Genomic DNA, 72,089 nt, shown 5'->3' with positions numbered 1-72,089 from the left:
GAGAGTAAGACAATAGGTTTCCGTTGCAAAATGAGGATCTAGATTGAAGACAAAGAAAATAGGAGGGAAAGAAAAAGAGAAGATTCCAGGGTGGCTGCAAGAAGTTGAGTCCCACTTTTGGGCAAAAAGTGGAAGTGTTTTCTCTATTTTTCAAATTTTCTGTCGATTGATGTCAAAATTTGATGCACTTAGAGATTGAATCTCAAAAAACTTCAGTAATAGAAAATGTAGTGCTTAGAGTCTACTTTTCAAATATGTAATTTATTTTAATACCCACATGCTAGAAATCTCTTTTTAGTAGGCATGTTTAAAAACCAATTTTTCAAAATGTCTGTTTCAGGACCATACCACACGTGTACGACCACCCTTTTTTGATGCAAATAAATGAATTTTTGCAAATCCTTCTAGGAAATGATACCTAAGACACCAAATATTGATGAGAATATTTTTTCTTATTTTTTTATTGAATATATTTTTTTTATTAATTTTTAATTGACAATAAAGTATATTTTCAAAACATCGGGTGTATGACCACCATAATTTGATGAAAATTTCATATTTTTCAAAAAAAAAAAATTAATATTCAAAAGAGTTGTATGTAGATTGATGTCATATAATTTATTTTTCTAAAATCCTAAAAACAAAAAAGTTATTAAAGTTTTAGTGAACCTTGGTATTTTAGGTTTAGGTTCCACTTATTATTTATAAATAATACAAAAATAGTAAACATAATCTTATCACTATGAAATTTACATTTCTAAAATCGGGACGCTGAAAACTCTAATGGGTTTTCATTTCATCAAAAAATTCAATCATAAAGGCCCTCAAAAAATTAGGCCAAGGTAGAAATCTGATGTCGTGTTACCTTACTCATTTTTTTGGAGGTCCAAGCATAGGCTTGGTGGGACCAAGCCTATCCCGAAGAAAAAAAAAGCTAAGGGTTGTTTCCTGCCCCTAATTTTAACAAATGGGCGCCCGTTTCTGAAAAGATCCTGTAGTCACATAAATCTGCCCATTTTAATTAAATGAATATTTCGTATTTATTTGGTTAAAAATCCACTAGCCACCAGTTAATTAAATTAATATTTAATTAATTCATCCCCAAACATTCTCCTATTAATTAAATAAATTATTCAATTTATTTTAATTAATTCATTAAAATCCAATTCCAATCAATTAAATAAATAAAATCAATTTATTTAATTAAAATCCCCCTATTCCTCTTTTAAATAAATTAACATTTATTTAAATCATTTTAAAACCTCCCCCACTTGCATTTTCCTACAAATGCAACTTGCACACATTTATTGAAATAAATGAATTTTTATTTTAAAAAAAATCCTATTTTCCCTCACCCACCAAATCCACTTGCAAAAATAAAATCCCCTTCTAGATTCTTCTAACCCCTTCCTAATTAGCCTAATCCATCCCCTAATTATTGTCACATTCCTAAGCAAAATGGAGTCACTTCTCAAAGTCTAAAAGTCTTTGATAACCATTAAAGGCTTTCAACCTTCAACCACTAAATTCCTCAAAGTCTTTGATAACCATTGAAGGCTTCCAACTTTCAACCACCAAATCCCCAAAGTCTCCAATAACCATTAATGGTTAACCCAAACCCTTCCACATGGTTAAAACATTTGTTTTGACTCAACCTCTACCCAACCCAAGGGTCTCATCAAGCCTTTAATGCTTTTGACCATGATTATCTCTTAATCATTTGCACAAAGTTTTATCCTTGGATTAACCCTTAATCCAATGGGTAATCTTAATTTAGGCTTGACCCTTAGCCTCTAGATAACCATGAGGTCTTCTCAGGCCTTTAATGCCTCCAACCTCTTCTTTCAACCCAACCCTATGTTGACACTTGTCACCATTTTATTGGTGCAAATTGTGCACATGGATTCCCAACTTTCAAGCTTGACCCTTGATTAAACCTTTCAATCCTGGCCATCCATTGCTCCATTTTTCCTATAAATAGAGCTCATTCCTTCATAATCCAGATCCTGAAAACTTGTATGCATCTAAGCTATAGACATTTTAGAGAACATTTTAGCATAAACAATCTAACATCTTGTCTTTTTGGTTAAAATATATCATTTTAGCATTAGTATTAGCTTTTTATTTCACATTTAGAGCTATACTACAATCTCAATCCTCCATAAGCATCCATAGTGCAAAAAGCTGCTGAGAGCTACACTATTTTGGAACTTGGAGAGGAGAGGAACAAGGGAGAAGAAGCTAAGGCCATGCTAAGAGGCAGTTGGAGATGTCTCATGATCTTTGTTTTACTTATTAAATATATTAGCATGTCTCTTTGTGTCTCTTTTGGTATGCCTTCATATGTTTAGTTTTAGATTGATTAACACTAATGTTTTGTATGTTTTTGTGTTCTTTGATCTTAGACTAACCTTGTGCCATTTAGGAGGGCATCAGATCCGTTGGGCCAGAATCTGGCCCACAAGCACAAATCTCAATGATTGAATGATTTTTCAATCATTGCCTGACATGTACGATCTGCAAAGAGAATGTTTTGATTAATCATTCTCTTTGTTTATCTTATTGTCGATTTGGTAAGGAGATCGATTCGAATTCAAATTTTGGTGTAGCCATGGGATCAAATCAATGTAGGAAGAGGCAAAGGAAGGTTCTGACAACTGAGGTGATTGCAACAAATAGGGAGAAGGAGACAATACGTCAACAAGAGAGAAGATCAAGAATGAGACAAGGAGCTTCAAGTTCCACAATCGTTTTAGAAGAGGAGAACATCAATGAGACCATAAATGCTGACGAAGGAAACACAATAGAACCATTTAATTCAGGTGCATCTTCTAATCCATTATTAAATACATTTATGTCTTCACAGCCCTATGTTTATTCTCATGAAGAAATTGATGATTTAGTAGAAGCAAGTTACTTACTAAATGTTCAACTCTAATTGAAAATCAAACCCCAAATGAAATTAGAACTCAAGTTGAAACTGAAATTTAAATCCAAATTGAAACCCCAAATGAAACTAGATCTCAACTTGAAACTAAATTTGAAACTCCAAATGAAATTGAAAATCCACCTGCAACTAAAACCAATAATGTATATGTAGACATGGAAACACCAATTGAAAATGAAACATGTTTGAATGATAATAAAATGAGTGAAAATTTTGAAATTAAAAGTGATGTACTAGACAACCTTCCTGGCTTGGTTTCATGGAGACAGATTAGGACACATGCAAATAGATTGTTTAGACATTTTTTATAATAAGAAAATTGGGTTTCAATGTCAATTAATGGTACAACTAATTAAAATGACTAAAATGCGAAAAGTGATGAAGAAGTTAGGCTTTTATGTCAAACCCAAGAAGAAGGATGAGTCTTTAAAACAAGTTGTATCGACTGTTGCTAGCACCTTCGATACAATTAGATAGAAAAGTCATTCTAAAGATAAAAATGCGGCATGACGGGCAATAACAATAGCTTTAGTAAGCCAAACAACTTCTAATAAAAGAATGATGAGTAACATAAGTGGATATCTTAATATTCGTCGCAAAACTTTGTCAAGAGCTATAAAAAGAAGAGTTAATTTTGAAAGTGATCCGATAAACGAATTGTGGACTTGTAGTGGTAGACTACCAAGGTCTGATATGAAACTTACTAGTGAAGTCAAAAATTTGATCGAAAAATTCTGGCACGATAATACGAGAGTATCACCTAATGTTAGAGATGTTCGTAAATTAAGAGTTGGGTCAAAAATTCATGATCCACATCCAAAACACCTATTGGACATGACTCAAACTGAATTGTATAAAAAAAATTTGGATGATAAGGTGTTGACTATTAGCATTTGTCAAAGGTCTTTTGAAAAGTGTAAACCTTGGTATGTTCAGATTAACAAGGAAAGAGTCACATGTTTTTGCAAAACTCATGTTCAATTTCACTACCATTATGATGTATTTCGATATATATGTGTTACCATGCATAGTAATGGAATGTTCCAAGAATGTGGTATAAATATACCACTTGAAACTATAAAGGAGTTTATTTCAAGTTTTTTTTGCAACCCACTAAATGAACAAAATTTTCTTTTCAATGCATGTGTTTCTATTGTATGTGATATATGTGGCAATCTTGCATTATTGGATGAATGTTTGCATGAAAACCTTTCAAATGCTTTTGGACAACAATTAGTTGATGTTAAAATATTTAAAACTATTGAGTATCCACTGAAGGATGGAAAGGTTGGAAAACGATGCGATCTAATCACTGAAAAAGTTGATGTTCATACATTTATGAATGAATTCAAGAGTAACATCGTACCTAAATATGTTAAACACACTCAAAATGCTAGATGGCTCGATGGTCAGTTTCGAATATGTAAGGATACATTTCCTGTTGGTAGTATACTTTCGGTTGTTGACTTTGCAGAGAACTACACGCTTGCACCACAAGATGAGGTTCAATCACAATACTACAATTCAGTGCAAGTATCGATTTTTGTCCATATTATTTATAGGCATGCACCAGATAGTACAGAAGAGGATTACAAAATTTTGAGAGAGTACCATTTCTATATGAGTGATAATAAATTACACTCATCTGAGTTTGTCCAGTTTTTCTTCAAGACCTTTTTTCAAAATTTGAGGGAGAGAGAAATTCAGATGACACAACATCTAATATGGTCTGATAATTACACAGGGCAATTCAAGAATGCAAGAATGTTTTATTGGTTGAGTAGGATTCATAAGAAAACTAATATCAAACACATGTGGAGTTTTTTTTAGGCTGGACACAGGAAAGGAGAACATGACGGTGCCAGTGCATGTGTTAAGAGAGCCCTTTGCAAAGAGAAACTCAAATTTGAGGAAAAGGCTAAATTTAAAAATGCAAGTGCAATTGTGGATTGGTGTAGTGCAAATTTATCCATAGGATCAAGTCAGAAATCTACAATTAGACATTTCTTCTAGCTAGTTAAAGAGGAGAATATCCTTCCAAGATATGATTGTGATACAATCAATGGGTCAGTTAGATGGCATTCATTTAAAAGTTCTAATTCTAACACTTGGACTATATGGACTAGAGAGCTTGCATGTTTTTGTCAATTTTGTGTTGCAAGTGAATGGGAAGAATGCGAGATTACGGAATGGGTCAAATAATGGAAACACAAATCCTTAACACCTACTGAGACACAATATGAAGATGTTAGAAGAAATGAAGACCCCGATCATGCATTTGCATCAGAAGATTATGATCGTGTTTCAAACCTCATACAACCTGGTAATTTAATTCAATTTATTGTTTATAACTTTAAATTATATATTTTTATGTATTGTCATATAATTTATGATTACATATTTGAATTATAAATTCTAACAAGTTTTACTTCTACATGTACTTAAATTTTTTTTCTAGGACATGTGTATGTTGTTGTTGCACCTGAGGATAATGATGAGCGGGTTGAGTATTGGCAAGCTAGATGTGTAGAACCTAAGAAAAAGTTGATATGTGATCAAGTAGATGATGATGGTTTTCAGTATCCAGTTGGGTCTGTTGTGGTAGTTGGTACATGGCTACGCAAATACTTAACAAGAAGGAATGGCTTACCAGCTTATGAAGACTACCAATAAGAAAAGAAGATTATACACTATTCTCATTGGGTGGTGGCAACAAACATCAAATTAGAAAGATACAAAGGTAGACCTGCTAATAAGGTATTGTGGACACTTTCTGTAGAAGAGCATGAGGCAATCATAGACGCATTGCAGAAGAGAGAGGATGCAGATGGTACATTAGGTTGAATCAAATTTATATGCATGTAAGTTTGTGTTACTTGTGTGAACTCTTTTATATTTAATCATGATAATTGTTTTTCTTTGTCCCTTTAACATTATATTTGTCTACATTTGATACAATTTTGGTTTCATAAACAACATTGTATTAGTTATCTTCTTCTTAATGTTATTTTGTGCACATTGTAACTGTGTTACAATTGAATTCTATTTTTTTATGATATATTTATTTTATCGTAATCTCTTCATAGATTAGTTGTAAGTTCAAAGATAGAATTATGTCTTAAATATGACAACTCTATAGTTATCATTGTATGACAAATCTATATTTATAGGCTGCTTTTCTATTTTAGTACCATTCTATCCATGCTTTTCATACCACTACTAGATCCGCACTTATAAACCTTCAATACACTAGTAAAGTAGTGTGGTCAACTTAAGAGGAAAGTCGATACTATGTTTGTAGCTCTTACTCTATTACACATTTTGCATTCGAGGTTGTTACACACTCCTTGCCCAATGGCTTTGTTATAGCTATATAAATGAATTATATTATGGAAAAGGAGGTCACAATGTTCAAAATGTCAAAAGAATTATGCATATCAAAAAGAAATTGACAAGAAAGAATCTATGTCTACTTCCTTTCAAATCATTGAATAATGTTCTTCAAACCTTCCTAATAATTTGGTTAGCCTTAGTTCCATCAATCTATTGGATTCCTCTATGAGATTAATTTATAATTAATAATCCTTTTATAATTTTCATATAAAATTTATATGCATGTAAGTTTGTGTTACTTGTGTGAACTTTTTTATATTTAATCATGATAATTGCTTTTCTTTGTCCCTTTAACATTGTATTTGTCTACATTTGATACAATTTTGGTTTCATAAACAACATTGTATTAGTTATCTTCTTCTTAATGTTATTTTGTGCATATTGTAATTGTGTTACAATTGAATTTTAATTTTTTATGATATATTTATTTTATCGTAATCTCTTCATAGATTAATTGTAAGTTCAAATATTATATTATTATTTTAAGAATAGGATGTTATTGTAAATTGGGATAATTATTTTATTGAATTATAAACTGTTGCACTATAAGATGATCAATCACAATGTTAAAATATAAAGTCATAAATAGATCACATAACAAGTCATAAATAAAAAGTCCTATATACAATCACATAACAATTCCTGATGACATAATAACAAGTATTGAAAAATAATAATAAGGAAATGACATTAAAACAAGTCCAAATAACATAATAAAAAAACAATGTATCACATATATAATCACTAGAGTGCACCAAATCACATAACATGACCTGATATCATAATAGAAAGGAAATGACATAATAAAAAGTCCAATATATAATCACATAACAATGAGTCCTATATATAATCACATAATAACAAGTCCCAAGATAACATAACAAGTGTCATCATAAAAAGTCCATAATACAATAATATGACATGATCTAAAATATACAATCTAAGAACTCGTGTGCATCTCATCTGCAGTCCTCTTCACTCCACGTGAAGGTGACTGCGATGAATCATCCTGTTGCACGTGGTCCTGAGATGAATCATCCCGTGTCTATGCAATATCAGTGTCTCCACCCTCCTGTGCAGTATCAGTGACTCCACCCTCCTATGCAGTATCAGTGTCTGCACCCTCTTGTACATTATTAAAAGATTTTACATGAGAAGAAAGTTTTACATGAGAAGAAGTTACTTGCATAATTCACTTATAAAGTAATTAAATACTAAAAATTTAAAATAAATTACCATATGGTCGTGCTCTACAATGCCCTCACTAGTATGTGGAGGTCCACTATCATGAACAAGAAAAGTGGTCGTAGTCAAGTCCTGCAAAAAAAAAGCATTGTACATCAATTTTGATAATCCCTATAAAAGCAAGGTACACAGTATAAAAAAATTAGAAATTATTTTTCTAATCATCACCTCAAATGACAATGTGGATGGTTGCATCTGGCTCAATCCCATAGCTATACCAATACTGGTATTGGTATCAACCTGAACAACATATATAAATCATGAATCAAACTTGTATATATACATAAATTATAAAGTATATATATATATATATATATATATATATATATATATATATATATATATATATACTACAAGATTATCACATAAAAGCATACATGTGATGCAGACAAAGTAACTAATGGTTGAAGGCATACATGTGATGCACCATCAAACAATCTAGAAGCCTACAATTGCAAAAAATAGTGAACATGAATCAAAGTTGTAAATAAATTAGTAAGCATATAAACACTTCAAATTAATGGATGAAAAACATACTAGTGGTATATGAGGCTGAGCCTCAGTGGTCCACGGGTCACGTGAAGAACTACCCACCTCAGTGCTACATGAAGCACCCTACAAAATTGAAAAAACATATCATACACATCATTACATTAAAAAATTTATTGTTTATTTTAAATGTACATATCAATACAATGTATCTAGGTGAAAGTGCATACCGTAAATGGGGCACCAACATCTCTAGGTTTTGAGGTAACATGATGTCAGTTCCTCAATGACATGGTATGATCCATCCTCTATTCAGAAAAAATTGACTCATGTTATGGTTCATATGTGTATATATAAGGAATTTAATATTGCACTATAATTTATATAAATAAATTTGTACCTCTATAGGCTGATCATCGTTTGCCCACAGGAGATCAACATATGAATAGATGGCATCAACATGTGCAGCCTCCTCGACATCATCATAACCACCATGGGTAGCATCAGCATCATCAAAATCACCATCTCCTCCAGGGGCAGCCTCACTCTATGGACTCGTACATACGTGCAAACATATGCTAAGCTAGGAGTAGCCCTCACCTCGTGCAACTGTTGTACCAAATTGCTCAACAGGGCACTCAATGAACCTAAAGCAGAATCCACTGCTCGATTTTGGGCAAGTGCTGGAACAACCGGTGATGGAAGAGGAACCAATGGATCATCGCGCACATGGTTTCTAACCCTGTCGCCCAATTTTGCTCTTGGCCTATCTTGGGGCATGCCTCTCCCAACCCCCTGAAATGATCTAATATCAAAGTAATTGAGTTTTTTGCCCAATTCAAATTCGGCCCATAATTTCTTCAAAAAATACATCGGGACCTCATGATTGGAGTGCGGTGGATTGTCAAAGACCATCCACCACCGCTCCCAAAAGTGTCTAGCAATGCCCGGGTGCCTACACCATCGAATAGAGATCTGTGGCTTCTTCGGATCTATCTCTTCACCCATCTTAGGGTTCACAAAATATTTTTACAAATCCATTTTTGTTATTTCTAATTCATTAACTTGTTTGTATGTGAGGCCATCAGTGTCAAATGCATGCAACCCCTCACGCCAACTACGATAGCTATCTAGCTCTCTATCTAATGCATGCACATATTATACAATGCATTGCATACTATCTGCAAGACATAACAACTGCGGAGGTGGATGAGACTCACGCCTAATAGTATGAATATCTCTAATCAAAGAATCAATATTCGTTCTAATTGTCTGTCTCAACTGATCGGGTGCAGGTGGAGGTGGAGGTGGAGGTGGAGGGGGTGGGGGTGGAGGTGGTTCTAGACTGTTGGGCCCATATACAAATTTCCATTCTACATGCACCCTTGTTTGTAGTCATGCTGGTCTAGTTCATTGGTTGAAAGCTTGTTTAAATTTTTCTCTCATCTTTCGGTCCTTGTTAGTTTTCATTGCATTGAACTTGAACTTGAACCTTTTTGGTTCAAGGTTCAAAGTTCAACGAGCGTTGTTTTGAGCATCCTTTCTTCCCGTGCAACTTTAAGATTCGCTAGTCTTACCGACATTTTGCATTCTTTGAACCCTGAACTTGAACCTTTTTGGTTCAAGGTTCAAGTTCAACATTCATCGGGTTAATGTTTTTTTTTTGTGGTGCTCGCGCAAGGTTCTGAGTTATATGTTCAGGTTATTTGGAAGGCGTGTGACTTGCCACGTGGTGATGGCGTGGGTTTTCATAACTCGATTGACGGTTGCCGAAGGAAAGAATATTCTTTTTCCAGTGATTTGAAATCTACCATTTATGGCAAGTATGTGTGAAAATCGGCAATGTCAGAAGAGAAGTGACTTAACGGTTAAGGCGAACCACAGCGTAATCATTTCAAAGTAACTTCACACGAACAAGGAGTAATAAGGGAAGTTTTAGTAATGATGGGTAAGATTTTCTCTGCTTTAAAACTGAGTAGTTGTCTCATCACAAGTATTATTTTTCATGAGAAGATTTTGGGGAAGGAGTTTTCAGCATGAGAAAATTAGGCAACGATAAAGGTGTACAAGCAAACAAAGGTATGTTCAACAATTTTCTAAATTGCTGCAGTTTGTTTTAAAAGATCTGGGTGTTCTTTAGCTGCTTGTTTTGTGTTCAATTTCCTTCTTCACCTAGGGTTAATTTGGGAAAAAACCATGAACTAGAAGATGAGGCCTGTTTTACCCAAATTGGTGAGCCCATCTTCCCTTGTAAGCTATTTACCGGAATTGGGAGACACAACCCTGGTTCAACTAGATTTGGAGGTCTTTCTGTGGAGAATTAAAATTTCAACTGTAGACATGATGAAAGATGTGGCTCAGAGCGATTTATTGGAAGCCGCTACTTTCCCCACTGCTGCTCCTTGTCTAGAATTAGTCTTAGAGTGTATGAATCATTATGACAAGGGAAACAGGTGCATAAGGAGAAACAACGGTGAAGTTTTGTTATCTATTGATAGATAGACAGTAATGGCAGCTATGGATATCCCACACTGGGAACCCTATGAAGACTAGACCATTTGTAAATCATACAGGATCTTCTCTGAGAAGAAGCAGTATTATAGAACAGTGATTGCTCGAAAATGGCTAATAAAATTCCAAAAGGGAGGCTCAAGGTTACTGAGACCCTTAACTCATGAACACTTAATCCCAGTAATCCGAGATGTTGTCATACTGCTAAGCAGGGTAAAAGGTAATTCTCATTCTTTTTATTGGGAGGACTGGATGTATTTCTTCATCCAGGTTACTCTGGATAAAAATCGGTTTATTGATTGGGGAACTATTATCGCAGAAAGATTACATGAGGGTCTGAGTAACTATCTCGGAATGTCCAATTTTTATATGTCATCCTATCTGCTATACATGCTTGCCTGTGTCAGAGAGTGGTCCGGGTTGTCACATGTAAAATGGGTTCAAGGTATGAGAATTTACGAGTATCATCCTAATTTAACCTTGAAAGGGCATGTTGATGATTACCTCTGTTGGAATGATGTTTTCACTGGAAGGCTAACTTTTGAGTTACAGGGAAATTTGCACAGAAGAATGTCCATGGAAGCGGTTGAACTCATTAATGTATATGGAAGTTTCTTCATATAGTTCTGTCATTTCACTTATTTAAGAGTTGGAGGATTTAAGGGTGGGCCCCCTTTAGGCTTCCTAGGTACGTCTCAGCCTTTAGGCTTCCTAGGTATGTCTCAGACTCTTGCGTATTGATTGAGATATCTAGACAGCTCACTTACGTGGCCAAAGATTATGGTGAGGAATCTGACATAAGTGAGATTTTTCCGATTGATTTAGGACATTATAGCTGTAGATCAGTTTCTGATGCATTGAACCTTGAGCTTGAATTTAAAAAGTTTCATTTGAAGTTCTTTGTAAAGAGGGATAACTTTGACAGTAGGGGTTTCATTCCTTAGTATGTAAAAAAAGCGGTGTCTGATCAACATGTCTCTTAGTTGGAAGAATATTGGGAAGGCTGTCAAGATGAATTTGAAGTACAGAGAAGGAGTTGGTCAAGACTGACTTTGAAGAAAATTCATGATATGAAGTTACCCATGGATACTTTAGGTGTCACCAGTGATGATGAGGATACACTTGACTCTGAGTTTATGAGATGGGTTCATAATGAACCTCTTTCAGAATTAGATTGGAACAAGAAGATGAGCGACAGTGTTTAGATGCACACTTTTGGTGTAATTCGGAGGATAGAAAATTGGTTGAGGGCTCGTCATTCTCACCCAACGCGAACCATCAGCCCAAGAAGCAAAAGTGGGAAGAGGAATACTATGAATAAAATTTCTGCTGTGACTAACATTCTGGTTTCTGATGCAAGGAAAGTACAGGGAAGGATTAAGGAGAAACCTAGCATCAGGGTCAAATTTCCTATTGCTGGTTGGGTAACCAGATCAAGATCCAAGAAGGATTTCAAACCACCGGCTTCTCACCTCATTCTGGATTTGGTTCCAGAAGAAACACTGAGCAAAATGACATCCCCAGTTTCAGAAGCAGACAAGCTTTCGATTGACATTGATACTATTTTTCAAGATTCAGGAACACTTGAGATTCAGTCTCATGTAGGTCATACCACTCCCCCGTCCTCAGTAGGGTTTTCATCCATGTCGTCAAAGGAGCTAACCCTAGCACCAAAATGGCTAAATGACTCCATCTCCAAAAAAAAAGAATGTAGTTCCGATTTTAGTATCAATGGAGGACGCTATAAGCAAATGCCTAGGAAGGTCTATGAAGCCTAAAATGTTAAAAACAGAGTCAATGATTGACTTTGATGAAAATACGAAGCACTAGACTATGGGTATCGCTAGACCTGGGCCTAACAAAGATGTTGCTATGGCCTCAGAAGCTGATTATGCTGTGGAACAGATAGATTTGGGAGTCGAAATCAGAGCTGCGGATGTTAAACACCTAGAGACTTCAACCAAATGAATCATCTCCCATACCTAAAAGGATGAAAGGGACAAGGCTGAGTTGAAACAAAGTTTGACACAAATGGCTTAATATATCCATGCCTTGCAGAACAGCCCGTTGCCATTATCACAACATTTAGGACCTTTTAGTCCAAAGTCACCTAGCAATCAGAAATTCCTAGATGAAGTTCAACAAAATAGGATGATTGCCAAGGTTTTCTCAGAATGGCTCACCCCAATCATGTGTCAGGCAACCAATTAAATAACCGACTTGGTTCATATTTTCAAGGATGCCAATGAGGTCACCAAAACCTTAGATACCGACTTGGTCTCATGGCAGAAGGAGAAGTCTAAATGGGTTGTGATTTCAAAGCAGATGCGAGATATCCAATGTTATGGGCTAATGAATTTTCTCGCTGAAAACCAAGTGTCAGGACTGAATGAAGATGTCATGTTCATTTGCAAAGAGAGTATCGAATGGCACAATTAGATTATTGAGCAGGGTTATAATGAGTCTACCAGCCTACATGGTGAATTAACAGCCCTGAGGACAACCATGCAAAAGGACTTGCGGTGTGTGGATGTTCAATTACTTAAAGAAGGTAGTGAAACTCTGGAGGACACCACATAAATGATTAACCAATTCGGTTGTCACATTAGGCAGATTAAGACTGAGAAAACCTTGTCTGTCAAAGATTTCACATGGATATCAAAGGTGGAATCAATGTTCACCATGTGCCTCGATCATTTGGATTCCCACGGGGATAAAGTACAAATGGCAAAGAGGAAGAAGGAGCTTTGGAAGCATAGGGTTATTCATATCAGTTTTCTGCATGTAACGGTAATCCAGGAGTTTTCAAAGGTACATCAAGAGTGGAGTGTGGCCAAGGCGGTGATGGTGTCTTTCTAAGACACTAACCTGAGCGATAATGCCGAAACAGAGCAGTCTGCATGACTAGCACTGCTAACAATTGTTTGCCAACAAGTCTAGTTATTTTCTTTGAAATTCAGTTATTGTAGCTAGGGTTGATTTCCATTAACTCTTATGAGTTAATTTTACTTTGGTTAAAAACTATTGAGTCTGGTGACCTATAAGTATCTGTTGTAATGACTTTGTCAAGGTTCGCTAAGTTTTTGAAAAGACTAGCTTTAAGACTAGTTAAATACATTTTGTGTATGAAGAAAGTGGAGGAACATCTGTGAATGTGAATCTTTTTAACAGCTATTTTCAATTTCAAATCTATGTGTTTGATTTCAAAGTTGATTTCTGTGCAAGTCTATTTTGAGGAAAGGGTTGTTATACTTTTTATATATGCAGAAGGTTATTGGCTAGATTCATTTTGGAAGCCTTTTCATTTTGTTTTAGTGATCATATGAAGTCTGTCAGCTTTATATATAAAGTTATATATGGATCAGTGCCTGCATTCATTTTGTATTGGCTGGTGTATGCAACTGCCTTTAAGTGCTTTCTGGTGAAAAGCATTCCATTGATTGTATGTAATTTGGAGCCGAATGAACATTAACTAGAGGGAGCTGTACCTAAATTCAAAGGTTAATCAATTAAATGGTTTTCCAACTGTTTGGTAGGAGAAATTGTCTATTTTTCTGTGTTTCACACTGATGTTATTTAATTACATAACGAAAGACAAATCTGTATACCAACAGATTTTTGGCGACTTTGCTGGGGAAGCAAAGAGAAAAATTGAATTGCGAAACCAGATCATCTTTATAGTATACTCTGTTTTCTATAAATGGTTTTGCCTCTTGAAGGGTTCTTGCCTTTCTTGCAACCAAATTTAAACTGGGTACAAGAGGAACAAAGTAACATTACCTCAGAGTTGGATACTCTAGCCTAGAGGCATAGAGGAAGTTGAGCAGAATATGATAGAATTAGTGCTCTTCTTAGTGAAATTGAAAGACAATCAGATCAACTTGAGTTAGTCATTGAAAGAATAGTGGTTCCTAGGGTCTTCTTTATTCACGTCCCCGATAATCAATTCCAAATTCCCAGACGTTTGTTGCCCTGATTGTTCTACACTGGACTCCAGACCATATACCAAATCCCAAAGGAGAGGGGGGATTTTCGATCCTATCTTTGAAGAATTACAAAATCTAGGTTTCCAATCCAATTTCTCGCCCCAATGAAGGGCAAGAAGTAGACCTCCGTCTCCTTTGCCATCAGCACCTACTTCCCCCATTTGTCAAGTTTTGGTCTCGCATGACTTTCCCATCCCCATTTCATTCAACCCTACTCCCCTTAATATTATACTTCCAATGGCAGCCAATAACCCTTGGGGGGCGACTGTAGGCCCGTTGAACCTAGGCTTGAACCTTAATCCTTTGCCCAAGGCTTCTAGAGATCATCTGCCTAAGTTTAGCGGGGATGGGATGGTCACTATAGATGAACATTTGAATGCTTTCAATGTAGCCTATGGAGTAATAGCGATTCAACATGAGGATGTGGCTATTAGGCTATTTATCCAAACATTGACTGGAGTGGCAGCAAACTGGTTTTATCATTTGCCAAATAGTGTGATAACTACCTAGGAGGATTTGAAGACAAGATTCGAAGCTAGATTCAAGGTAGTTGAGGATGAACACCCACTTCTACCTCAGTTATCTTAGTTGAAAAAGGAACTTCTCGAATCCATGAGAGATTTCATGGCCAGATTTGATAAGATTCTACACAAGATTCTGATCAACCAAAAACCCTCAGATGATAATCTCAAATGTTTCTTTATTAACTCAATGCCCTCTAAAATAAGTTTTTTGATTCGTAGGCAAAGGGTTGCAGATTTGAGTGCTGCTAAAACCCTTGTAGTTGAACTAGAAGATGATTTGATCACTACAGGCAAATGGAAACGTGAAGTGCAAACATCCAATGCACAGCCTGCTTCTTCTTCAGATCCTGTCATTCAATGGTTAATGAATGATATAATTGTCTTGAAGAGACAAACTCCTAAAGTAAGTAATTCCTATTCCCAGCCATATCAAGACCTTCCCGGGAGATATCCTAACCAACAGGTAGGGGGTGGAGGAAGACAATTACAATTACCCCCTGTCTAGCAAAGACTTGCTATTCAGGCACCACCACTCAGAACAAATTCTTGTGTGTTCCATTTAACTGACAAACATGATGGATCTTCATGCCTGAAGATGGTTCATTTTTCTCAAATGATCAGTAAAGGAGAAACAGTCTTAGAAGCGGATGAAGTAAGCTCTCAAACTATGCCTAGCGACTCTGAAATTCATTATATGGAATATGTCTCTGACTTAGAGAGGGGAGGAAACATGTTGGAATCTTTGGAGGATTCTTCATATGCAATTCTTATAAGAACTCAACAGAATTTGAAATCTCAAGATGTTGCAACACTTGTACACAGTTTGGAGAAGGGGAAAGAAATCTTAACCCATCATGGAGGTATGTCAAAAGTGGTTCCAGATGTTGCTCCTTTAAGTTCTCATTCCTTTACTAACCCTTTTGATATCATTGAGTTATGTAAAACATCTCGTGTTCAGATTTCTCCAGCTGAGTATTTGAAGTTGAACTTGCAGGAACTTGATAGATTAGTTGAATTTGTTAAAGGGGATGATGCCTATGCCTTAGCTAGCGAAGCCCAGACACTTCTGAATAATGTTCCACTAGCACATGCTGATGTCAATCCTGCTCAAGTAACCCCTAAGAGCTCATCAAGGTCTTCCCCTTTGCAAGATGACCTCTTGAACCTAGCCTTGAAAGTAAACCAAAACCTTTCTATGTGTCCTCGTATATTAATGGGCACAAGTTGAGTAATTGCATAATTTAACCCGAGAGCGTCTGATAACGTCATGCCTTTGGCTGTAACAAAAGCTTTAGGTTTGACCCTAACAAAGACCTTTGGCAAGTGTTATTCCATGGATTCCAGGTAGGTTCCTTTATTAGGATAAATTAAAGATGTGCAGGTTGCCTTAGTTGCACATCCTCCCAAGAGAATTAAGTTGACAATCCTAGTGGCTAACATTCCTGCTACCTATGGCATGTTGTTGAGTCGCACGTTTTGTAAAGACATGGGAGGGGAGATTAAGATGGACTGGTCTCAAGAAACCATCTCAGTTGGAAAATAGAGAGTCCTTTTGCACCCTAAAATGAAGGCTAAATACATAGTCTTTCCCTTTGATGATCCAAAAGCTCAAATTTTGTATCAAGATTGTGGCTTTGGCAATTACATGATAACGACTGACCCTCAAGATGAGAATATTTTACTAGGTGCAGGTAGGTCAAATGAACTCTGGTCCATGGAATTTGATGGGAGTTGTTCATCTTCAGGATCAGGTGTTGGGGTCGTTTTGGTGTCCCCTCACGGAGAGATTATTCCTTATTCCTTTAAGCTAGAGTTCCAAAACACAAATAATACGATCGAGTATGAGGCCTTACTATTAGGTCTAGATGAAGCAAAGAGGTTACAAATTAAGATGTTGAGGGTGAAAGGTGATGCAGAACTTATTCTGAAGCAGGTGAGGGGCTTATTTGCTGTCAAAAATGAGAGATTAAGACACTATAGAAATCGTGTTTGGGATGAGATTGAGGCCTTTGATTCTTTTTCAATTGAAGCCATTCCTAGAGAATTTAATTCGAAGGCAGATTCTTTGGCAGTATCTGCAGCCATGCTGGTTCCACACCCAGATTTCACAACTGATACTTACAGGGTTGAACTGGTTTATAGACCTAGTGTGCCAGATAATTTTGAATCCTGGCAGGTGTTTGAAAGTGATAAGTAGATTCAGAGCTTTCTGCAATGTGCTGACATTTTCACATCCTTGTTTTATGAAGGGTCGGTGGAGAGTTGTAAGGAGTTTTCTCCTGATACGCAAGAGGAAGCGTATGACGGGTTATTGCAGTTGAAGGGAAATAAAATTCCAAAAGGTTTAGTTTCTCTTGAACGTCTCTTCAACAAGAAAGATGGGTATGTCAAGCGAAGAGATAAAGAACCCCCTGTGACTCAGAGCTCTGGGGAGTATGAGAAAATTAACATTGGTACTGATGAGGATCCTAAATTGGTTAATTTAGGAAAATGTTGTTTAGAAGTGGAAAGAAAGATTTTCATTGATTTACTGGTAGACTTTAAAGATGTATTTGCGTGGAGCTATGATGATTTGAAGAACTTTAGGGATGGTAAGTTTTAGCATCAAATTCCTCTAAAACTAGGTGTTAGTCCATTCTGACAGAAGTTAAGAAACTTTAATCCCAAGGTAGCAGAAGCAATTTTTCATGAGGTTGACAAAATGTTGAAGGCTCGAATTATCTATCCTATACATCATTCTACCTAGGTTGTGAACATAGTTCCTATCCGGAAGAAGAATGGCAAGATACAAATCTATGTTGATTTCAGAAATTTAAATCAAGCAAGTTTGAAAGATAATTATCCCTTGCTTGCGATGGATCATATTTTACAAACTGTTTCCGGGTCAGAAATGATGTCTATGTTGGATGATTTTTCTGGATATAATCAAATTAGTGTTGCGGAGCAGGATCAACACAAGACAACCTTTATAACTCCTTGGGGCACCTTCGCTTATAACAAGATGCCTTTTGGGCTGATTAACACGGGAGCTACTTTTCAAAGAGCGATGGACCTTTCCTTCAGACATTTGAAGGACAAGATTATTGTGGTGTATTTGGATGATTTAACTATATTCTCCAGAAAGAGGAAACATCATGTACGGGACTTGAGGAAAGTTTTACTGAGATGCAAAGAGCATGGGGTATCCTTAAATCCTAAAAAGTCTGTTTTCGGTGTCACGAAGGGAAAAATTTTGGGGCACATTGTCTCACGGGAAGGAGTGAAAGTTGATCCTTAGAGAGTAAAGGTGATACAATAGCTTGGCCTTCCCTCAAATAGAAATGGAGTAAGGTCATTCTTTGGACAGGTGAACTTCTTGAGATGCTTTATTCCTGACTTTGCTGAGACTACCAAGTACATTGTGAATATGATGAGTGAGCAGGTAGCTTTTAAGTGGAATGAAGCTGGCAGAAAAGCTTTTGAAGAGATTAAATAAGCAATTGTACATGCACCCACCCTGGTAAATCCAGACTTTAATAAAGATTTTATTATTTATTGTTATGCATCAGACCATACTATGTCCGGGATTTTGGTACAAAAGGGCAAAGATAATGAGGAAGTGTCGATCTCATTTATGAGTGTTCCCTGGAAGAAGCATGAGCTAAAGTACTCACAGATAGAGAAGCATGCTTATGCAGTGGTTAAGGCCGTTAAGCAGTTCAGGTATTATATACTTCACTCACATGCAATTGTCTTTGTTCCTAATACTTCAGTGAAGGCTGTTTTAACTCAACAAGATGTTGGCATCAACAATAGAGTGTCTTGGGTTTCCAAGATACAGGAATTCAATTTAGATATCAAGCCCACTAAACTGGTCAGGGGACAAGGTCTCTGTATATTGATGGCTGAAAATGAGTTCAAAGAGGACAGTAATTTACGGTTAACTCTATTCGTCGATCACCAAGATTCATGGTTCACTAATGTGGCATATTATCTTACATATGGGGACTGTCCAGATTATCTTTCTCCTAGAGAGAAAAGGAATTTGAGGTTGAAAGCAATGAAGTATGTTCTCTCAAATAATATATTGTATAAAAAGGGCTTGGATGGCACTTTTCTTCGATGCGTGGATAAGCCGCATCAAGAAGCTCTATTAAAAGCTTTCCATAATGAAGCATGTGGCGGTCATTTTTCTTCTATGGTTACTACATACAAAATCATGTGAAATTGTTACTATTGGCCAAGGATGTCTCAGGATGCATACTCTTGGGTGGCGAGGTGTGAGAAATGCAAGCTTTTTACTAGTAAACCCCAATTGGTTGCCTTGCCTTTAAGGCCTGTGGTGATTGAAGAACCATTTACGCAGTGGGGGCTTGATTTTATTGGTCCTTTGAATCCTAGTTCTAGTGTGAGGCACACCCACATATTAACGGCGACAGATTATTTCATCAAATGGGTGGAGGCTATCCCTGTAAGAAAAACTACCTCAGAAATTATGTGTACATTTCTTAAGGAGAATATTCTTGTCAGGTTTGGAGTTCCTCAGAAAATAGTTGCAGATAATGCATCAAATTTCTCTTCGTCAGAATTGAGCTTGTTTTTCTATGACCATGGAATTGCCTTGGCATATGCTTCTGATTATTATCTGCAGGGTAACAGTCAAGTAGAATCAAGTAACAAGAACTTGATTAATATTATGAAAAAGTTAGTCAGTAAAAATTTTAGGGATTGGCATAAGAAGCTACATGAAGCACTATGGGCAGATCAAACTTCACCAAAGTAGGCCATAGGGATGTCACCATTTGAGCTGGTTTATGGAATTGGCATGCAAGTCTCTCTTCCTTTAGAATTAGCTGCTTCTAAACTGCAGATGGTGATAGAAGATGCGTTTTTCCAGAGTTCTCTCGAAAAGAAGATCATGTATTTAACCAAAATTGAAGAAGAGAGAGAAAAGTTGGTTGACAGGATCACAGAGCATCAGATGAAGGTTAAAAAGATTTTTGACCAGAAGACAAGGCCCAAGAAGTTCATGAAAGGAGACCTAGTGTTATTATGGGATAAAAGAAGAGAACTGAAAGGTGTTCATGGCAAATTTGAGTCGCTATGGAAAGGACCTTATGTGATCTACGAGGAGAAGGAGCCCAATTCTTTTAAACTTGCTTATCAAGATGGTTTTGAGCTTCCCCTGTCCTATAATGGGCAGGATTTAAAATTGTATCAATTATAAACTGGCATCCCCTGTTGGCTTGTACATATTTATTTTGTTGTGCTAGTTTAGGTATGTTCATTTTGTTATAGGTAGATCCTTAGTCAGTTATGCTGTGAACCAGAGATGCTGTGATTCATTGCTTGGTATCTTATGACACCCAGTCCCCATGCAGAGCCACTGTTGGGCCCATATACAAATTTCCATTCTATATACACCCTTGTTTGTAGTCATGGTGGTCTAGTTCATTGGTCGAAAGCTTGTTTAAATTTTGCTCTCGTCTTTCGGTCCTTGTTAGTTTTCATTGCATTGAACTTGAACTTGAACTTGAACTTGAACCTTTTTGGTTCAAGGTTCAAAGTTCAATGAGCGTTGTTTTGAGCGTCCTTTCTTCCCATGCAACTTTAAGCTTCGCTATTCTTACCGGCATTTTGCATTCTTTGAACCTTGAACTTGAACCTTTTTGGTTCAAGGTTCAAGTTCAACATTCATCAGGTTAATATTTTTTTTTTGTGGTGCTCGCACAAGGTTCTAAGTTATATGTTGGGGTTCTTTGGAAGGCAAGTGACTTGCCACGTGGTGATGGCATGGGTTTTCAAAACTCGATTGGCGGTCGCTGAAGGAAAGAATATTATTTTTCCAATGATTTGAAATCTGCCATTAATGGCAAGTATGTGTGAAAATCGGAAATGTCAGAAGAGAAGTGACTTAATGGTAAAGGCGAACCACAACGTAATCATTTCAAAGTAACTTCACACGAACAAGGAGTAATAAGGGCAGTTTTAGTAATTATGGGTAAGATTTTCTCTACTTTAAAACTGAGTAGTTGTCTCATCACAAGTATTATTTTTCATGAGAAGATTTTGGGGAAGAAGTTTTTAGAGCGGGAAAATTAGGCAGCGATAAAGGTGTACAAGCAGAGGAAGGTATGTTCAACAATTTTCTAAATTGCTGTAGTTTGTTTTAAAAGATATGGGTGTTCTTTAGCTACTTGTTTTGTGTTCAATTTCCTTCTTCACCTGGGGTTAATTTGGGAAAAAACCACGAACCAGAAGATGAGGCCCATTTTACCCAAATTGGTGAGCCCATCTTCCCTTGTAATCTCTTTACTGGAATTGGGAGACATAGCCCTGGTTCAACTAGATTTGGAGGTCTTTCTAGGGATAATTAAAAATTCAACCGCAGACATGATGAAAGATGTGGCTCAGAGCGGTTTATTGGAAGCCGCTGCTTTCCCCACTGCTACTCCTTGACCAGAATTAGTCTTAGAGTGTATGAATCATTATGACAAGGGCAAGAGGTGCATAAGGAGAAATGACGGTGAAGTTTTGTTGTCTATTGACAGATAGACGGTAATGGTGGCTATGGGTATCCCACACTGGGAACCCTATGACGACTAGACCATTGGTAAATCATACGGGATCTTCTCTAAGAAGAAGCAGTATTATAGAACAGTGATTGCCCAAAATTGGCTAATAAAATTCCAAAAGGGAGGCTCGAGGTTACCGAGACCCTTAACTCATGAACACTTAATCCCAGTAGTTCGAGATGTGGTCATACTGCTAAGCAGGGTAAAAGGTAATTCTCATTCTTTTTACTGGGAGGACTGGATGTATTTCTTCATCCAAGTTACTGAGGATAAAAATCAATTTATTGATTGGGGAACTATTATGGCAGAAAGATTACATGAGGGTCTGAGTAACTATCTTGGAATGTCCAATTCTTATATGTCATCCTATCTGCTATACATGCTTGCCTGTGTCAAAGAGTGGTTCGGGTTGTCAGATGTAAAATGGGTTCAAGGTATGAGAATTTATGAGTATCATCCTAATTTAACCTTGAAAGGGCATGTTGATGATTACCTCTGTTGGAATGATGTTTTCATTGGAAGGCTAACATTCGAGTTATAGGGAAATTTGCACAGAAGAATGTCCGCAGAAGCGGTTGAACTCGTCAATGTATATGGCAATTTCTTCATACAGTTCTGCCATTTCACTTATTTAAGAGTCAGAGGATTCAAGGGTGAGCCCTTTAGGCTTCCTAGGTACGTCTCAGACTCTTGCATATTGATTGAGGTATCTAGATAGCTTTCTTATGTGGCCAAAGATTATGGTGAGGATTCCGACATAAGCAGGATTTTTCCCATTGATTTAGGACATTATAGCTGCAGATCAGTTTCTTATGCATTGAACCTTGAGCTCAAATTTAAAAAGTTTCATTTGAAGTCCTTTGTAAAGAGGGATAACTTTGACAGTAGGGGTTTCATTCCTCAGTATGTAAAAAAAGTGGTGTCTGATCAACATGTCTCTCAGTTGGAAGATTATTGGGAAGGCTATCGAGATGAATTTGAAGTACAGAGAAGGAGTTGGTCAAGACTGACTTTGAAGCAAATTCATGACATGAAGTTACCCATGGATACTTCAGGTGTCACTAGTGATGATGAGGATACACTTGACTCTGATTTTATGAGACGGGTTCATAATGAACCTCTTGCGGAAGTAGATTGGAACAAGAAGATGAGAGACAGTGTTCAGACATGCACTTTTGGTGTAATCCGGAGGACAGAAAATTGGTTGAGGGCTCATCATTCTCACCTAGCGCGAACCACCAACCCAAGAAGCAAAAGTGGGAAGAGGAATACTGTGAATAAAATTTCTGCTGTGAGTAACATTCTGGTTTCTGATGCAGGGAAAGTGCAGTGAAGGATTAAGGAGGAGAAACCTAGCATCGGGGTCAAATTTCTTGTTGTTGGTCGGGTAACCAGATCAAGATCCAAGAAGGGTTTCAAACTGCCGGCTTCTCACCTCATTCTAGATTTGGATCCAGAAGAAACACCGAGCAAAATGACATCAACAGTTTCAAAAGCAGACAAGCTTTCGATTGACATTGATACTATTTTTCAGGATTCAGGAACACTTGAGATTCAATCTCATGTAGGTCATACCACTCCCCCGTCCTTAGCAGGTTTTTCATCCATGTCTTCAAAGGAGCTAACCCTAGCACCAAAATGGCTGAATGACTCCATCTCCAGAAAAAGGAATGTAGTTCCAATTTCAGTATCAATGGAGGACGCTATAAGCAAATGCCTGGGAAGGTCTGTGAAGCCTAAAAAGTTAAAAACAGAGTCAATGATTAACTTTGATGAAAATACAAAGCACTCGACTGCAGATATCGGTAGACCTGAGCCTAACAAAGATGCTGCTACAGCCTTAGAAGCGGATTATGCTGTGGAACGGATAGATTTGGGAGTTGGAACTAGAGTTATGGATGTTAAACAACTGGAGACTTCAACCAAACAAATCATCTCCCGTACCTAGAAGGATGAAAGGGACAAGGCTGAGTTGAAACAAAGTTTGACACAAATGGCTCAATATATCCATGCCTTGCAGAACAGCCCGTTCCCATTATCACAACATTCAGGACCTTTTAGTCCAAAGTCACCTAGCAATAAGAAATTCCTGGATGAAGTTCAACAAAATAGGATGATCACCGAGGTTTTCTCAGAATGGCTCACCACAATCATGTGCGAGGCAACTAATTACATAACCAACTTGGTTCAAATTTTCAAGGATGCCAATGAGGTCACCAAAACCTTAGATACCAACCTGGTCTCATGGTAGAAGGAGAAGTCTAAATGGACCATGATTTCAAAGCAGATGCGGGATATCCAACGTTCTATGCTAATGAATTTTCTTGCTGAAAACCAAGTGTCAGGCCTAAATGAAGATGTCATGTTCATTTGCAAAGAGAGTATCAAATGGCGCAATCAGATTATTGAGCAGGGTTATAATGAGTCAGCTAGCTTGCGCGGTGAATTAATAGCCCTGAGGACAACCATGCAGAAGGACTTGCGGTGTGTGGATGTTCAATTACTTAAGGAAGGCAATGAAACTCTGGAGGACACCATAGAAATGATTAACCAATTCAGAAGTCACATCAGGCTGATTAAGACGGAGAAAACCTTGTCTGTGGAAGATTTCACATGGATATCTAAGGTGGAATCAATGCTCACCATGTGCCTCGATCATCTGGATTCCCACAGGGATAAAGTACAAATGGTTAAGAGGAAGAAGGAGCTTTGGAAGCAGAGTGTTATTCATATTAGTTTGCTGCACGTAACGGTAATCTAGGAGTTTTCAAAGGTACATCGAGAGTGGAGCGCGACCAAGGTGGTGATGGTGTCTGTCCAAGACACTAACCCAAGCGATAACACCGAAACAGAGCAGTCTGCATGACTAGCACTACTGGCAGTTGTTTGCCAGCAAGTCTAGTTATTTTCTTTGAAATTCAGTTATTGTAGCTAGGGTTGATTTCCATTAACTCTTATGAGTTAATTTTACTTTGGTTAAAAACTATTGGGTCTGGTGACCTATAAGTATCTGGTGTAATGACTTTGTCGAGGTTCGCTAAGTTTTTGAAAAGGCTGGCTTTAAGACTAGTTAAATACATTTTGTGTATGAAGAAAGTGGAGGAACATCTGTGAATGTGAATCTTTTTAACAGCTATTTTCAATTTCAAATCTATGTGTTTGATTTCAAAGTTGATTTCTATGCAAGTCTATTTTGAGGAAAGGGTTGTTATACTTTTTATATATGCAGAAGGTTATTGGCTAGATTCATTTTGGAAGCCTTTTCATTTTTCTTTAGTGATCATATGAAGTCTGTCGGCTTTATACATAAAGTTATATATGGATCAGTGCCTGCATTCATTTTGTATTGACTGGTGTATGCAACTGCCTTTAAGTTCTTTCTGGTGAAAAGCATTCCATTGATTGTATGTAATTTGGAGTTGAATGAACATTAACTAGAGGGAGTTGTACCTAAATTCAGAGGTTAATCAATTAAATGGTTTTCCAACTATTTGGTAGGAGAAATTGTCTATTTTTCTGTGTTTCACACTGATGTTATTTAATTACATAATGAAAGACAAATCTGTATACCAACATAGACCTAATAGCTCATCTATTTCAAACTCATCCATTATGTGAAAATAATCTGCATATATATACAAACATGAAAATTTACAATTACAATTACAAACATGAAAATTTACAATTACAATTACAAACATGAAAATTTACAATTACAATTACAAACATGAAAATTTACAATTGCAATTACAAACATGAAAATTTACAATTACAAACTATTTAATTTACCTTTCACCTTCCAAAAGAACTTATAATAAAATACAATTTAGCAACGTAAATATAAAAAAAGGAAACTCACATAGATCTATAAAATTAAATTAATAGGTGGGTAATAATAAGAATCATTTAAGAAATATTATCCACTTAAATTAAAGTATAAGAAATATTCTACAAAATAAAACATCATAATGCCCATGCAACTCAAACAATAGTTTTTAACATCTAAAGATGAATTAGAATAAGTTCCATCAAAATCACAAAAATAATCATGAGAGAGAGAATAGATAATGAATAAATGACTCCATTGATTTAGATAATGAAGGTAAATTCCAAGGAATTACATTTTAGTACCCTTTCAATATTTAGCCATTATCATCAATTAGGCTACCACTTTATATTTTCAACTTGATAGGATTTGATTCAACTACTCTCTTTTGGTTAAATTAACTAAATTCATTAAAGTCATAAGTTATATCTATGAACTTGTCAATACATGTACTACTTTGTTGTGTTATTTTCTAGAATCATTGGATGATTTAGTGATCGCAACTAGTAGTACCACAGTAAGTTGAAGCTTGAATAAATAGTAGGTTCTCTACTCTTGGAGGAGTTAAAACAAAAAAAACTGTATTTTTTTTATATTCAATTTTATATTGGTATTTTCTTGTTCAAAGTCGCAACCCACAAAATGTGATCCCGATATTGATCTATATTTGATTCTTATTTTTATTAAATCTACCACTAGTGTGATTTATTGTCCTCTTAACTTAAATCAAGCTATGTAAATTTAAAGCCTCGTAACTTTTGATAGAGGGTAGATTTTTTCATGCTTCATGTGGCATTGAAAAGGTGGTTCATAAATCTTCATAGATCACACAATTATTTTCTAGAGTATTCCCTCGTATTTTATATTTTATTTTTTGTGATTTCACATTCTAATCATTTACTTGGACATCTTGGCACTTGAAAATGACCGTCTTACATGAGATGAATTTGTTTGATATATTTTATATATGTATTGATTTTATTGATCTTTTAAGTTTTTATTTGAGGAGGTATCATAGGTTTCTCTATTCATCCTTTTGTGGTAAAATTAGAAAGGGATAACTATGATTCTTTTGTAAAATGGTATCTTGATAAGTTTTAGGTGGTGTAATCATTTTCCTTTTATGTATGGAGTCATACATCTTGATACCTAAACTGGAAACACTAGAAATTATATAATCTTGGTGTAACATCATTGACCATGTAGGACTGATTTGATCTAGTATCAAGATCATGATTCTATGTGTATTGCATTGGATATTGTTTTCCCCCACACACTTTGGAATAGACTTTAGGAGATCCATGGAGACCCTCATATTTCTACATTCCTAGAGGATCCTATTGTAGATTGTTTCATTCCCTTTGTAGATGAAGATCACATACCCTTCGATGGTGATACTTAAGAGGAAATTTATTATATCATAGGTCTTGCATGTTTTGACAATTTAGAGGCTTGTCTCATTCTTCAGGTACTCATCCTATCAAGACCTAATCTCCATCTTAAATGTTTTTTATTATTTTAGATTATTATCACCAATTCCATAAACCCAATTGATTTAGTCTACATGGCATTAATCACCTTCTAAACATGACCACTTGGGATTCATATCTTTTGAATATATTATCCTTGTTTGAGGAGTTTATAATTACATATGTTAAATATTATTTTAAGGATATTGATATCCTCTTTCATGATTGGGCTAAGTTAGGAAGTAGTGAGGATTAATAGTGATAGTTAGAGTATTATCAAATTTAAGAACCCTATTTTTCACACACACAAAAAAACATATTCATATTCATTATCATTTTAAAGTTCAATTTAAACATTAATTAAACATCTAACTTTTAAAAATTAATCCTATAAATAAATACAACATTTAGAAATATAAATTTAAACATTTAGACTTTTATGCATGATTAAAATAGAGAGAGAAAGAGAGGGAGAGTAGGTAATTTGAGATACAACGAGTTAGAGAGAGGATAGATAATTTGAGAGATAGAGAGTAGGTAATGATAGAGAGAGCGTAACGTGTGAAAGAAAGAGAGGGGGGTAATGTGTGTGTGTGAGAAAGAGAGGGGATAATGAGAGATTGAGAGAGAGAGAGAGATTAATGACAGAGATGGCAACGTGTACATGTGTGTGTGAGAGAGAAGGGGGGTTTGTTGTTGATTTTCATCTAGGGTTTATTGTTTGTTAATTTTTTAGGGTTTGTTGTTCATTTATTTTCTATGGTTTGTCGTTCGTTTTTTTCATTTTTCTATTCAGGGTTTATTGTCTATTTTTTGTGTCTAATGTTTATTGTTCGTTTACATTTTTGTTTTTTGTTTTTTCCTATGGTTTAAATACTATTCATGTTTTTTGTTTTTTTCCTACGGTTTTTACTATTCATGTTTTTTGCAATATTTAAAAACTAAAAACTATTTTAAACATGAAATAAAATAAAAGATGATTTTCAAACTTTAAAACAAAAAAATTAAAAAATAACAATACATTAACATTTTTTTATGAAAAATAATAAAAAATAAATAAAACAAAATATAAAAAATAAAACTAAATACCTGGAAGGAGGTAAAAATGGTCTGGGGGTTCAACTGGGGTGAAATAAATGGGTACCTGTGCTCCTCAGAAACGTCTACCCGTTTTCCAAACAGTGAAAATGATGGGAAATGGTTTAAAAAAAATAAAAAATACATTTCAAAAATGGGCGCCCGTTTTTTTTCAAATCGGGCGCCCAATTTGAAAGAAACGGGTGCTCGTTTAGCTTCGGGCACCCGCTACTAAACGGGTGCCCATTTCTTAATGGCTCGGGCACCCGAAGCTAAACAGGTGAAATCGAGCACCCATTTCTAGGGGGCTCTTTTCCCAACCTCTTTTTGCTAATTGAAATTTATAAAACTGCCTACCTAAATTCTGGCAGACAATAAGAAATTACAAAAGTAAAAATCAAATTTAAAAATACAACCTAAAAATTAGGAAACAATAGAAATATTTTTGTTTGTATAATTTTTTATGGAGATTAAGATCAATTGAAAACATAAGTATCCACTTATAGGCAACGACTAATAATTATAATGTCATTTTGAGTAACAACAAAACTTGCCCAATGTCCAAATGATGCAATAGTTGTAATGATTTGGAAACCAGAGTACATCATGTGGAGATCTTGAGTCACTCCAATGATTAATCTGTAGGATGTGTTGCAAGTGGTAAACATTGAGTATTGATGATGAGGCAAGGCACATCTGGCTTGATGGACTGACATAAAAATACATTACTTTAGAAGCATTAAAATGATAATATGTGATTTAAGTGTTGTTTGTTTATGAACTATTGGTGATTGCCATTGTTAAAAGGAAAGTGATTTTTCTTTATAGTCCATTTTAAACCACCTTTGAATTGATGAAAAGAAAATGTTAAATTTCCTTTCACAATCTAATAAAAAATTACTTCTAACTCATTGTGTTCTTCCATGTACTCAGATCTAAGAAATATTTAATTAAACAACATGTAATGACATTTATAGTCATGGGTCTATCAACTTTTTGTTTTTATTTTATTAAACCATTGATTTGAAGAGTTGTAGTTCAATTGGTTAAGCATAATTGATAATGATGATGATGGTAGGTGATAAATGCAATCCACCAAGATTCAAATACTTGAAGCACATTCCAACCAAATTTGTCAACAGAATATATTAATGAAGATGATGATATGTAATAAAAAGTCATCTACTAAAATTCAGATACTTAACAACATTTTCTAACCAAATTTGATTCTCTCGTGATATGTTTGGATTTAAGGATAAAACCAAAATTGGGAGGAAGTGACGGGGACAGAAGCAGAGGCCCTACTGGGTATAGGGCGGTTGAAAGTTAGATAGGTGGCGAAGTCATTTGCAAATACATCTCCGTCGAACTCTCCAGCCACAATTGATAATGATGACAGAGAAAATCAAGGTAGACACGCAAAGTGACTATATGATGGACCACCTTCATAATAATATAATAATAGGGGCAGCTCTTCAAGTCAATAAGACTGCAATAATTGCTATGTGAATTGTTCATAGTTTTGTAAACCATTCTCTCAATAATACAATCAATGGTACTCGAGTCAAATCTATGAATTGTTCATTGTTTGATAGTTAAAATTAATGGTATTTGAGTCAAATCTATGAATTAAGCCTGATAAAACATTCCTTTTGGAAGAAGACATTCAACTACCTCTTTCTTTGTCTATTTAGTTCGAAACCGGAGAACAATGTCGAACATTTGACAGTTAGGTGCGTAAGAAGTTGAAATAGGTTATTAAGCGAACAGATCATACAGAAACTGTGTGCAGAAACCTGAATGCAAGTATGGGAGAAGAGGCACAACTCCAGGTAGTGATGCTGCCGTGGTTGGCACAAGGTCATATTAATCCTCTCATAAACCTTTCCAAGGCCTTGGCAAGCCATGGGGACGTAAAAGTCTGGATCGTATCAACCCCTGAAAATATATCCCGAATCAGAGCTCGCTTGCATGACGAACCCATCCACCTGTTGGAGTTGGCGTTGCCGTCTGTAGACGGACTTCCCCCTGGCGTCGAATGCACAGCAGACATTAAACCAGAATCGGTCCATCTCCTTCACAGCGCATTCGATCAACTGGACAAGCCATTTGAGAGTCTTTTGAGGCGCCTTTCGCCAAATTTTCTAGTGTACGACATCGTAGCGCCTTGGGCTGCCACCGTGGCTGCTCAGCTGGATATACCGAGCTTTGTTTTCTCCATCTTCAATCCGGCGGCATTTTCTTATTTTGTCGGCCATTGCAAGGCGGCAGCGAGTAGCAGGTACGTGAAGGCGGAAGATTTGACCCAGCTTCCGACGGACTATCCGGTGCCTATCATCTCGTGGAGGCTGTTCGAAGCGCGCCTCGGGTATAACAACTTCATTGCATTCGCCGACCGTGTGTGGGCGTGTTGCCAGCAGTCGTGTGGAATAGTGATAAAGTCGTGCTTTGAAGAGGAAGACAAATATCTGAAATACTTAACTCATATCACTGGAAAGCCAGTGATTTCCGTTGGTCCATTAGTGATTGCCGGGGGAGCAACGGAGGATAAGTCTGGAAATTTCGTGGTAGAGTGGCTTGATAAGCAACGGCCCTCGTCGGTGGTGTTCGTAGCCTTCGGAAGCGAGTCTTTTCTGTCGGCGGAGCAGATAACGGAATTGGCGTTGGCACTGGAGAACATCGGGCTGCACTTTCTCTGGTCGTTGCGATCTTCTGACGTGACGTCCTCCGCGTTGTCGTTGTTGCCCGAGGGTTTCGAAGGCCGAACACGTGACCGGGGGCTGGTCGTTGGCGGGTGGGTGCCTCAGCTGCGTATTCTTTCCCATCCTTCCGTGGGAAGCTTTGTCACACACGGTGGGTGGAGCTCAGTGATGGAAGCGTGGCTCTACTCCGGGTTGCCGTTGGTTTTAATCCCGTTGCGGAACGAACAGGGGCTTAACAGTCGACAGATTGAGCTCGAATTGAATGCGGGTATTGAAGTGGAGAGGAATGAGGATGGAGGTTTTAGCAGGGAGGACGTTTGTAAGGCAGTTTGGACGGTGATGGGTAATGAAGAGAAAGGGGAGCAGATTCGATCGAAGGTGAGAGAGCTCCGTGGTGTTATAGACCTCAACACAGGACGTCAACAGGCGTATATGGAAGAGTTAGTTAACCAGATGAAAAAGTTTATTATCTCGCGTAGGGAGGATTATATTTTATAATTAGTATATATATTTAATAATATATATATATAATGTTCAAAGATATTATTTTCAAGGTATCTATTTTAAATCATTTTTCACATTAAGATATAATAGGCTCTTCGAGAAGTATATTCTTCTCCTCCTCCTCCTCCTCCTATTCCTTCTGCTCCTCATCCTTATCCTCCCTTTTCTTCTTCTCATTCTTCTACTTCTTATTGCTCTAGTACTTTTTGTTCTTTTTTCTCTACATTGTTTTTTCTTATTTTGCTACATATTTATCTATACTATGGTTAACGTATTGTTGATAGGATTAGATTTGAGTGAATATAGTTTATAACTTTCGTTATCATGTAGTTTGATCAACTTATAATATAATTGTATCAATTATTCATATCCATACATATATAGATGATATGTAAAATATAATTTGAGAATAGATGATGCTTTCTATAGTGAAGCTTTTCTTGAGGAAGAAATAGTCTCTTTATCTTTGGAAGGAATATTTATAGTACAAAAAATAAATAAAATAATACCTCTAGACATCCATGATTTTTCAAGTGTTTAACTTGATTAGTTATATAGGCCCAATTGTTTTAAAATCTAGAGCAACCAAATTATTTTGTATGGGGAATAATTATTGCCTAGTGTGCCGACAACATTTTAATCAGTTAACTTGATGGGTTATACCAACACGATTGGTTTTATCTAAATATGAATCCAAAAGAAAATATTTCAAGCCCTAGAGGTCCTCATGATAAGCATAGAGGAAATTCATCAAAAAAATTCATGGAATGTACTTGCAAATTCTTCCATTTTTAGTATTGAACAGAAATATTGTAGTATAAATTAAAACATATAGAACCAATTGGTTTTACTTGTAAGGGCATCTAGAAGAAGAGATTTTTGTAACTCATAGTGCCTTGTGATAGCTATTGGGCAAATAGCTCAAGTTATTTCATGGAAATCATAGGTAAAATCTTGCCTTGTGTTAGTCTGCTCTTTTAATTTTTCTGCATCCAAAGAAAGTTTTCGTTTTGTGGCCTTTCTTGAACTTGAACCTTGAACCTTTCAAAAAAGTGGTTCAAAATTCAAAGCTCAAAGTCGATTTATAAAGTAATGGTTGTGTTTAATAGGGCGTCAATAGACTTTGTGATAATTGTCGTTGAACTTGAACCTTTGAACCTTCTTTTTGGTGGTTCAAGGTTCAAGGTTCAAACATCTTGTATTAAGTCTTTTGTGAGTCGCGTTCATAAAGTGTGAGTCCTTGTTTGGCTGAATGTTTTGTTCTCTAGTCCAGCCTTGAACTTGAACCTCTGAACTACTTTTAAGTGGTTCAGGGTTCAAGGTTTAAGGATAGATAATTTTGAAGACAAAGTAATAAAGTATCGGCATATAAGAGAATATTTTGGATTTGAATGATGAACCTCAAGGGAAATGAATGATAATGACATCCGTACTAGAGATAATCATGTTGAGGAAAGATATGAAAGGAGAAGGCATACAGGAATTAATAAGGTGTCAGGATCAAATCCTCTTGGCACAATGGGCATGAATAATCTGACAGGCGGGAGTCATAAAGAGTCGTGCAGCCGACATTTCAGGTTATGTTATAAGTCTGTTTCTTTGAAAGTAAATTATTGGCCTCTGTTGTTTGCTCAAATCAGTCAGTAGGGAAGTAGCAGTGGCGGTAGTTTCTTTTCTCAGCTTTGTGTGAATTTTCGGTTCTGCATGAAAGGTAAGCTCAAAGTTCTTTTTTCTTCCCTGTTAAATTGCGTAAATTGAAAAGTGTTGTTCAGTATTTCAGTTAGTTCAGTCCATTCTTCTTGCTGTGCACTTTTCCTATTTGTTGAGTAAAGATGAGACCAAAACCACCTCAGCTGGACCCAAAATCTGGTTTAGTCTGTTCCCTACTAGACATAGGAGACACCTTCTTGCCAGCAGTGAATTTAGAGGAATTTCATGAAAGAGCACGCGATTCTGCCAATACCCCGTTAATGCAAAAGATTCTAGACAGTGGGTTAATTGAAGTCACAGCATTTCCCCCTACCGTATCATGTCCAGAGTTAGTTTTAGAATGTATGAGCAGATATGACCCTATTGAGAGGTGTATTAGGGATGTAAAGGGGAAAAGTTTGCTAGTAATTAGTTGGCAGACTATTGCCACAGTAATGAGGATTCTTGAGAAAGAACAGTATGAAGACAGGATGGTTTGCAAGTCACAAGGGCTATTTTCAGGAAAAAAAAGGCCTATTACTGAAGTGTTATTGCGAGAAATTGGCTGCTGAAATTCCAAAAAGGAGGTTCTTGGTTGCCCAGCCCATTAACCCGTGATCACATGATTCAAGAAGTAAGGGACATTATCATTCTCTTACATAGAATGCGGGGGAATCAAATTGCCTATTACTGGGAGGATTGGATGTATTTCTTTGTTTAGGTTATCTTTGGTGAGAAAAGATATATAGACTGGGCTAAGTTGATTGCAAAGAGAATGCATGAGGGTTTAAGCTGCTTTGGGAACAAGAATTTCTATATGTCTTCCTATCTTATATATTGCTTAGCTTGTATAAGACAATGGACAGGTTTATTCCATGAAGTTTGGCAGAATAATATGAAAATTTATGAGTACCATCCACATTTACAGCAACACAGGGTAGCAAAAAATTATTATAAGGTTCAAAATATTTTCCTAGGCAGGATAGTATTTGAATTGAGGGGAGATATGCATAAGAGATTGACTAAAGAAGCTATGCAGTTTATAAGTACCTATGGTGGTGTCTATATTCAGTTTTCTAGATTCACTTATCTGAGGGTTGGTGGCTTTGAAGGAGAACCCTATAAATTGCCGAGGTATGTCTTTGATAGACAGGTGCTAATGGAAGTAAGTAGATAGCTTGCTTATATAGAAAAGAAATACAGAGAAAAGCATCAAACAAGAGTATCTTTTAAGGACACTAGGGATGCCTTTTCAGAGTCAGGTGTATACAAGATTGTATGCTCCTGTGGAACTCCATACATTGAAGAAACAAGTCGTTCGTTCATGACTCGAATAAAAGAGCATAGTGCCGACATTAAGCATGAACGTGCCCTCAAATCAGCCTTAGCTGAGCATTCGTCAACTACCAAGCATCATATCTGTTTGGAGGACACTCAGGTATTGTGTAGGGAGAACAACTTTTTCAAGAGGAAAGTTAAAGAGGCCATTTCTATCATTCATCACCTATCCAATCTTAATCGAGACGATGGGTTAAACCTCAGTATCTCATGGCACCCTCTGCTTCTTGCCCTCCAGCGTCATCCCCGCCCCCCTCCTTGACTTCTCCCCCTCTTTCTTTTTCATTTGTGCATCTCCCTCTCCCCCTTTGGTTTATTTACATAATTGTATATTTTCAAGTATATTTTTGCTTATAGACATAAACATGTATATATTTTTATATGCTCATGTCTTTTGGTATTTGTAAATATCTATATTCTTATATGTTTCTGTGTTTTTGTCTTTTGGTATATGCATATGCTTATATTCATTTATGTATTTATATATATATTTATATTTGCATATTTATTCATTTAGTTTTATATTTTTTGTCCCAATTTCTTTTCTTCTTTTTTGTTTTTTAGTGGTTTTGATTGTGTGCTTGGCTTTCCTTTTTTCTTTTCTTTGGGTAGTTTATTCCTAGGAGTTTTTTAGGTCTCCCATCCTTCAGGTGGTCTTTTTCTTTTTCTCTTTCCTCTCTCCTTGTTCCTCGTGCCCTCCCCCACCCCTCTCCTCTTTATATTTTGTCTCAAATCTGCAACTCAACATCTTTCATGTCTTGGGAATTCTTTTCATCCTGATGATGAATCACGGAGTGTGATTCGAAACTTTTTTTGATGGGAAAAATATACACACAATCGAATCCAGAAAAAAATACACTAGAAGAGTATCTTTCCCTATTGAACTAACACATTACACTTGCAATACTATTTCAAATGCCTTGAACCTAGAGCTAGAGTTCAAACAGTTCAATTTCAAACTGTATATTCCTTGCACTAACTTTGATATTAAAGGTTTTGCAATGGCAAATCTTACAATTAGTGAACATTTTCAGCATATGTCGAGTCTAGAAGATTTCTGGATAAATTGTGAGGATGAGTACGAGGTTCGGAGAAGAGCCCACCTAAGATTCACTGTGCAACAAGTAAGAGAGTATGGCCTAGAAATGAACACTACTCATATTGACGAAGATGGAAAAGATTTAATTGATCCACAGCTTGTTGAACATAAATAGCCAGAGGTAATCCCAGAGATAGATTGGGAGAAAAATGAGGAGGAAGATATTCAAGCTAGAACCCTTATGGTCATACGAAGAACAAAGAAATGGCTTAAGCAAAACTGATTGAGGCAAAGTCGATAGAAGGGTTCAACTTCATCCTCTAAGAGCCTGGTTTCTAATACATTTATTCAATCTTATGATGCAGGTCATTCTCACAAAAGGGATAAAGGTGAGCAGAAGAGCAGGGCATTACAAAGTATAGGGAAATTGATTCCTATTAGAGTTACCCGCTCTAAAACCAGGAGTGAAAGAAGGTCCTTTCCTCCAGACACAGTAGTGGTTGATCCTGAAATGGATGCCCTTCAAGATAATCCAGGTTCAGAGCAACAAAATCTAGATGATGAGGAAATCAGCTAGCAAGCACGAGAAACCTTTCAGGTAGATTCTATCATGGTAATAAGAAATGAAAAAGATGCAGGAATTGATTCTATAAAGACTCCAATTTCCATAGGCCTAGTCTGGTTGGATAATATGCTTGGTAGCAAGAAGAGAAACGCAGTCCCGGCATCCATTCCAATGGAAGATATGGTGAGTAAGTGCCTAGGAAAGACTCCCAAAGCTAAGAAATCAAAGACTGTGTCAAAAATTGATTTTGATGCTGATAGTGGAGATTGGGTGGCAGAGATTGCACATCCATTGACAGACGCTAAGATTGAAAATCCTATAGTTCAAGATTTTACTGTTGAAAAAGTAAACATAGTGACTGCTACTCATGCCACAGATGTTCTTCATCTTGAAGCTTCAACTAAGAAGATTATCACAAGGACTTGGAAAGATGAAAGGGACAAACATCGAATGAAGGAGATGTTGCGCAGAATGGTAGAGTACATTGAGGCAGTGAACAGTCTGAATCCTCAACCCTTGTCACAATTGCCTACATCATTTGATTCAAAGTCCCCGATCAATTAGAAAACCTTGGAACAAATACAGAAATGTAGACTGATAACAAAGACCGTGATGGAGTGGTTGGAACAGATGCGGAAATCTGGAGCTGCGTATTTTGGGAACCTGAGTAAAGTTCATAATGGGGCAATACAAGTAATGAAGGAATTGGAGACTAAAATAAGTAATTGGAAAAATGAAGAGGTGGAATGGGCAACAAGGACTACACAGATGTGAGAAGTACAAACTTACGTAGTTATGAAATTCCTAACTGAGAAACTAGTGCCAGGACTGGATGATAGCATCTTGTATGTCTGCCAAAAGAATATTGAATGGAGGAATTCATTGATAAAACAAGCATATTGAGAATTCACAAAATTGGCAGGCCAACTTGCAGAGTTAACCACTTCCATGCGAAATGAGCTCTTATGCATTGGAATTAAGTGCCTAAAAAGTGACGGGACACTAGAGACCGTCGAAGTAATAACATAATCTTTTGAGAAAAAGATTAACTATGTGAAGGAGGCTAAAGGCTTGGTCTCAGATGACCTAACTACTATCGCCAAAATTGAGTCGCTTCTCTTCCTATGCATTGGACATCTGGATAGCCACTCCGATAAAGTTGCACAGGTTCATAAGGAAAAGGAGGTGTGGGAGCAACGCATAGCACACATGGGGCTTCCACATAAGCCTGTTGTCCAACACTTCATTACGACGTATTCTGATTGGAAGAAAGAATCCATTTCTTGAAATTTCTTTCATGTTTTCTAGACGATAGGCTCTGTTTTTTGGTAGTGAAAAAAAGACAGTTTCATTTGGTAAATTTTGTTGAACTTCACGGGGCGGAAAGTTAGTTTCTTCCACGTTTCCTGCTTTACTGTAAGCCTTGTTGTGGCTATTTAAGGGATGAAAAAGACTCTATTTGGTTCCGAAATATTTTGGGGGAAAAAGGAATACAATAGATAAAGATCTGTTTTTCATGATGTTTTGAGAAAGAAGAGAACAGTTTTTATAAATAAAATTGTTGCAAGTTCTGTAGTATTAAATCTGTGAGTTTAATAGATTTGGATGATAATCTCTATGTGGATTTAGTTTGAATTTGGAGTTTGTTACTTTTCTTCTTATTATATGTGAATGCATGAAAAATGCTTTTCCCTTGAAAAATAAATGCTTGAAGTCTGTGAACTTCATGATTAAATTGGTGTTGTTAATTGAAAATATATTCATTGTGTGCTAACAAGTGAATATAAATCTGCCTTTAAGTACTTTCAGGTAAAAAGTATGCAAATTAAATTACTATAATCAGAGCTGATTGAAAATCATTCTTTGTTGGGGAGCTGTACCCGTATGCAGAGGATAACTATTCCTAAAATTATCCAACTGCTAGTTGCTTTTGTCTTTTAATTAATGGGCATACAGAGATTTAAGAATACAATGTATAAAAGACAAATCTGTTGACTAACACCTTGTAAGCTAAACAAAAAGATTCTACTATAAATTATAACATATACAAACTAAATTGGTTTTACCTAGAATGACATCCAAAAGAATATATTTAAGATCTAAAGGGCCCCATGAGACTAACTAAGGAAATCCATTAAACAGTTTCATGAAACCCATGAGTAAACACTTCTCTTTACAGAATTCAAGGAAAAATTTTATACCATAAATTATTATGTGACACAACAAGATTAAAGCGAAAGAAAAATAAAAGAAATAGAACCCATCACTCATGAATATACCCTTGCATATAAAGGCTACAAGAAATGGGATAGTTAAACTTTAGTTTTTGTAAATGAATAAAACCCCACTTCTTCATAATTTTAGCAAAATAAATTAATGATGTAAATTGATAGACAGTAGATAAAGTTACCTAGAAGAGTAACTATTGCATATTTTTTGTAATTTTTTATATATTTATTTTTTACCTCTCCATCATCTACTCTAACAATCTTCCATCTATTATGTCTAATGATGGAAAAACCTTAAATTATATACACGTTTTATATAAGAAAATGTGGGTCTCATCATTGTTGAAGCTAGTAAAAATATTACAAGAAAAAGTGGTAAGAACAAAATATCGCATATCACTCATATCACTGGAAAGCCTCCTTTTCCTCATCCTCTTCCTTATGCTCCTCGTCCTCATCCTCCCTCTTCTTCTAACTGTATGCGGGAAAAGTGGGTCGATAGAACTCAATATGTGGAAAACAGAGTCTAAGGAGCCTTGCTCACACACTCACAGGACTTCTTGGTACAAGCCATGGAGTCATGAAGTATGGCTTAGCTTCCCAAGGTTGGTTCCATGGTTCTCTATCTCACAAGGTCCCTCAAACCAATGTATTTGCTCTTAAATCACTGAGCAAAGTGGTTTAGGGATGACAAATGCAAGAACGAGGGATGCTTTGGTTGATTTTAAGATGAAATGCATCCTAAGCTATGCATGATCCTATAAATGCAATAAACTAGATTATAAGATGACAAGATTAGTAGCAAGACTATCCTAGCATGATATACTAGTTTATGATTAAGCTAAATGATAAAGAAAATACTCTAAACATGCATATTTAGATTAATTCCTATTGAAAAGAGAGGCTAAATGATGAGCACAAATGATATATTAAAGCTTGGATGGATTTTAGTATAAGTATGATGCTAAAGACTTGGATCTATGAAAATGGAGGAATGAGAGCTCTATTTATAGCAAAAATAGGGCAATGGATGCTCAGGATTGAAAGAGTTAATCAAGGGCTAAGTTTGAAAGTTGTCAATCCATGTTTACAATTGGCACCAATGAAATGGTGACAATTGTCAACATAAGGTTGGTTGAGAGGAGATGTAAGAAGCATTAAATGCTTGAGAAGATCTCATGGTTACCCTAGGGGTTAAGGGTTAAGGTTAAGTTAGGAATACCCATTGGATAAAGCTTTTACCCAAAGGATAAACTCTTGTGCAAAGGATAAAGAGATAACTATGGTCAAAGCAATGAATGCTTGATGAGACCCTTGGGTTAGATGGAGGTTAATTTAGGCATAAAGTCTCTAACCATGTAAGAGGGTTGAGTTAACCATTAATGGTTTGGAAGACTTTGGAGGTTTGAGAAGTGACTTCCCTTTGTTTAGGGATGTGACAATATTTAGGAGATGGGTTAGGCTAATTGAAAAGTGATTTAGAAGAATCTAGAAGAAGGTTAGAAAGGGGTTTAGGAGGCAAGTGGGAGATGTAGGAAAATGCAAGTGGGTGAGGGAAAATAGAATTTATTAAAATAAATTGCTTTATTTCAATTTGGTTGCAAGTTGGGAAATTGAATAAATTAGATTTATTCAATTTGGGGTGGACTATTAATTAAATGTAAATTTAATTAAAAGTAGCTAGAAAGGGGTTTAATTAAATATATTGGTTTATTCAATTAAATGATGCGAAAGGGGTCTTATGAATTTAACTAAATAAATTGAATAATTTACTTAATTAAATAGAGGAATGCAAGTAATTTAATTAAATTAGATTTAACTAAATAGATGAATGAACATAAAATATTCATTTGGGAATATGGTCATTTTTATACGTCTACACTAATTCTTCTACTTCTTGTTCCTCTAGTTCTTTCTCTTTTTCCCTCCACTTTTGTTTTTCTTATTTTGCTACATATTTATGTGTACTATGGTTAAGCTATTGTTAATAGGATTAGATTTGAGTTAATATAGTTTATAACTTTCTTTACCATGTACTTTGATCAACTTATCATATGGATATATCAATTATTCATATCCATACATATATAGATGACATGTACAATATAATTTGAGAATAGATGATATTTTCTATAGTGAAGGTTTTCTTGAGGGAGAAATAATCTCTCTATCTTTGGAAGGATTATGAAATAGTACAAAATACAAATAAAATAATACCTCTAGACACTCATGATTTTTCAAGCAAGTTTCTAACTTGATTGGTTATATATGACCAATTGTTCTAAAATCTAGAGCTGCCAAATTATTTTGTATGGGAAATAATTATTGTCTAGTGTGCTGACAACATTTTAACCAATTACCTTGTTGGGTTATACCAACCTAATTGGTTTTATCTAAATGCAAATCCAAAAGAAAATATTTCAAGACCTAGAGGTCCTCATGATAAGCATAGACAAAATCCCTCAAAAAACTTCATGGAACGTACTTGTAAACCCTTCCCTTTGTAGTATTGAACAAAAAATATTGTCGTATAAGTTAAAACATATAGAACCAACTAGTTTTACTTGTAACAACATCTAGAAGAAGATATTTTTGTAACCCATAATGCCTTGTGATAGCTATTGAGCAAATTACTCAAGCTATTTCATGGAAATCATAGGTAACCCCTTTCCTTTTTAAGCTAAACAAAAACGTTCTACTATAAATTAAATCATACAAACAAAATTGGTTTTACCTAGAATGATATCCTAAAGAATATGTATTTAAGATCTAGAGGGCCCCATGAGAGTACCTATGGAGATCCATTAAACAGTTTCATGAAACTCATGAGTAAATACTTCCCTTTGCAGAATTCAAGGAAAATTATATACCATAAATTATTATGTGACACAACAAGGTTAAAGTGAAAGAAAAATAAAAGAAACAGAACTCGTCACTCATGAATCTACTGAATATAAAGGCTACAAGACATGGGATAGTTGAACTTTAGTTTTTATAAATGAAGAAAACCCCACTTCTTCATAATTTTAGCAAAATAACTTAATAATGCTCATTGATAGAGAGTAGATAAAGCTACCTAGAAGAGAAACTATTGCATATTTTTTGTAATTTTTTCTATAAGTTTTTTTTTTACCTCTCCATCATCTACTCTAACACTCTTCCATCATAGCTGGCAACAAAGGAGGGTGTATCTAGAAGCTTACTTATCTTTTAATTTCATTATATCTAATGATGAAAAAAACCTTAAAATATCTACATGTTTTATATAAGAAAATGTGGGCCCCATCATTGTTGAAGCTACTAAAAAAATTACAAAAAAATGATAAGAACAAAATATCGCATTAATGCCTATTTGGTATATCCCATCATCATAATAGGTGATTTATGATGATAATGTATTATTTATTAAGGATTCTCTTTTATAGGTTATGATGTCTTAGGTATGCTATTTTGTATAGAGGATAGTAGTTTCCCACATGTTGCTTATCAAATTAAAAGAAACCCATACATATTTTCCCTCCTTCCATGTGACCTTTATCTTGGAGTGTGGTTTGTTTGTTTTTCTACAACTATGTAAAGATGACAAAAAGAAAAAGAAAAAGAAATAACCAATTCAAATTCAAATAAATAATTCTAAAAGACAAATTAATATATATTCTATATCACACTTTCATATGAATGAATATGAAACTAGCCAAGAAAACTTTCTTCTAACTAACAAACTTTCTTTGTATATATTTTTAATATATTAACAAAAGTAAAAAGCAAATTTAAAAATAAATCCTAAACTTAAGAAATAGTAGAAATATTTTTGGTTGCACAATTTTTGATGGAAATTAATATCAATTTAATTGATTGAAAATATAAGTCTCTACTTATAGGCAATGAATAATAATTATAATGCCATTTCAAATAACAACAATTTTTTTTTTTTTAAATAAATAGCAATTCAAGAATAGAGAAATAGATCGAGGAGAGCGGAGGCTGACGCTGTGGTGCTAGGGTTTCAGATGGGGCTTTTTTGAAGAAGAAGATGGAGATGAGGATGATGGAGGAGAAGGTTATCCTCTTGCTATTAGTCCCCTCTCTTATGGGGCTTTGTCGCATGTGAGGACGTTTCCCCTGTGTTGGTTTTTACACATGCGGAAGGTGCCCCTTTGCCCTTTCCCAACTAGTGTTGTTGGGATGCTTGGTTTTCGTGCTACATGGATTGGGTCTAGGCCGATCTACGGAGGCATCTATGGTGGAGGGGTTTCTTAGCAGTTTGTGGTAAGGGAGCGGATGTGGAGGGGCCTATGATCCTCTTCCTGTTGTATTGCCTCTCATGTTCTTTTTTCCCCTCTCCCAATAGTCGTGCTTGGTGGGGAGGTGGAGGATACTGTGACAGTGACTGGGATGAAGCAATTGATAGGGAGAAGCTCTTGGCTGGCCCTGAGCCTCCTCTCTTGTTCTGGGCTTTCCTTCCCTCACCTTGGTGTGGTTGTCCCTATGTGGCTTGGAGCTATTCAATGGTTGTTGTTCAAGGTATAGAGGTTGGTTTGGGTTTTGTGGTCATTTTTTCCTATCTGATCGGGGATCTTTGTGGGGTTTCCCTTGTTTTCTTTTATTCTCGGTGTGGCCTTTGTGTTCTTGGTTGCAGGGTGACCCTGCAACGACCTTTTTCCCTTAGGGGTGATCATTGGTTGGTGAAAATATGGTTGGGAGTTGGATGTTTTGACAATTCCTTTGCTCATGGTCTTGTCCCAGTCTTCGATAGGGGTTTGGTGAGTTTTTTGTGTCCCTGGTGTTTGTTCAAGGGTTTAAGGTTGTTTTCTTCTATTGCTAGCAAGGTATTCCCTGTTGGGCAACTATTTGTTGGAGGAACTTCTTGATTTCCTCTCTATATGCTTGGATGGTGAAGGGGTGGATGGTGGATCAGGGTGAGCCTCTATTCCCTATGTGGTCATTGGAAGTGCAGTTAAGGTATTATTTTTGGGCCTGTTTGGAGTATGTTCTGCTTGCCAAAGGGGTTCCTTCTCTCAGCTAGGCTTTCTCTTATTTGGCTTCTATGGAGGTGAAGCCTACTCCTATTGAGGTGGGGTTTGTGTCGAAAGATTTGTTGAGGGGATGGCATCTTCGATTTCCATAGTTCTCTTTCCTGCTCCTTATTGAGGTGGGAGCTTCCTCGATAGAGGAGGGGATCAATTTGTGGAAGGAGGATAGTGGCTTCTCTTTATGGTATCCTCTCAATGGTGGCTTCCCGATGGTGAAATGGAGGTCAATTAGAGACACTTATTTTGGTATCTTCTCCTCATTGGTGGTGGGCTCCTCTCCTATAGAGGTGGAGAGAAGTTTGGCTTTTGAGGGGATGTTTTGTTGCTAGTCTAGTTGTTGTTGGTTGGTTCAGGGTTCCATTTTTGGGCCCTTTGTTATGGTTTGGAGAACCAGGAGAAATCCCCTTTTATGTACCTTGGTGATTGGGTTGGTTGAGGTTTAGTTGATGGGTGGTTTGGTGATGTCCACTCTTGTCTCTCCAGTTAATTTTCTTTTTGAGTAAAGGTTTGGGGTCCTTTTGAAAACCCTTGAAGGTTTATGGGTCCTTTGAAAACCATTCTTTTCTTCTTGTTCTCTTTTGGTGGGCTTTTGCCTTCCTCTTTGTTCTAAGATTCTGGGTCTTTTCAAAACCCTGCTTTTTTATTTCTATGTTTGGGTCAGGGCCCTCTCCCTGCTTATATAATAAAAAACAATAAAATTTTGTTGATGTCCACATAATGTAATAGTTATAATGAAGTGGAAACTAAAGTACATATTTTGGGGATCTTGAGTCACTCCAATGATTAATTTGTAGGATGCATTGGATGTGGCAAATATTGAGCATTGATAGACTAAAAAAGAAATATTACTTTACAAGCAATACAATGATAATATGTGATTTATGTGTTGTTTGTTTATGAACAATTAGTGATTGCCATTATTAAAAGGAAAGTGATATTTCTTTACAATCCACTTTAAACCACCTTTGAATTGATGAAAAGAAAACGTTAAATTTTCTTTCACAATCTTGTAAAAAATTACTTCTAACTCATTGTGCTCTTCCATTTAGTCAGATCTAAGAAATATTTAATTAAAAAACATGAAAGGACATCCATAGTCATGGGTTCATCAATTTTATGTTTTTTATTTTGTAAACCATTTATTTGAAGGGTTGCGGTTCAATTGGTTAAGCACAATTGATGAGGATGATGGTATGTGATAAAAAGTCATCCACTAAGATTCAAATACTTGGAGGCACATTCTAACCAAGAAGTTTGATACCTGGATGACTTTGAGGGAGATGACTTCTAATTTAGATATATATTTATAAAGATGATGTTTTTGATTAAGGCAAAAACAAGTTTTGAAGAGATCCGAAACCCTTTACATAAACAAAGATCAGTCTAGGCTTAACAAAGAGTTAAGCCAAAAAAGATCACTAAAACTGAATAGCCCCTTAAAAAACATAAACCACATTACAACAAAAGGGCATAGACCTGTTATCACTGTTTAAAATTGGGTTTTTCTTTTCCCATAATTGGCTATGGTATGTTGTTTTGCCGAATAGGGTGTATTTCCAAATGCTTTAGCTCTGTTCTAGACCTTAAGGGTTTAAGGGTTTTTGATTTTTAGATCTTATCTTTTTTATGTTAAACCCTCTGGTTTCTAATCTTCCGTTACTTTATTCACTTAAGTTATGGGTCGTGGGGTCGTAGGAAGTGTCCCGCCTTGTTATTTGCCTAGGTGGTTACGTTGATTATTTGAAAATTTTATGCCTTGTATGCTTTTTTTCTAAAGTTGTCGGGCCCACTAACTAGTGCACATCTCGCAAATGATCCAACGACTCGCGCTATTTCACAAGGGTAAAATGCTCACTCCTTATGCCCGCGAAATAGCGAGAATGAACGAGAACCGTCCATGTGTCATGATGGAAGAAGTAAAGGGTGTAGCTGTCAAGAGTGGTTGGAAGCCCCATGGATTTCTTCTGGCGTATTAAAAGGTAGCACGTGGCACAAGTCACCACAGTCAGTGGGTTAGGATTAAAGGTTCAAAGTGGGCCCCAGAGATGAGTCAGGTCGTAGGTGGAGATGACCTGACAGGTACAGCTGTTAACAATTTATTGAAAACCCGTGGTTTCCTTCTGGCAAATGACAGAGTGACAAGTCAGCTCTGGATGTGACAAGGTGTCAGGTGTCCATAACGAGTCAGTGGGCCCACCTCTCCTGAGAGCCTTCTCAGAGGATTAAATGCCGATCAACTTGAGAGATGATCCAACGGCCCGCGCTATTTCGCAAGGGTAAAATGTTCACTCCTTAGGCCCACAAAATAGCGAGAATGAATGAGAACCGTCCACGTGTCATGATGACACACGGTCTAAAAAGAAAATGTGGGTCCCTATGGTTCCCTTCTGGCAAATGAGAAAATGACAAATCAGCTCCACAGATGACTGCATGCCAGGTGTTCGTGACGAGTCAACGGGCCCACCATTCCTGAGAGCCTTTCCAAAGGATTAAATGCCAATCAACTTCAGAGATGATCCGACGGTTGGCACTATTTTGCAAGGGTAAAATGCTCACTCTTTAGGCCCGCGAAATAGCGAGAGTTAACGGGAGTCGTCCACGTGTCATGATGATGACGTGGGAGATAGACCTGTTGAGACGAAAGTGGGGCCCCCGTGGTTTCCTTCTGGCGAATGACAGAGTGACAAATCAGTTCCAAAAGTGACAAGGATGCCATGTGTTCATGACGAATTAGCGGGCCCACCATTCCTGAGAGCCTTTCCAAAGGATTAAATGCCAATCAACTTCAGAGATGATCCGACGGTCGGCGCTATTTCGCAAGGGTAAAATGCTCACTCTTTAGGCCCACGAAATAGCGAGAGTTAACGGGAGCTGTCCACATGTCATGATGATGACATGGTCTAAGAAGAAGGTGTGGGCCCACCGCAATATAAAGAAAGACACGCGGCCAGTATCAAGTGGAATGCGAAGGGATTTTCAAGGCCAATGGTTGGGTGCCGCATGGTATTATGTAACCAATAGAAAAGCGGGACCCAGAGTAAAGGCAAAGCTGTCAGTAACGAAATGGTAAAAGTGAAACACTTGCAAGAAGGTTGTGACCCATTGGAGCGAAAAATACGAATTCTCATATGAATTCGATTTTGAAGGGACGGCCGAAGCATGCGGAATCAATGTTACAGTTAAGGCCCTGTGTACAAATATTTGATTTCCTAACTACCAAGTGAAGATATCTTTTAAAAGATTTTGTAGAAGAGCAGATGCAGAGTTATCTTTTTCAAATACAGAGCAAGTTAGTTCAGTCGCAGAGCAAATTCCTTCAAGCAAGCATTAGGTTCTCTCATATTTTGTAGCAATTCTTGTGTGGTGTTCTAAGTAAGATAATTTTCTTGTTGCAGGATTGTTTAAGAGTGATATTCATTTTCTTGCATTTTCAAATGGCTCCTAAAAGGGAATTTTCTGACAAGGTTAATTATTTAGAAAGAAGTGTATGTGATGATTTTTTAGAAGAGTTGACATTGTCAACTAACCAGACATCAAAGGCCAAAGAGTTAGTGCCTAGGGCTCCCTGTCTGAAGATAGGAGAAGGATTGTATGACAAAGGTAATTCGCCGAGAGACCCAGAGGTTGGACTGTCCAGGTTGGGGTTGTTTAGAGTCGGATTTGGAATGAGAAATTCTCCTGCTCCTCAAAACAGTATTTGGGAACTAGATGTTGGGAAATTAGTAGTCCCAGGGGTATTCATGGATACAGACCTGCTAACCCAAATGGCATTGAATTATGATCCAGTCACAAGATGCATCCGGGATGTAAATGGGAAAACCCTTGTGGAAATTAATGCTGAAGAATTAAGGACAGCATTTGGGCTTAATGAGTTCACAAAATTCTTGGAACCCATAAATTTCACATCATTAGCCCAAGTTTACGGTGCATAGAGGAGTCATCTCAGGAATGGGCCTCTTAAAGAACTTTTTGTGAAAATAGGAGGGTTAGTAGTTGTAGGACCCAACACACAAGAGCCTTTTTCACTAAGTATGTTTACCTTGAGGGCTAAAGGAATGTATTGGGCACTTTGTCAAGTTCTAGGAGAGGATGCTGAAGCAGATATGCCAAATCATTACTTGCTAATGATCACCCAGATTTTGAATCCTTCTCTTGCTATCACTTTTGATTATGCCTCTTTCATTGCCGATGCTATCCATGGAGGCTTGATAGGAATAAAGAATGGAAAGGTGGACAGACCTTTTGGATGGTATTCACTCTTAATGCACCTTTTCTCTTCAAAGGTGGTGATTATTTTGCTAGTGGACTAGACCTAGTTAAGGAAAAGGAAGGAGAAAAAATGCCGGTACAATTATGGAGTACTGTGTTGTCATGGGACAGAGAGGATGCTAGTTTTTTTAAGTTTGACAAATATTTTGCATCCAAAATAAGAACTCTCTTATGCTCTGATAACCCAAGAGTCCCCAAGGTTCTTCTGGAATTCACAAGGCCAAAAGAATTCGCAGAGAACATCAAGATTGTTCATAATTGGGGCGACATTTATTTATATCCAGTCTCCACAATTTTCAAAATTTTTGGTTTCAGGGGTACTCCATTTTTGTTACCCTACCAGGTCCCTCTCAAAGTGGGAATAGCGGAGATCCTTAGGCAAATTGGTGGCCTACAAGAGGCAGAGTTGACAGGCAGAGGTAAAGGGACTATTTTCCTTGCAACTACCATAGCCCACCAATTCATAATAACAAAGGGAGGCTGGAATTGTTTTGAGGATTTCCTCAAACCTTACCATTTATCTACTGCAGTGTCTAGGTGTGCTGATCCAGAGGACTTCTTCAGCGGTGTGTTCAGGAGGAAGGTAGCATGCAGAGGTAGGCCTCATCAATTCCAATTTCCTGAAGACCTCATCAGAAATGAATTTGATTTAGATGAGCAGGAATTAAGGAAAGAAAAGTGGGTGGCTTACAAGAAAGCCTTGGATTTTGTGCATCAATTTGATGCTAGCTATGACCCATTGTCTAGCTTCTTCCCATTGGAAGAAAAAATAAAGTTTCTAATTGTTTGCTTTGAAGATGTAATGCAAACACTAAAAGAGAAGAGGGAAGCTATGATTAAAAGCAACCCTAAAAAGGCCAGAGTGATCCTGAGCAGGTCAGCTTCCAGCAAAGCAATTCCCCCTGGTGATTACACCTTGCATAAGAAATCAGGTTATAGTGTGCTAGTGCCTACAACAGGGGAGCCCTCTACATCCAAAGGAAAGAGGAAAATACAAGATGTCATTGAGATCCAAGATAGCCCAAAGAAGCAAAGGGTGGGGAAGGAAGTGAAATCAGATACACCTTTATATTCCCCATCCCAATCCCCTATCCATATAGGAAATGAACAAGCAACAGCTGAACACCTCTTGTAGTTGGGTAGTTTAGGGGAAATTGCATACAGCTATGATGAAGTGGAGGAAGGGATGCCAGAAGAACCCATTGATGCTGAAATGGATATCACCTCTACTGAACTTAAAGGCCAAGAGTGGGATCGTGAGATAAAGAAGGCAAGTAGTGCCTTTTTAGCTGATGAGAACTTTGTCACATCAGAAGCATTGATGCAATTCATTTGGAAATAGCATATAGATAGATATAATGCTAGATGTGAGACAAGAAAGGCTGAGCAGCCTAATAAAGATCCAGCCTCAGTGGAGGAAGAAATAAAATAGTAGATGATGGAAGAATTCAAAACCATCACTCTTGAGTAGGGAAGAGATCTAGTAGCACAAGTTGGAGTGCTTATCTTACCAGAGTGGGATATTGTTACTGCTCTAGTGCTAGATGCAGTAAGAAAAGAAACTAAACCCATAGAAGGGGTTACATTCAATAAGGATAATGCTGCACTAGTTATGTGGTCTCTCAAGAGAAATGAGAGCAAGAAAGGCAAGGACACCGCAGGGTCAAGTTATCTTGGTGGAATGATGATAAAAAGAGTGCAGAGTACAGGGGTAGTAGAGGCTGCAAGTACTGTGTTAGAAACTGCAAAATTCAGTGTTGCAATGGCAGAAAAGGAAGCCAAAGGAAAAGAGGCCCTCCAAATTAGGTTGGAAATAGTTTTAAAGGCCTATAACAGTGCTAAGGAGGAGGTAAGAGGCAAAGATAGCATCATTGCCAAGTTGCAGAGCCAGCTGATGGGACAACACCAATAAGGTGAGTCTTCAACATTGATGATTTCCTCTTCTCCTGCAAGACCTCTGCCTACTAGCCCTATTATTGAATTTCCACCATCTCTAGCACCCTCCAGTTCTCAAATGATTGAGATTACTCCGCAAGAACTAGAAAACCTGAAGCAGGCTCAGGCCTTATATGCAGGGAAATATGAGGAGAAAGTAAGGGCCACAATCTCCAATTTTGCAGAGACAATAAATGCCTCATTGCTCTACAACAATGTGGGAAAGATTATGGAGATATGGAATGAGCTGAGGAGAGATAAAGCCATTTTGTCACCTATTTTTGACAGATGGAGGCCTAGGGAGCTAAATCTAGAATTCATGTGTGTATCCTGTGATGAAGCAAGAGCCAATTCCATTATCAAATCCACTTCTGATGTCGCCAAAGTTTTAATGCAATTGGCAGCAGATGTAGATAATGTGGATAGAAAGGTTAATTTGTGCAAGAAGGAATACACTGATCAAGTTTTTGAGTTGCTCCCAGGAATTTTTGCCAATCTGGATCAGTTAAAGGACAAGCGAATATGGCTTAAAGAGATAGAAGTTAAGTTGTTAGCAAGGGTTAAGGGAATCATTGATCTTGATGATACCTCTTTCTTTGTTGTAACAGTACAGGAAATAGAAAAAATTAAATCACATTATGGTTTTCTTAATTCAGAAGTCAACAAACTGAGAAATTCTTGGAAAAGGTTGACTAAAATTAGAGATGATGTGATTAATTTTTCATGGCCGACAGAAGAGACATATAGTGAGTGGGAAGTTAAATATGCCACCCATGATCTGGAGCAGTTGGAGAGCGCCCCTGAAAAGATAGAAGAGGTTGCAACCGAACAGCCAGTTGAACAAACTGCAGAGGCTGAAAAGAGTGTGTAACTGCTTTTACGCAAAAATGGTAATCTCTTCAATTTTTGAAATGATTGTAACAAACTCTCCTCGAGAAGTCCGAAGCTTTGTGCATCCATGTTTTTATAAATGGATACTAGGACTAGAGGAAGAATGATCACAAAAATTTTGTAAGAAAACGTTGCAGAAATTTATCTGAGCTTTTCCAAAGTTTAATGGAGAATCAGAATTTATTGTAATATTTCTTGAAATGAATATCAATATACAGGCCATCGGTTTTGAGTAAAGCTTTGTGTTGTCTTTAAGTTTGTTCACAAATTTATTTACTGTCTTTATTCTGAATAATCCAGGGTTGTTCAGTTTGAATGGAATTGCAAAGCAATCTCAGTATAAGTGTTTGTTAGCTTTTCTCTTTAGGAGGGAAATTAAATACGCGGGATCACTCATACCAGTAAATTCTTTAGGAGGAACTTTGAATTTTGAGGACCATAGTTTAGTTTGGAATGATTGAATTCTTGTATGTGTCAGGTATATGTAAGGATTAATGGAAACCAAGCCGACGGGAAGCATAAAGATGTATTGTTTCAGGAGTTTTATTTGAGTTTAGATGACTCTGTAACCTTGGATAAGGCACTGGTATTAATCGAAGTTGTTTATTGCATGCTTTGTTGATCAAAATGCTGAAGTTAAATATAGTTTCCATCTTTTGTTTTCAGTTGATTTCAAGGTGAATAAATCTGCTGGTTTTCTGGACTGGTTTGTTGTGGGTTTATTGTTTGAAAGTGTGAAGTTAATTCACAAAGGTATACCCACTTGGGCTCCAAGGAAGCCCGAAGTGTAGAAGGTCTAATCAAACCTTGTCATATGTTGTCCCTGGAATCTCCTTATCTTTGATGTCTCCTCTGTACCCAGCTTAAATCATATTATTCTAAGGACATTGAAGGGAATCAGATTTTGAAGACAACAAAAGTGGTGACTCTGCTGGGGAGAGTTATAACAAAGATATAAACACAGATCTGTGCCGAGAATTGTGGAGAAGATTGTTGTGTGTTTGTGGGTAAGACTGCTTGTTTTCTTTTTTCCCATAGTTTTGTGGGTGGCGACTCTATTACTATTGAACCAGTCCTTGTGAGATACGAATTTTCTAAAAGAAAGACAAGCGAGATGCAAGGAAACAAGAACACAAGATCATTCATGAAGAAACATCCTCGTGAAACCTTGCAAGAAGGTCTGCCAGAACAGTCACGGAGAGGCCAGAAGAGATCTGTGATGCATGAGCCATCAAATGTTGTGTGGGTGCAGAAAAACAATAACACTGGTAAGATGCCTGATCGACCTGTCTATGGAAAGTCAAATTCATCTTCTAGAGATTCAGAGCATGATATTTTAGGTTTCCATTCAGGATTGTTTGGAAATATTGATGATGCACCTATTTTAAATCGAGATCTATCTCATGTTAGTGTTTCTGCAAAAGATAGAACCAGTTCAAATGCAATTAGGCACTCTGTTCCTCAGACAATAAATAGGAACATTAGTCTAATTGACATAGATCAAATTAATGCATCAGACTCTAAAGAAAACTACCCTGATGAGGATAAGATGTTTCAAGAGATTGAAGATTTAAACAAAAGAGTCCATCATTTAATCTCCCTAAGAGCCCAAAAGGAGGCAAATAAGGAAAAGGAAGTTAAAGCCAAATTAATGGAGAGAGATAGACTCCTTAGATAGATAGCTGATCTTGAAGTGCTTGCTAAGGAAAAAGAAAAAAGTGACGAGGAAGGCCCAGTGATTGGGGAGATCCTAGTCCCTAAGACTAGATCAGCTTCTAAGTCAGTAGCCCAGCCAATTAAGGAAGTATCTAATGACTCCCAGCTTCCTAAAGCCAATTTAGACAAAGGAAAATAGAAATGGGTAGATGATGAAGTAGAATCTAAAACTGCAGAAGGGATTTCTCATAGGATTCTAGCACATAAGAGAGAGATGGAAAGGATGAGGAAGGAAAAGGAAGACCTCCAAATGGAATTGGAAAAGGCTGAGTTAGAAGCAGCGAATCAGGAAGTTAAAAGAAAGATTAATTACTTAAAGGCTCCCCCTATTACATTCCCATCAGAAGATCTTAGCAAGCCTAATCCCCAACACATTTTTTTTCCTTAGGTCAATACTCAACCTGCAGTACATGCTAATATTGCCTCAGTAAGCCAAGTACCCTCAAATAAATAGTACACCCAAATATCTCAATCTCCAATCTCAAAAGCTAAAATGATCATGGGAAATAATAGTGCTATTTCCCCTTTTCAAAGAAGGCCAATCAATCTAGAACAATATAGGCAATTGTTTTTTGATGGGATCCCAGGGTATCCAAATCATGTTCCTACTGAGCTAAGAGATAGACTCCATAAGTTTGCTGGGAACAATGCAGTTAGTGCTGAGGAACATCTGAAATCTTTTGGGGATTTGATAAATGATTATGAGATAGCAGATGAAGATGTTATTATGAAACTGTTTGTTCAATCCCTGATTGATGATGCAAGAGATTGGTACAGAGGTCTTCTAGTAACTAGCATAGGTCCATGGGAAGATTTTAAAAATTGCTTTCAAGAATAGTATGGTGATAAGACTAATGTGAGTTTCATGCTGAATGAGTTCAATAACATTAAAAAATCTGAAAATGAAATAGTCACTGATTTCAATGCTAGATTCCAAAAAGCTATGCACAGATTGTATCAGGTAATGAGGCTAGATGTTAATATGTGTCTTAATATATACTATAATGCATTTGATTCAAAAATGGCTTATATCTTGAGAGATAAAAATCCTCATAGCCTGAGGGATGCTTTTAGAATTGCCATAAATGTAAAAAGTAATAGAAAAGCGTTTGAAAAATTAGGAAGAAGGACAGATGGTAGACTATGGCATGAAACCAAACAGCAACCTAACAAAGTTGCTAAAGAGGATGATAAAATAGAGAAACTGGTTACTGCTATGAAAGGTTTGACTGCTAAGGTTAACAAAAATGATAAGCCCCATTATAATTGGTAAGATAGACCTCCTAGATTACATGATATGCCATACAATACAAATTGGAAGGATGGTAAACCTCGAGTTGAGAAACCTAAAATTGCCCAAAACCAAGACACACCGGATCCTTTGAAAGGGAAAACTGTTAATAATATAGAAAATACTCCTTGGTGTATTGCTTGTGATGGACCACATTCTCCTCATCAGTGTGCAGTGGCTCAAGCTCTGGAAGAATCTATGAGACTAGAAGCAGAGCCTAACATTAATATGTTTGAAACCATCATAGAAAGTGATGAGAAATCTATGCAAAGTGAATACAGTGATGTGCTGGATAATGAAAGGTTAGTGCAAGGATAGTTAGCCTTAGATTGGCATCCTACATTGAATGTGGTAACAATTGAAGATGAAGAAGTTCATCTTAGGAGGCCTAGTGAGGAAGAAGTTAAAAATCTCACTAAGGCTGCAATCGCCAAAGCAAAACATAACTATAACTTGAGAAGCACCAAGAGAGATACTGATCAAGGTGAGTCAGGTTCTATGTTTGTAAAAGAAGTCACAAAAAAGGGGGCATCAAGCAGTGCTACTGCTATTCCTAAAGCCAGTTAAGAAAAAGAGGAACAAGTTAAAGACTTATCTAAAGGCATAGATGACAAAAATGCTGGTGATATACAAAGGGCAGAGACAGTGAAAAGGGCTAGTCAATTCAAAACAGAAAAGGTTAAGGTTAATACTGAAAAATGTAATAATTCTACATTTGATATGGCGCAAGCTTTAACTCAAATGAAAGTCACTGTTCCATTAATAGAATTGCTAAAGATTAAAGAACATAAGGATACAGCTTTGTCTTTATTCTCTAGTATATCTGATAGTGACACAGTATTACCCACTGGTTCGCATGAAGTTGGAAAGGATCAAGAGTTCCAAACCCCAGAGGTCTATGTTGGAACCACGATCACTCAGGAGCCTTCTCAGGTAGATCCCTTCTATGTTACTTTGCTAGTAAATAACCGGTTGATTAAAAACTGCATGATAGATTCAGGAGCAACTGCTAATGTAATGCCCTATGGTGTTATGAAAGAACTAGGGTTATCAGTAACCATTGTGTATGGGAAATGCTATGCCATGGATAACACAGAAGTGCCTGTGATAGGTACCATGAAAGATGTAGAAGTAAAAATAGCAGCATTTCTTGAAGCCACCTATAAAATGGATGTTATTGTTAGTGATACTAAACCCCACTATGGTATGTTACTTTCTAGGCAGTGGGCAGCAGCAGTAGGGGAAAATGTTCAACTGGACTTGTCTTATGCTACTATTCCTATTGGTGGCAATCAGGTCAAACTATACAGGGAGCCACGAGCTCCTAAGGTAATTGAAAATGTGGACCCTAGTATGCTTAATTGTATGATTGATGTAGATTTAGATAACTTCAGACTTCAACCAATATCACCTCAATTGAAGAATATTGACCCAATTGTAGTCGAGCTACAAGCACAGCAATATGGGTTGTGGCAGATGTATTTTGATGGAGCTTGCTCCAAAGAAGGATCTGGAGTAGGGGTTCTTTTTGTGTCCCTGTCAGGTATAACTTTCAAATACTCATTTTTATTAACATTCCAGTGCACAAATAATACTGTAGAGTATGAAGCCCTATTATTAGGACTTGAGATTGCAAAAAGGCATGGAATCCAACTGTTGAAAGTAATGGGGGATTCAGAATTGGTTGTTTCTTAGGTGAGATCTAGATATGCATCCAAGAATGATAGATTGAAACAATATAAGTATGCTGTTTGGGATGTTATTGAGCATTTTGATGTATTTTCTATCAATTGGATAGAGCGAACAAAAAATATTATGGCAGATTTCCTAGCTAATGCTGCTTTGAAAAATGATGATGCAACGCTAACCGGTATTTCCACTGTGGAAATAAAATCTAGGCCTGCGATCCCTGATAATGTGTATAATTGGCAAGTTTTTGCTGATGATGAAGACATTCTTAGGTTCATCCAATGTGTTGATGATTATGATGGACAAAAGATTGATTGCAATGCATTGGTGGAAGTGGTGGATAATAGAGAGACAGTGTTTGGAAATGATGTTGTCCAGTTGGAAAGCAACGAGATACCTAAAGGGTTGGTGGAGCTAGAGAGTATGTTTAGTTATAATGATAGTCATTTACACCAGCAATCTACCACCAAGTTAGAAGAATTAGAGGAGGTAAACCTGGGGACAGAATCATTCCCTAAGTTGGTATATATTGGAAAGAAATTACCCCCTCATGTTAGGACTAACCTTATCAATTTATTGAAAAGGTATAAGCATGTCTTTACTTGGTCCTATGAAGACCTAAAGGCGTATAGACAAGATCTTTTTCAGCATGAAGTTCCCTTACTTCTAGATGCTAAGCCTTTCAGACAGAAACAGAGACCTGTCAACCCCTTATTAGAAACTAAAATGCAACAAGAGTTGACTAAATTGAGAGAAGGGGGGATTATCAAACCAATAAGACATTCTTCATGGGTCTCTAATTTGGTCCCAGTAAGGAAGAAGAATGGAGACATCAGATTGTGTGTTGATTTTAGGAATCTTAATGTTGCTTCCCTAAAAGATAATTACTCATCCCCAAATATGGAAGCAATGCTACAAAGAGTGACAGGATGTGATCTTTTATCCATGATGGATGGTTTCTCAGGATACAATCAAGTGTTGGTAAAGGAGTTTGAACAGTTTAAAACAGCTTTCACTACTCCATGGGGAACCTATGTATATGTGAGAATGCCATTTGGATTAAAAAATGTAGGAGCTACATTTCAGAGAGCTATGGATGTGGCTTTTAAAGAATTCATAAATATCATTACGGTGGTTTATCAAGATGATCTAACCTGTTTTTCAAAGAAAGCTGATGATCATTGTGGACATCTAGAGAAGGTGTTCGATAAAGTCTTGGAATTTGGTGTATCACTGAATCCCAAGAAATGTCATTTTAGGGTCACTGAAGGAAAGTTATTGGGACACATAGTTTCCAAGGAAGGGGTAAGAATAGACCCTGAGAGAATTGAAGCAATCAATAGAGTGTCTGAATCTAAAAATGTGAAAGGTATCCAATCCTTTTTAGGCAAAGTGAATTTTGTCAGGAGATTCATTGCAAACTTTGCTGAGATAGTGAAGCCTATTGTCAAGTTGCTCAAGAAGGACACAAAATTTCATTGGGATCAAGAAGCTTCAAAAGCTTTTGATGAGATTAAGAAGGCAATCCAGGAGGCACCAGTGTTGAAATCCCCGGATTATGGTAAGCCTTTTTCTTTGTTTTCTTTTGCCTCATATCACACGATGGCTGCAGTATTATTACAAAAGGATAATGAAGGATATGAACATCCCTTAGCCTTCTATAGTAAATCTTTGCAGGTGGCAGAACTAAAATATGAAACCATGGAGAAAGAAGCTTATGCCTTAGTTAAAGCTATTAAAGCTTTTAGGCCATATCTGGTGAATGCAAATATCATTTCCTATGTTCCACATGCTGCAGTTAAGATATTTTGTCTCAATCTGAGGTTACTGGGAAGAGTTGTAGATGGATCAATAGAATTCAGGAGTTCAACTTGGAGATAAAGATCACTAAATTGGTGAGAGGGTTAGGTTTGGCTAAGCTCATGACTGAGTCAAATCTCATGAATGTAGAAATACACAATGTTGAGGCTAGAGATGTTTTGGTTACTAGTATTGAGAGACAACCTTGGTACACAGAGATAATCCAAGTATTGAAAGGTAACATACTCCCAGAAGAAATGACACACAATCAGAAGAGAACTTTGAAGCTTAAGTCCCAAAAGTATGTGCTCATTCAGGGTGATCTTTTCTGGAAAAAAAAAGATGGAGAGTTACTAATGTGTTTGGATGAATTTCAAGCTAACTAGGTGTTGATTGAAATACATGATGGAGTATGTGGAGGTCACTATTCTGCTAAGACTACTGCTGGTAAGATAATACGGGCTAGGTATTATTGGTCTACCTTATTTAAAGATACCCATGCATATGTTCAAAGATGTGATCCATGTCAAAGATTTTCTTCCAAGCTCAAATATGAAGGAGCCTTACCTCTAAATCCAGTCTCTGTAGGAGCTCCTTTTGTCCAATGGGGCATTGATTTTATTGGAGAAATTGTTGAAAAGTCAGGAAGAGGTCATGGATGGATTATAGTGGCCACTGATTATTTTACCAAATGGATAGAAGCCATCCCTACAAAAAGAGCTACTAGTAAAATTGTCATTGATTTCCTGATGGATAGTATTGTGACTAGATTTGGAACACCTGCGAAATTGGTAATGGATAATGCTATGTGTTTCAGATCAGAAGAATTTGTAGGCTTTTGCAATAGTCACGGTATACTCATGTCATACTCATCACCTTATCACCCTCAGGGGAATGGACAAGCAGAATCCAGCAATAAAAACCTGTTGAGTATCATCAAGAAAATTTTAGAAGAAAATAAAAGATCTTGGGATCAAAAGTTGAAGTTAGCTCTGTGGGTAGATAGAATAACAGTTAAAAAATCCATTGGAATGTCACCTTTTGAGTTGGTTTATGGTACCCAAGCCAGATTACCGGTAAATAACCTTCTTCCAGTGTATAAGTTTTTGCAGGATGAGGACATGGAAATATCTGAACCAATGGAAAATAGAATGATCCAAATTGTAGAAATGGAAGAGCTTAGGACTTCTGCCCATAAGAAAAATCAGAAGATCCAGTTGCAGTCAAAATATCTTTTTGATAAAAGGACATCATTAAGGAAGTTTCAAATTGATGACATGGTTCTTCAGTGGAATGCAAAAGGACAAGATAAAGGAAAGCATAAAAAATTTGAATCACTATGGATTGGCCCTTTTGTGGTTTGTGACCTGAATGGTAAGGATTCATATTTTTTGAAGAATATGAATGATGAAATGCAGGAATTTCCAATGCATGGACAATTCCTGAAGCATTATTTCTCTTAATGTCCATGCACGGTAGGTCCTTTGTTTGTACATATTTTGTTTTCTTTCCTGCTTTTCTGGTTTTGGTCTGTGTTTTGGTCTCTTTCTCCAAAGTTTCTGAGTTTTCTTGTGTTGATCTCGCAATCAACCATCTCCAGTCAGAGCCACTGTTATCACTGTTTAAAATTGGGTTTTTCTTTTCCCATAATTGGCTATGGTATGTTGTTTCGTCGAATAGGGTGTATTTCCAAATGCTTTAGCTCTGTTCTAGACCTTAGGGGTTTAAGGGTTTTTGATTTTTAGATCTTATCTTTTTTGTGTTAAACCCTCTGGTTTCTAATCTTCCGTTACTTTATTCACTTAAGTTATGGGTCGTGGGGTCGTAGGAAGTGTCCCCCCTTGTTATTTGCCTAGGCGGTTATGTTGATTATTTGAAAATTTTATGCCTTGTATGCTTTTCTTCTAAAGTTGTCGGGCCCAGTAACTAGTGCACATCTCGCAAATGATCCAACGGCTCACGCTATTTCACAAGGGTAAAATGCTCACTTCTTATGCCCGCGAAATAGCAAGAATGAACGAGAACCGTCCATGTGTCATGATGGAAGAAGTAAAGGGTGTAGCTGTCAAGAGTGGTTGGAAGCCCCGTGGCTTTCTTCTGGTGTATTAAAAGGTAGCACATGGCACAAGTCACCACAGTCAGCGGGTTAGGATTAAAGGTTCAAAGTGGGCCCCAGAGATGAGTTAGGTCGCAAGTGGAGATGACCTGGCAGGTACAGCTGTTAACAATTTATTGAAAACCCGTGGTTTCCTTCTGGCAAATGACAGAGTGACAAGTCAGCTCTGGAAGTGACAAGGCACCAGGTGTCCATAATGAGTCAGTGGGCCCACCTCTCATGAGAGCCTTCTCAGAGGATTAAATGCTGATCAACTTGAGAGATGATCCAACGGCCCGCGCTATTTCGCAAGGGTAAAATACTCACTCCTTAGGCCCACGAAATAGCGAGAATGAACGAGTACCGTCCACGTGTCATGATGACACGCGGTCTAAAAAGAAAATGTGGGTCCCTGTGGTTTCCTTCTGGCAAATGAGAAAATGACAAATCAGCTCCATAGGTGACTGGATGCTAGGTGTTCGTGACGAGTCAGCGGGCCCACCATTCCTGAGAGCCTTTCCAAAGGATTAAATGCCGATCAACTTCAAAGATGATCTGACGGTCGGCGCTATTTCGCAAGGGTAAAATGCTCACTCTTTAGGCCCGCGAAATAGTGAGAGTTAACGGGAGCCGTCCACGTGTCATGATGATGACGTGGAGATAGACCTGTTGAGACGAAAGTGGGGCCTCCGTAGTTTCCTTTTGGCGAATGACAGAGTGACAAATCAGTTCTGAAAGTGACAAGGATGCCATGTTTTCATGACGAATCAGCGGGCCCACCATTCCTAAGAGCCTTTCCAAAGGATTAAATGCCGATCAACTTCAGAGATGATCCGACGGTCGGTGCTATTTCGCAAGGGTAAAATGCTCACTCTTTAGGCCCGCGAAATAGCGAGAGTTAACGGGAGTTGTCCACGTGTCATGATGATGACATGGTCTAAGAAGAAGGTGTGGGCCCACCGCAGTATAAAGAAAGACATGTGGCTAGTATCAAGTGGAATGCGAAGGGATTTTCAAGGCCAATGGTTGGGTGCCGCGTGGTATTATGTAGCCAATAGAAAAGTGGGACCCAGAGTAAAGACAAAGCCATCAGTAACGAAATGGTAAAAGTGAAACACTTGCAGGAAGGTTGTGACCCATTGGAGCGAAAAATACGAATTCTCGTATGAATTCGATTTTGAAGGGACAACCGAAGCATGCGGAATCAATGTTATAGTTAAGGCCCTGTGTACAAATATTTGATTTCCTAACTACCAAGTGAAGATATCTTTTAAAAGATTTTGCAGAAGAGCAGACGCAGACTTATCTTTTTCAGATACAGAGCAAGTCAGTTCAGTCGTAGAGCAAATTCCTTCAAGCAAGTATCAGGTTCTCTCATATTTTGTCGCAATTATTGTGTGGTGTTCTAAGTAAGATAATTCTCTTGTTGCAGGATTGTTTAAGAGTGATTCATTTTCTTGCATTTTCAAATGGCTCCTAAAAGGGAATTTTCCGACAAGGTTAATTATTTAGAAAGAAGTGTATGTGATGATTTTTTAGAACAGTTGACATTGTCAACTAACCAGGCATCAAAGGCCAAAGAGTTAGTGTCCAGGGCTCCCCGTCTGAAGATAGGAGAAGGATTGTATGACAAAGGTAATTGGCTGAGAGACCCATAGGTTGGACTGTCCGGGTTGGGGTTGTTTAGAGTCGGATTTGGAATGAGAAATTCTCCTACTCCTCAAAACAGTATTTGGGAACTAGATGTTGGGAAATTAGTAGTCCCAGGGGTATTCATGGATACAAACTTGCTAACCTAAATGGCATTGAATTATGATCCAGTCACAAGATGCATCCGGGATGTAAATGGGAAAACCCTTGTGGAAATTAATGCTGAAGAATTAAGGATAGCATTTGAGCTTAATGAGTTCACAAACTTCCTGGAACCCATAAATTTCACATCATTAGCCCAAGTTTACGGTGCACAGAGAAGTCATCTTAGGAATGGGCCTCTTAAAGAACTTTTTGTGAAAATAGGAGGATTAGCAGTTGTAGGACCCAACACACAAGAGCTTTTTTCATTAAGTATGTTTACCTTGAGGGCTAAAGGAATGTATTGGGCACTTTGTCAAGTTCTAGGAAAGGATGCTGAAGCAGATATGCCAAATCATTACTTGCTAATGATCGCCCAGGTTTTGAATCCTTCTCTTGCTATCACTTTTGATTATGCCTCTTTCATTGCCGATGCTATCCATGGAGGCTTGATAGGAATAAAGAATGGAAAGGTGGACAGACCTTTTGGATGGTATTCACTCTTAATGCACCTTTTCTCTTCAAAGGTGGTGATTATTTTGCTAGTGGACTAGACCTAGTTAAGGAAAAGGAAGGAGAAAAAATGCCAGTACAATTATGGAGTACTGTGTTGTCATGGGACAGAGAGGATGCTAGTTTTTTTAAGTTTGACAAATATTTTGCATCCAAAATAAGAACTCTCTTATGCTCTGATAACCCAAGAGTCCCCAAGGTTCTTCTGGAATTCATAAGGCCAAAAGAATTCACTGAGAACATCAAGATTGTTCATAACTGGGGCGACATTTATTTATATCCAGTCTCCATAGTTTTCAGAATTTTTGGTTTCAGGGGTACTCCATTTTTGTTACCCTACCAGGTCCCTCTCAAAGTGGGAATAGCAGAGATCCTTAGGCAAATTGGTGGCCTACAAGAGGCAGAGTTGACAGGCAGAGGTAAAGGGACTATTTTCCCTGCAGCTACCATAGCCCACCAATTCATAATAACAAAGGGAGGCTGGAATTGTTTTGAGGATTTCCTCAAACCTTACCATTTATCTACTACAGTGTCCAGGTGTGCTAATATAGAGGACTTCTTCAATGGTGTGTTCAGGAGAAAGGTAGCATGCAGAGGTAGGCCTCATCAATTCCAATTTCCTGAAGACCTCATCAGAAATGAATTTGATTTAGATGAGCAGGAATTAAGGAAAGAAAAGTGGGTGGCTTACAAGAAAGCCTTGGATTTTGTGCATCAATTTGATGCTAGCTATGACCTATTATCTAGCTTCTTCCCATTGGAAGAAAAAATAAAGTTTCTGATTGTTTTCTTTGAAGATGTAATGCAAACACTAAAAGAGAAGAGGGAAGCTATGATTAAAAGCAACCTTGAAAAGGACAGAGTGATCCTGAGCAGGTCAGCTTCCAGCAAAGCAATTCCTCCTGGTGATTACACCTTGCATAAGAAATCAGGTTATAGTGTGCTAGTGCCTACAACAGGGGAGCCCTCTACATCCAAAGGAAAGAGGAAAATACAAGATGTCATTGACATCCAAGATAGCCCAAAGAAGCAAAGGGTGGGGAAGGAAGTGAAATCAGATACACCTTTGTATTCCCCATCCCAATCCCCTATCCATATAGGAAATGAACAAGCAGCGGCTAAACACCTCTTGCAGTTGGGTAGTTTAGGGGAAATTGCATACAGCTATGATGAAGTAGAGGAAGGGATGCCAGAAGAACCCATTGATGCTGAAATGGATATCACCTCTACTGAACTTAAAGGCAAGGAGTGGAATCCTGAGATAAAGAAGGCAAGTAGTGCCTTTTTAGCTAATGACAACTTTGTCACATCAGAAGCATTCATGCAATTCATTTGGAAACAACATATAGATAGATATAATGCTAGATGTGAGACAAGAAAGGCTGAGTAGCCTAATAAAGATCCAATCTCAGTGGAGGAAGAAATAAAACAGGAGATGATGGAAGAATTCAAAACCATCACTCCTGAGCAGGGAAGAGATCTAGTAGCACAAGCTGTAGTGCTTATCTTACCAGAGTGGGATATTGCTGATGCTCTAGTGCTAGATGCAGTAAGAAAAGAAACTAAACCCATGGAAGGGGTTACATTCAATAAGGATAATGCTGCACTAGTTATGTGGTCTCTCAAGAGAAATGAGAGAAAGAAAGGCAAGGACACCCCAGGGTCAAGTTATCTTGATGGAATGATGGTAAAAAGAGTGCAGAGTACAGGGGTAGTAGAGGCTGCAAGTACTGTGTTAGAAACTGCAAAATTCAGTATTGCAATGGCAGAAAAGAAAGCCAAAGAAAAAAAGGCCCTCCAAATTAAGTTGGAAACAGTTTTAAAGGCCTAGAACAGTGCTAAGGAGGAGGTAAGAGGCAAAGATAGCATCATTGTCAAGTTGCAGAGCCAACTAATGGGACAACACCAACAAGGTGAGTCTTCAACATTGATGATTTCTTCTTCTCCTGCAAGAGCTCCGCCTACTAGCCCCATTATTGAATTTCCACTATTTCTAGCACCCTCCAGTTCTCAAATGATTGAGATTACTCCCCAAGAACTAGAAAACCTGAAGCAGGCTCAAGTCTTATATGCAGGGAAATATGAGGAGAAAGTAAGGGCCACAATCTCTAGTTTTGCAGAGACAATAAATGCTTCATTACTCTACAACAATGTGGGAAAGATTATGGAGATATGGAATGAGCTGAGGAGAGATAAAGTCATTTTGTCACCTATTTTTGACAGATGGAGGCCTAGGGAGCTAAATCTAGAATTCATGTGTATATCCTGTGATAAAGAAAGAGCCAATCCCATTATCAAATCCACTTCTGATGTCGCTAAAGTTTTAATGCAATTGGCAGCAGATGTAGATAATGTGGATAGAAAGGTTAATTTGTGCAAGAAGGAATACACTGATCAAGTTTTTGAGTTGCTCCCAGGAATTTTTGCCAATTCGGATCAGTTAAAGGACAAGCAAATATGGCTTAAAGAGATAGAAGTTAAGTTGTCAGCAAGGGTTAAGGGAATCATTGATCTTGATGATACCTCTTTCTTTGTTGTAACAGTACAGGAAATAGAAAAAATTAAATCACATTATGGTTTTCTTAAATCAGAAGTCAACAAACTGAGAAATTCTTGGGAAAGGTTGACTAAAATTAAAGATGATGTGATTAATTTTTCATGGCCGACAGAAGAGACATATAGTGAGTGGGAAGTTAAATATGCCACCCATGATCTGGAGCAGTTGGAGAGCGCCCTTGAAAAGATAGAAGAGGTTGCAACCGAACAGCCAGTTGAACAAACTGCAGAGGCTGAAAAGAGTGTAACTGCTTTTACGCAAAAATTGTAATCTCTTCAATTTTTGAAATGATTGTAACAAACTCTCCTCGAGAAGTCCGAAGCTTTGTGTATCCATGTTGTTATAAATGGATACCAGGACTAGAGGAAGAATGATCACAAAAATTTTGTAAGAAAACGCTGCAGAAATTTATCTGAGTTTTTCCAAAGTTTAATGGAGAATCAGAATTTATTGTAATATTTCTTGAAATGAATATCAATATACAGGCCATCGGTTTTGAGTAAAGCTTTGTGTTGTCTTCAAGTTTGTTCACAAATTTATTTACTGTCTTTATTCTGAATAATCCAGGGTTGTTCAGTTTGAATGGAATTGCAAAGCAATCTCAGTATAAGTGTTTGTTAGCTTTTCTCTTTAGGAGGGAAATTAAATACGCGGGATCACTCATACCAGTAAATTCTTTAGGAGGAACTTTGAATTTTGAAGACCATAGTTTAGTTTGGAATGATTGAATTCTTGTATGTGTCAGGCATATGTAAGGATTAATGGAAACCAAGCTGACAGGAAGCATAAAGATGTATTGTTTCAGGAGTTTTATTTGAGTTTAGATGACTCTGTAACCTTGGATAAGGCACTGGTATTAATCGAAGTTGTTTATTGCATGCTTTGTTGATCAAAATGCTGAAGTTAAATATAGTTTCCATCCTTTGTTTTCAGTTGATTTCAAGGTGAATAAATCCGCTGGTTTTCTAGACTGGTTTGCTGTGGGTTTATTGTTTGAAAGTGTGAAGTTAATTCACAAAGGTATACCCACCTGGCCTCCAAGGAAGCCCGATGTTTAGAAAGTCTAATCAAACCTTGTCATATGTTGTCTCTGGAATCTCCTTATCTTTGATGTTTCCTCTGCACCCAGCTTAAATCATATTATTCTAAGGACATTGAAGGGAATCAGATTTTGAAGACAACAAGACCAAACATAACGAAAAGACAAAAACAGGGACTAACAGATAACAAATAAAACCAGACACAGAAAAACCAACAGAACCAGCATTAATAAAGATGATGTTATGATGACTTCTAATTTTGATTCTCCCGTGACAACTTTGGAAGGTGGCGAACTCATTTGCCGATTACATCTCCATCGAACACTCCAATCACAATCTCCAAAAAATGGCCGGCACGACTTTGGGGTTCAATGAAAGAAATTAATAATGATGACAGTGATAATCAAGTAAGCGATGCTATAAATGATAATTGACCCTAGATAGTTAATGATGAGCAGGAATATTTTTGACACTGCTTCATTATTGTCCTTTTCTACCATGCTGTTGCTCGTAGTTGCTCCCTACATCCTGCATGAGGATTTTTAGCGATAGAGGACGCGGTAGATACGCAAAGTGACTATATGGTGGACCACCTTCATAACATAATGTAAAAACAGGGGCAGCTCGTCAAGTTAATAAGACTGCAATAATTGCTATGTGAATTGTTCATAGTTTTTCTTAACCATTCTCTCGATAATGCAAGTACTGTTGTATGATAGTTAAAAACAATGCTAATTATCCCCTGCCTGTCATCTCGTGGAGGCTGTTCGAAGCGCGCCTCGGGTTGAGCAACTTCATTGCATTCGCCAACCGTGTGTGGGCGTGTTGTCAACAGTCGTGTGGAATAGTGATAAAGTCGTGCTTTGAAGAGGAGGACAAGTATCTGCAATACCTAACTCATATCACTGGAAAACCAGTGATTATAGCTGGTCCATTAATGCTGCCCGAAGCCGGGGCGCCAAGGGAGAATACGTCCGGAGATTACCTGGTTGAATGGTTGGACAAACAACGGCCCTCGTCGGTGGTGTTTGTATCGTTAGGGAGAGAGTCGTTTCTATCTGCGGAGCAGACAACGGAATTGGCGTTAGCACTGGAGGACATCGGGCTGCCCTTTCTCTGGTTTTTGCGATCTCCTGAGGGGACGTCCTCCGCGTTGTCGTTGTTGCCCGAGGGTTTCGAAGGCCGGACACGTGACCGGGGGCTAGTGGTTGGTGGGTGGGTGCCTCAGGTGAGTATCGTTTCGCATCGTTCCGTGGGAGGCTATGTGACCCACGGTGGGTGGAGCTCGGTGATAGAAGCGTGGCTCTACTCTGGGTTACCAGGGGCTTAACAGTCGACACATTGCTATTGAATGCGGGAATCGAAGTGGAGAGGAATGAGGATGGGTGTTTAGCAGGGAGGACGTGTGTAAATCAGTTTGGATGGTGATGGGTAATGAAGAGAAATGGGAGCAGATTCGATCGAGGGTGAGAGAGCTCCGTGCTATTATAGACCTTAACACAGGACCTCAGCAGGCGTATATGGAAGAGGTAGTTAACCACATGAAGAAGTTTCTTATCTCGCGTAAAGAGAAATATGTATAGCCGATATTGGCGCCTTCTACGACTGTCAATAACTTTAAATCATTTTCCTGAGCATTGCTGTTTCTATGTAAAGGAGCTGTAGTCGGGTAGGATATAATAATCGGATAGTATTTAGAGTAATTATGCCATCGTTTAGTTTTCTAAAAAGATTTTAGAATTTTTACAATATAGAATGATGTTCTTTCTTTTTAAAGAAAAAAAAAATAATGTTATTGGTAAGTTATATAAAATTGAAGATTTTAAATGTATGTATTTATGCATGTATGTATTTATTTTATATATAGTTCAAGTGGCGAGAGCTTCTAGTGGTGAAGCACAAGGTCACGAGGTCTAGTCTCTTCCAGTCCAAGTGGTACCGGAGGATGTGTCGCACTAGCGTCACCAGTCACGTTAAAAAGTTTACCCAACAGATTGGAGCTTATAGGGGGGTGCTATACCGGATTTCTGCAGTCTAAAAAAAAATATCTATAATTCAATTTAGAAAATAATATATAATAATATTATTTTATAATTATACTATATAAATACATATTTAGTATATTTTATAACTCAACAAGGGTATAGAAAGTCATCCTTATTTATATGATTGATTTCATATTATATTAAAGTTGTGTTTGGATTTGTAACTTGGTAATTAAAATCAGCTGATTAGGGTATTGCCTCTAAAGAAATAAGTGTTTAATTTATTTTGAAGCAAGCAATTTGTGTCCTTGGAGAAATAAAGAAGTGGGGTTGTGAGTTGTGAAAAGGGGAATCAATGCTCAAAATTCATCCATATGACAAGACAAAGAGACTGATCATCTTAGATATATTAAATTCATTAATTTTAATGGATGCATTATTGGTTGAATTTGACATCCCTGTGTATGAGCACTTTTGTGAGTTCACTAATGATACATTCATAGCCACTAATGTTGTATTTGATGATTGAGGTCTAAAGGGGTTCAATTGGAGGTTGGAGGTAATGGAGGAAATATATCTTTTATAATCTTGAGCTAGCTTTTTGCTCAAGGGTGATTCATGCATGACAAGCAAATCCTTTTATATTTGTGTCCCCAAAGAAAAGAGGAGGCTTCACATGATATTTGTCCCTTCAAGGAGAAAGGCTTATAGGTTTTCTTGTGGGTTCACTTGTTCTATTAATATTTGGTTGATGTTTGTACTATAGAGGAGGGATTATTTCCATAGCATTGAAAGAGTAATTTAATACACTTAGAGGAGATTTGGACTCTCAAAGGAGAGTTTTTCTCTCATGTGCAACACTAAAGGAGGCTAGATACACTTGGACGAGATGTGGACATTTGGAGGAAAGGTGTCTCATTATGCAAGGAGGTTGGCAATACTTTATGTTATCTCATGTTGTGTAGATGGTTGTAGTTTATATAGTTAGGATATCTATTGATGAGGTCATTCTAGTGTTTCCTAGGTGAGTTGTCCAAAACCAATAACATAATAAGGTGAAATGTACAAAACATAACCAAATCACAAAGTTGACCATATTTTCAAAGGAATAAAAATGCTTTACAACAATATTAAACTACACATGCCCTTTATAAATTTAAAATTTTTTTAGGCTTAAATATTACTAAAGGGCACAACCTCCTATAAACCACAATCTAAGAATATAAAGTTCCATCTCCAAGGGGATAACTTGAAGATGGATTGGTTTGACCAATCCATTAGAATTTCTTAATGGAACACCAATAGAAGGATATCAAATAGCTAGCATAATATCATTGACTAGAGTAATAGGAACATTAACCATTAAAGGCATAGGTTCCTTAGGAAACACATCCAAAGAATGCTAAAAATTAATGCAAAAAATAGAGTGGAAGCTTTAAAATCCTAACCCATATGGCTAAAAAATTCAATGATTCAATCACCAAATTAAATAAGGGATACTAGGGTCCAAGAAAAATGGTATGTTATCCCAACATCAACAAAAAGATATTAAATAGGTCATTATCATAATCATAGTGATTAAACATCATGTAGTAGAGATCCATAAATTTAGATCTCAAAGACATGAGAAGAACTAATCAATTATGGATACCATTTTAGATAATTTTTATCTTCAATTATGAATGATTTTTTTTAATTAAATCTTCATCTTCTTCAATTCCTACTACTACTATTGCTACTACTACTTTTTATTCATTTTGTTTATTTTGGTCTTGTTCTTTTTCTTGTTCTCTTTCTTACTCTTGTTCTTCTTCTTCTATTGCGTTTTCTTGTTTTTTTCTTGTTCTCATTCTTCTACTTCTTGTTCTTCTTGTTCTTGCTTCTTTTTTCTACCATTTTTTCTTGTTTTGTGACATAGTTATGTGCACTATGGTTGACCTATTGTTGATAGGAATAGATTTGAGTTAATATAGTTTATAAGTTTCTTTACCATGTGCTTTGATCAATTTATCACATGATTATGTTGATTATACATATGTATACATATATAGATGATAAGCACAATATAATTGGAGAATAGATGATACTTTCTATAATGAAGGTTTTCATGAGGGAGGATAAGCCCCTTTGTCATTGGAAGGATTATAAAATAGCACAAAATACAAATAACATGATACCTCTAGACATCCATGATTTTTCAAGTAAGCGTTTAAATTGATTGGTTATATAGGCCCAATTATTTTGAAATATAGAACTATCAACTTATTTTGTATGGAGAATAATTATTGCCTAGTGTATTGACAACATTTTAACTGATTGACTTGATGCGTCATACCAACCTAAATTGTTTTACCTAAATGAGAATCCAAAAGAAAATATTTCAATATCTAGAGGTCCTCATGATAAGCACAAAGGAAATCTGTAAAAAACATTTATTGAACAGACTTGTAAACCCTTTCCTTTCTCTCATTAAACAAAAAATATTCTAGTATAGATTAAAACATATAGACTTAATTGGTTTTACTTATAAGGATATCTAGAAGAAGAGATTTTTGTAACCCATAGTGCCTCGTGATAGCTATTGAGCAAATTACTCAAATTATTTCATGAAAGTCATAGGTAAACCCTTGCCTTTGCAATACTAAACAAAAAGGTTCTACTATAAATTAAAACATACAAATTGAATCGGTTTTACCTACAATGAGATCCAAAAAAAGATATTTTTAAGATCTAGAGGACCCCATGAGAGTAACTAAGGAAATCCATTAAATAGTTTCACAAAACCCATGAGTAAACCCTTCCCTTTGCATAATTCAAAGAAAATTCTCTACCATAAATTAATATGTGACACAACAAGGTTAAAATGAAAGAAAAATAAAAGAAACACAACTCATCACTCATGAACCTACCCTTGAATATAAAGGCTACACAACATGGGATAATTAAACTTTAATTTTTGTAAATGAATAAAACTCCACTTCTTCACAATTTTAACAAAATAAGTTAATAATGCACATTGATAGAGAGTAGATAAACGTACCTAGAAGAGTAAAAATAACATATTTTTTATTTATTTTTAAGCATTTTTTACCTCTCCGTCACCCACTAACACTCTTCCATCATAGCTGACAACAAAGGAGGGTAAGCTTACTTATCTTTTAATTTCCTTATATATAACAATGACAAAACCTTGAAATATCAGCATATTTAATATATGAAATGTGGGTTCCATCATTGTTGAATCTAATAAAACATTTAACAAAAAAAAATGGTAAGAACAAAACAACCCACTAACGCCTATTTTGTATCTTCCATCAATGATTAATAACGTAATGTATGTTTTTATTAAGCATGCTCTTTTATATGTTATCTATGAGTTGAAGGAAGCAAACGTGTCGATACCAGTGATGCCGGTGCGGCAAGGGAGGATACGTCCGGTGATTACCTGGTAGAGTGGCTCGACAAGCAACGGCCGTCGTCGGTGGTGTTTGTATCATTCGGGAGCGAGTCGTTTCTGTTGGCGGAGCAGATAACGGAATTGGCCTTGGCAACTAGAGGACATCGGGTTGCCCTTTTTCTGGTCTTTGCGATCTTCTGACGGGACGACCTCCGCGTTGTCGTTGTTGCCCGAGGGTTTTGAAGACCGGACACGTGACCGGGGGCTTGTAGTTGGCGGTTGGGTGCCTTAGGTGAGTATCGTTTCGCACCGTTCCGTGGGAAGCTATGTGACCCACGGCGGGTGGAGCTCGGTGATGGAAGCGTGGCTCTACTCTGGGTTACCGCTGGTGTTGATTCCGTTGCGGCATAAGCAGGGGCTTAACTGTCGACAGATTGCGCTGTAATTGAATGCGGGAATTGAAGTGGAGAGGAATGAGGAGGGGTGTTTTAGCAGGGAGGATGTGTGTAAGGTAGTTTGGATGGTGATGGGTAATGAAGAGAAAGGGGAGCAGATTCGATCGAGGGTGAGAGAGCTCCGTGGTGTTATAGACTTTAACACAGGACGTCAACAGGCATATACGGGAGAGCTAGTTAGCCACATGAAGAAGTTCATTATCCCACATAATGAAAAGTGTGTTTAGCCGATATTGATTCCTTGTACGACTATCAGTAATTTCGTATCATTGTCCTTAGTAGGTTATATTGGATACAATATTATTGGTGATGATGTTAATGAAACAGAGGATTGGATGTTCCTCTACAAGTTTATGGAAGATTTGAATGCCGACAATGAAGTGGCTTCGAGTTCGAGCAAGGTGATTCGAAACAGGAGGCTGAAGAAATTTTTTTTGTAGAGACGGCAAGCATCCTCCCTAGTTCGACCTTCAGACAAGCTAATCCCTCCACTTCTCATGCCGCAGAGGATTAAGGATCAAGGTCCTCGTGCTTATTATTCCTGTGATCTTGGCATCTTTCCACAGCTCTGGTTTTATTTTGATATAGAATGATTTAGATACATAGTTTACTTTTTTTTTTTAGTAGGGCTTGAAATACTTTCCTCAAGGAAACTTTTGTCTTCTATACTCAATAGTTTCTGGTTTGTTGTAAGAATTTGTAGTTGATACAGATCTTTGGATTTGGGTAGATAGCACTGGTTTTTGGGTTTTGGTCTTGATTTTGTAATCTTGGGATCTTATTTTTTTTCAAATGTCCTTGATATTCCTCATGTTTATTTCCTTTTAATCTAAATTATTTTGGCTTCAGTTTTTTATTGAGCAAAAAAAAGTAAGTTTTCTGCAAAGATTCTAGAATTTTTATTATAATATGTAATGCTATTCTTTCTTTTTAAAGAAGTATGCAATGATGTTATTGTCAATTTAAAAAGTCTGTGAGAGTGTGTTTTTGGATTATATTGAATAATGATTTTTATTATCAATATTTTGGGCCATATTTTATGATCTTTTATGAAAATCAAGAGAACAAGAGAATGTAAATTACTAAAAAAATTAAATGTAAATGTGATCAATTTTTGATATATTCTTGAATAAACATCATTTAAAGCGATGTAAGTCCATAAATAACTGTACATTATTCACAAAATATACATCATAATTAGATGATTTTTGTCCATCACAACTAAGGTAAGACATTATTACTAACACTTTCTATTATAATAAAAAATATTTATATTTTAGAAAAACATGGAATAGTATATTTAATTGGTCAATTAGATGATTTTGTACATCACAACTAATGTACAACATTATTACCAGCATTTAATATTTTAATAAAAAAATATATATATATTTTAACAAAATATTGAATAGTATATTTAATTGGTCTTTACATGCATGGATACTAAAACCATCTCTGTGCACTTATGGTCAATGCCTACAAATTTTAGTTACTATTATTTTATATTAATGATTCAATCGATATGACATAGTCAAAGGAAAGTAAA

General features: G+C 36.9%; 3 protein-coding genes across 3 annotated transcripts; all 3 read left to right on the top strand.

Moving 5' to 3' along the window:
• The first annotated feature begins 19,320 nt into the window (after positions 1–19,320).
• On the top strand, positions 19,321–19,857 carry LOC131036238 (uncharacterized). Its single transcript, XM_057968085.2, has one exon. The coding sequence runs from the start codon at positions 19,321–19,323 to the stop codon at positions 19,855–19,857; it is 537 nt and encodes a 178-aa protein (XP_057824068.2).
• Positions 19,858–29,744: 9,887 nt separating this feature from the next.
• Positions 29,745–31,498, top strand: LOC131036282 (anthocyanidin-3-O-glucoside rhamnosyltransferase-like). Its single transcript, XM_057968136.2, has one exon. It carries the CDS (start codon positions 29,830–29,832, stop codon positions 31,219–31,221), a length of 1,392 nt encoding a protein of 463 aa, XP_057824119.2. The 5' UTR covers positions 29,745–29,829; the 3' UTR covers positions 31,222–31,498.
• Positions 31,499–36,470: 4,972 nt separating this feature from the next.
• LOC131876728 (UDP-glucosyltransferase 29-like) lies at positions 36,471–66,036 on the top strand. Its single transcript, XM_059222194.1, has 2 exons — positions 36,471–36,579; positions 65,426–66,036. The coding sequence occupies exons 1-2, from the start codon at positions 36,471–36,473 to the stop codon at positions 66,034–66,036; spliced, it is 720 nt and encodes a 239-aa protein (XP_059078177.1).
• The last annotated feature ends 6,053 nt before the right edge of the window (positions 66,037–72,089 follow it).

This window comes from Cryptomeria japonica, chromosome 6, assembly GCF_030272615.1.
Source record: "Cryptomeria japonica chromosome 6, Sugi_1.0, whole genome shotgun sequence".
Lineage (NCBI taxonomy): Eukaryota > Viridiplantae > Streptophyta > Pinopsida > Cupressales > Cupressaceae > Cryptomeria > Cryptomeria japonica.
The sequence above is the reverse complement of the archived record's forward strand: the minus strand, read 5'-3'. Positions and strand labels throughout refer to the sequence as shown.

Bases quoted from the DNA above. Each gene is read 5' to 3' on its own strand.
- LOC131036238 (XM_057968085.2), top strand. From the start codon at position 19,321: ATGTCTCAGGATGCATACTCTTGGGTGGCGAGGTGTGAGAAATGCAAG.
- LOC131036282 (XM_057968136.2), top strand. From the start codon at position 29,830: ATGGGAGAAGAGGCACAACTCCAGGTAGTGATGCTGCCGTGGTTGGCA.
- LOC131876728 (XM_059222194.1), top strand. From the start codon at position 36,471: ATGGAGTGGTTGGAACAGATGCGGAAATCTGGAGCTGCGTATTTTGGG. The intron at 36,580-65,425 runs GTAATTGGAAAA...GTTGTATGATAG, and splicing joins GGAATTGGAGACTAAAATAA to TTAAAAACAATGCTAATTAT.